Source organism: Pelobates fuscus, chromosome 8 (assembly GCF_036172605.1).
Source record: "Pelobates fuscus isolate aPelFus1 chromosome 8, aPelFus1.pri, whole genome shotgun sequence".
Taxonomy (NCBI): Eukaryota; Metazoa; Chordata; class Amphibia; order Anura; family Pelobatidae; genus Pelobates; species Pelobates fuscus.
Window position 1 is genome coordinate 89719252 of NC_086324.1, and position 72089 is coordinate 89791340.

The window sequence follows — 72089 nt, forward strand, 5'->3', positions numbered from 1 at the left end:
ACACATTAACACTCTGCATTCACTACACTAACACACACTCTGCATCCGCTACACACTAACACACTCTCTGCATTCACTACACATTAACACACACTCTGCATTCACTACAAATTTACACACACTCTGCATTCACTGCACTAACACACACACTACATTCATTACACTGACACACTCTGCATTCACTACAAACTAACACACACTCTGCATTCATTACACACTAACACACACTCTGCATTCACTAAACTATGCACACACTCTGGATTCACTATACTGACACACACTCTGCATTCACTACTGTGGTGAAACCAACCTCGCCACTGGGCCCTGGAGAAGCCTGTTTGCTAGCCTCCTACCTACTGACTATGGCCCCTGGGTTATTTGGGGCATATTGTACTTTATATGGCGGCTACTGGCCCTTTAAAATCATCTATGGACAGATTGGGACTTTTGGGACTACTGTCCCTTTAAGACTGTGGAGCATATTTCAGTATATTGCCTTTCATATTATATATGTTATACTGTGTTCAGTTTTACCTGGGATATGTATGCAGCATTCATCTGATTGTTCGGTAGAATCCCTCCATTCATTATATTGAGGGAAACTACCGAACAACCAGACCACCCAGGACTAAGTGTGCCTCCAATTACCGTTTGCAACAATGTTGCAAACGGGTAATTGGCAATCCGTGCAGTGTGGTCTTTGTCCTCTGGGTGGCCGCCATTCGGGAGCCGAACACGTGGCGGCGGCCATCTTAAACTACCGAACAGCGGTGTTTTGCCGTCGAGTGTCTGGAACTGAAAACGGACACTCGACTAGGCAAGCACCGCTGAGACCTCCAGACGTCCAGGATTTCGTGGGGAAACTACTGAACGGCCCGCCGTTCGGTAGAAAGAAACTCACGAACTAGGGGATTCATGCGAATTCCCCTTAGTCTCTATAACCCAGGCAATTCGTCTGTTTCATTCCCTTTTCTGTGACCGACCGCAGGGCCAAAATGCATGGAACTGTTTTCGGATACTTTACCCATGCGGTCGGTCAAATCTTTGGAACCCCATATCTCACGAACCGTTCATCCGAATGACTTGAATTTTGAATATGTTGTCCCCCTGAATAAGGGCTATCCAGCGATGCTGGATTTAAAGGTGTACCCCCTGTTTTTGGGGTACATCCAGAACTTGGCTGGAAAAGTGTACCGGATAATTGGGTTTAATGTTATCTGAGGGGAGGGGATGTGTGGGCTGAACCATGTATGTGATTGGTTATTTTATGCCTCCCCCTGGGTGTGGCCTGTATGTGTATTAATGTAATAAAAGCCAGGCTGGATGAGACAGTCCAGAGTTCCTGTTTTACCCTCAAAGTGAAGTGTCGTCTCATTATTGGGGGAAGGATTTATTGCATGCTGTTCCAGTTGACTGCTAGGAGTGTAAGCCTATTCGTATGGTTCCTATTCAATGGTCTACAGCATTCATATGCTTGGGAGAATTTAAAGGTTTCTCGGATTCGGTGATTGTGGTGTCTGCCAGAGTGCTTGGAGTCCTCAGGAAGCGCTAGGAGCATCCATTAACGGAGGTACCAAGTCGGGGTGCCAGGCGATCCGTTACAACTACACTAACATACACTCTGCATTAACTGTACACACGACATCCACTACACAAACATCCTGTATTCACAGTACACACACTACATCCACCACAAATTGAAACACTCTGCATTCACTATGCACAGACACTGCATCCACTAAACACATTTCATCTAGTACATACAAACATTACATCCACTACACAAACACACTCTGTGTTCACTATACACACTACATCACTGTACACACACTACATCCACTACTCAAACACACTCTGCGTTCACTATACACACTGCATCCACTACACAAATACACACTCGGCATTCACTGAACAAACAGTATCTAATACACACAAACACTACATCCAATACATACATTCTAATTCACTTCCACTATACACACCACATTCAGTCCTGCATCATTGTCAGCGGACTAGGTAGGGCGTGGGCGGGCCCGGAAGGGAGGGAGGGGGCAGACCTTGTGCTTTGTCAGGGGCCCCAAAATTTCTGATGGCGGCCCTGGTTACCATGGTAACTTGCGTCAATGCTCCGAATTGCCCAGCTAGAGTGAGGAACGTACAGCCTCCCCGCTCCTCTCCACCCCAGTTAAATGCCTGTGGGACGGTGAGAGAGATCTTTAAGCTCCACAATACCTGTGAAGTCACACAGCAAACATATAGACACACATCTACAGACAGGAAAAACTGTACATACAGACTAAAATCACCTTAGCCACTTCAAATTATTGAAAGTGGTCGTGGAGCTTTAAGCACATGATGAAAACCATTCACACATAAACATACATAACACTAAAGAACAAACAAGATAATATAATAGAAACACAACTTTCAAACTTATAAAAACAACTCAGTAACAGATACACACACTCACCAAAACAAATACATATTAAGTGACACACATACACTTTTATATACTCTTTACAGTAAAATGTGAATGGAGATAGGAGAAAGCCAAGCCTCAGCTCAAACAGTCCAGCTCACACAGTCTTCTAGCTATGCAGAGTAAATGCCTCTATTTTTTTAGAGAGGAACTTCCATTCTTTATTCTATGAGGTCCAGATGACATGTGACATAACACAGCAGGCGCCTGACAGTTAACTGTTGATGGGACGGCAGTTGCCTCACACAAACCCGCATTAGAGAGAATGAGGGAGAGGGGGCAGTGAGCCCTGTACTCAGTGTAGTCCTTGTGTGTCTCACTGCCATTAAACATGTGGATGAAAAGAAATGACTGGGCACTGATGTAAGGTCCAAGGCAGACATTTTTGAGTGTATTACAACGTTTCAGTACCAGAAGAATCTTTATCAAGCTCACTGCAATTAAAGGTATAGAGAAGCGATCACATTATCAATGTCAATTTCACCCAATCCAAACTGTGCTTAGGAGTTAGCCCACCACTCTCACCTTACCAGTGCCTTTCAGCTTGGAGTAATTGACAGTGATAATGTGGAAGTGTTAATGTTGGAACTTGGAGCTCTGTAATGCTATGTGGTCAGAGATACAACGTTGCTTCTCAAACTGTGTAGAAGATCTGCAAGTAAGCCAGAGACTTTCCAAACTCTTTGACAGCTTCCTTTGCACACATGCCTGAATGCTAGAAGAAAGCTAGAAGAATCATATCACTTCCCCTTGTAGGATGATGCTTGGAAACGCACGGGGAGCCATTTTGGGGTCTTGTTCCATTGTTCCATATGTGTTTCCTGGAAAATGAAATGTCCCCACATTAGATAGTCTTATCCTGTGCAATGTGCTCTCAATGTACTTAGCCTATGAGCAGAGTGCTTCAAAAGCAGTTGGCACATATGCCGCCCCTACATAGTATGCATAGTATGTGCTCTCAATGTACTTAGCCTATGAGCAGAGTGCTTCAAAAGCAGTTGGCACATATGCCGCCCCTACATAGTATGCATGCTTCTTTTCCAGACAGGTCCAACTCCTTTTCAGGTAAGCCTACCCCCTAAGGCCCGCTTCCCTCTATCCTGTTTATATTTTGTAATTTTGCAAAGGTATGAGAACAAATGTATTTAAAGGTACTCTCCAATCACACCATAACCCCTAAAGCACACTGTTGTGCCTAGAATGCCCTGCTGCCCCAATTTGTAAGGAGTCAAACTGTTTTTCACTTGCCGGCTCTGTTCCCCACATCCGCTACTACTGGCCAAAAGCTGGATGGTCTTAAGAAGAAGCTGAGCTAAGACCTCATTCTTAGTCAATTAGTTAAGCTCTGCATTGGTTCTCGACCAATGGTAGGGGGTACAGGGAGCTGCACCAGAAGAAGTCAGGTAAGATGTCAAAGCATTCAAAAACAATTTGATCCCCTTACAATTGATGGGGTAACTGGGCACTCCTAGCACCATAACCAATACAGTGTGTTGTAGAGGTTATGGTGCTTAAAGTGTTCAATTAAAGGTCACAAATCTCACTTGTAGCTAAATACAGGTTGCTATGTAATAGAATGCATGAACAGGTCTTGGACCTCCCCTAAATTCCCATGAGAAATGGTGGAACTCCTGTTTATCTGAAGATGAAACGGCCTGTCGTGATCTTCTGTTTTTCCGTTTTTTTGCATGAGGACACAGTTTAAATGTGTAAGTTATGGTTCAAATGAGCAAGTTTATTTATTTATTATCACTGTGAATTCCCAGCATGTCAATACATGCAAGCCCCAGGCCTTTCAAAACTGACTGTATTACTGGAGATGATTATTTGACCTAGAACAATGTGTTATGGCAAGGTGATCCAATACAAACACAAGCATGCTGACACAACTTGTCGCAACTTTAATAAGATGAAAACCCAGAAATGCAATACATGAAAATTAGGATATAAGATCAATAAATATAAGCAATACAGAAAACAGAGAACACAATATACATGTGTATTTCTTTAAATGTGTACTCAGTAAATTACTTTCCTTAAACACTAACACAATTAACAATAAGAAGTATACTTAACAGTGTGTTAGTTTTGTAAAGCTGGTTGGCAGCATGTGTACAGTTTACTGCCAAGTGTTTTGTATGCATAACGGTAATACATGACATGGCCCATTGCAACAAAGGAGACTGAAATCAGTACAAGCAAACCAAAGGCTTCTGGATTTGGGGCAATGATAACTAGAATGAAATGAAGTATATCGAAAAAACTATTCATGGATTTTTGAACCCCATTTACCACTCCTCGTGCTGACTCATCTGTATTTTCTTGAATAAGCTGTGTCACAGTTAAATCGAAAGACCAGAGACCTGATAGGGAAAAGAAAAAAAACTTTCATATTTCTTTATATCTATAATCTTTATTGTATTTATAAAGTGACATCAGAAACAAGACATAATATTTTTCCAGGTAAGTAACCTAAACATCTAACCGATCAATAGCATTTTCTGACTTTTGGCCATTACCACATAACAGTTATCGAAGTGATCACACTCTGACTTTCACAAACCTTTATTTTGTTGGTAATGCCACTGAAGGTAGAACAAGTTTTCAATTTGGACTAAACCACGATTAAATCATAAATCTCCCAGTGTTGAGCACAAAAGGCCAGTATTACAAGCGTAACGCATGTAAAGAAAAATCTAGCATCTTTGTAGGCTTTTCAACCACATCGTTGTCAGGATCGGGACAGGGATCCAACACGCAGAGTACAAACAGGTGGTAGGTACGTATACCGGACCTTAGAATGGCCGGACTTAACGTAAGGAGTAAGTAGAGAATGGTCTAGGAACAAGCCGAGGTCGAGGGAACGAGAGGACAGGTAAGCGAGAGACAAGCCGAGTCAAAGGGTAACAGAGATAAACAGGGTAGTACAAACAAGCCGGGTCAGAACCAAAGAGACAACTAGAATACAAGAGCACTGAGTGACTAGACAGGCTAGAACCACGACAGGGCAATGAGCAGATGCCGAAAGCCTTACTTTATACCTTGATTCTAGAGGGTAATCACGCCCCCGACGAGTCCTGATTAGTGCTCGGGACTTGACTGACAGGTCGACCCGGGTTGGCGTCATGACGTCGACTACTGAGCGTCGCGTCATATAAGGAAGTGGATCCCTCGCGGTCGGCTTGTAAATGGCAGAGAGAACCGCGAGGAACGGAAGAAACAACCCCTCTGGGAGGATAAACGTCTAAGTCTCTCACCTCCTCTGAGGTAGAGACTACAGGTACCCTGACAGTACCCCCCCTCTCAGAAACGCCCACCGGGCGGAAGGAACCGGGACGAGATGGAAAACGGGAGTGAAAAGCCCTGCGGAGGCGAGGAGCATGTACATCCTCCTGAGGTACCCAAGTCCTCTCCTCAAGACCATATCCCTTCCAGTCAATAAGACTGGACCATATCCATATCAGGACCATATCCCTTCCAGTCAATAACTTCCCCCGAGAGATTCCAGAATCGATGATGGAGTTGATTTCATACTCCTCCTGACCCTCAACCTGAACAGAGCGAGGAGAGGATATAGTGGAGGAAAATCTGTTACAGACTAGCGGTTTCAGTAAAGAAACATGAAAGGAGTTAGGAATGCGTAAGGCAGCTGGAAGAGCTAGGCGATACGCAACTGGGTTAATTCGAGTCAGAACCCTGTAAGGGCCAATGTAACGAGGAGCGAATTTCATAGAAGGAACCTTCAAACGAATGTTTCTAGTACTCAACCATACCCTATCACCTGGAACAAAAACCGGAGCCGCCCTTCTGTGCTTATCAGCGTGTTTCTTGAACAACATGGAATTATGTAGGAGAATCTGTCGAGTCTGATCCCACAACTTCCTCAAATTGGCAACATGAACATCAACCGACGGTACCCCTTGGGAAGGAGAAACCGAGGGAAGAATGGAAGGATGAAAGCCATAATTCATGAAGAAGGGACTGGAACGAGTAGAATCACAAACGAGATTATTGTGTGCAAACTCCGCCCAAGGAATCAAACCGACCCAATCGTCCTGGTGTTCAGAAACAAAACAACGCAAATATTGTTCAATCTTTTGATTGGTACGTTCAGCAGCTCCGTTAGACTGAGGGTGATAGGCAGAAGAAAAATTCAATTTGATGCCTAGTTGAGAACAGAAGGATCTCCAAAAACGTGAAACAAATTGGGAACCTCTATCGGAAACAATTTCGGAAGGTATCCCATGTAAGTGAAAAATCTCTCTCGCGAATATCTCCGCCAATTCAGGAGAAGTCGGGAGTTTAGTTAAGGGCACGAAATGAGCCATCTTAGTAAACCTATCAACCACCGTGAGGATCACAGTCTGTTTTTTAGAAACAGGCAAATCTACAATGAAGTCCATAGCCAAACAGGACCATGGTCTCTCTGGAATGTTCAAGGGATGTAACAACCCACATGGAAGCGTATGAGGTTGCTTAGTCTTCATACAGACCTCACATGCTCCGATGAAATCCCTAATATCCTTCCGTAAAGAAGGCCACCAGAAATCTTTAGAGATCAAGGAACATGTCTTGCGAATACCCGGATGCCCAGCCGCCTTACTGTTGTGAAAACACTGTAAGAGTTCCAGTTGGAGTTCAGGAGGAACGAAATGCCTTGCCCCAGGAGTCTGTCTAGGCGCCAGATGCTGCAACTTCATGATCTGACCAAGCAACGGAGAGTGAATCTTAAGACTCGTGTTGGCGATAATATTGCACCTGGGTACTATAGAAGACAAAACCGGCTCAGATATCGCAGAAGGTTCATATTGTCGAGACAAAGCATCAGCTTTAGAATTCTTAGAACCAGGTCTATAAGTGAGCACGTAATTGAAATGCGTGAGGAATAAAGACCAACTAGCTTGCCTGGAGGACAAGCGCTTGGCCTCCCTAATATAGGACAGGTTCTTGTGGTCTGTCAAAATAGTAACAGGATGTAAGGTGCCCTCCAATAAATGTCTCCACTCCTTTAAAGCCATGATAACTGCTAGTAGTTCCCTGTCACCAATGTCATATCTGCTCTCAGGGCCTGATAGTTTCTTGGAAAAAAAACCACATGGATGTAAGGGCTTATCCACACCTAACCTTTGGGACAGGATAGCACCTATACCTGTCTCTGAGGCGTCTACCTCGAGTAGGAAAGGCAGAGTCGTATCAGGGTGAACTAAAATTGGTGCAGAAGCAAACAGTTCCTTGAGTGTTTTGAAGGCAAGAAGGGCTTCAGTAGACCAGTTCTTAGTGTCAGCCCCCTGTCTGGTCATATTGGTAATAGGAGCTATAATTGAAGAGTAACCCTTAATGAAGCGCCTATAATAGTTGGAGAATCCAATAAACCTCTGAATGGCCTTGAGGCCCCTGGGTAAAGGCCAATCCAAAATGGACTGGAGCTTATCCGGGTCCATCTTAAACCCTTCCCCAGAAATCACATAACCAAGAAAGTTTATCTGGGATTGGTCAAAGCTGCATTTCTCCAATTTGCAGTACAGGCCATGTTGAAGAAGCTTGCGCAATACCCTTCTGACTTGTCTGTGGTGAGTCTCAATCTCTCTAGAGTGTATAAGTATATCATCCAGATATACAATAACGCAGTCATGTTGAAATTCCCTAAGAACTTCATTGATCAGGTCCTGAAATACTGCCGGTGCATTACAGAGGCCAAAAGGCATTACTGTGTATTCATAGTGCCCATAACAGGTATTGAACGCCGTCATCCACTCGTGTCCCTGCTGAATTCTCACCAAGTTATACGCCCCTCTGAGATCTAACTTGGTGAAAATCTTGGAGCCTTTTAGACGATCAAAGAGCTCGGTAATCAAAGGAATTGGGTAGGCATTTCTAATGGTTATTTTGTTCAAACCTCGATAATCAATGCAAGGTCTTAGTGTACCATCCTTCTATTTAAAAAAAAAAAACCCAGCCCCAGCAGGAGAGGAGGATCTCCTAATGAATCCTTTTTCAAGGTTCTCACGAATATACTCCTCTAAGACTAAGTTCTCTTTAGTGGACAAAGGATATACATTACCCCTGGGGGGCATAGTACCAGGTAGTAGATTAATCTTACAATCAAAAGACCTGTGTGGAGGTAAAGTATCAGCATTCTTTTTGTCAAATACTGCCTTTAAATCCAGGTACAGGGGCGGTATTTGTACCTCTGTAGAGTAGGTAGAATTAATCGGTGTGTTAACTGCGCAAAGCGGTGACACTGTCCGTAAGCACCTGTCCTGACAACCCTGACCCCATGAGATTATCTCCCCTAATTCCCAATCAATAATAGGGTTATGTTTTTTTAACCAAGGGTACCCCAGGACTATGGGAACAGAAGGAGAAGAAATAAGCAATAAAGATATGTCTTCCTCGTGTAAGATACCAACAGTTAATTTAACGGGTATGGTTTCACGGAAAATAACAGGCTCAACTAAAGGTCTACCATCTATGGCCTCAACGGCCAAGGGTGTCTCCCTTAACTGGGATGGGATAGCGTGTTTGGTAACAAAAACTTGGTCGATAAAGCTCTCAGCAGCTCCGGAATCTATCAATGCCATAGTTTCTAGTACTCCCTTCTCCCAAGTTAAAGAAACGGGTAGCAGAAGCCTGTGATCTTTATAATTAAGATTAGAGGACAAAATAGAAACACCCAAGGCCTGTCCTCTAGAGAAACTTAGGTGCGAGCGTTTCCCGAGCGATTAGGACAATTTAGGCGTAAATGACCTCTGACTCCACAGTACATACACAACCCCTCCCTTCTCCTGTACTGTCTCTCCTCTTCTGAGAGGCGAGTATTGCCTATCTGCATAGGTTCTGGAAAAAGTGAGGTTGTGGATTCAGAACTTTGAAATGAAGGAGCTAGTTTAAAGGAAGGTCTACGGTTTCTCTCTCGAGTGTTCTGCCTCTCTCTTAAACGCTCGTCAATGCGAGAAATAAAAGAAATTAAATCCTCCAAATTTTCAGGAAGCTCTCTAGTAGCAACCTCGTCAAGGATTATGTCTGATAACCCGTTTAAAAATACATCTATATAAGCCTGTTCATTCCACTTAACCTCTGCCGCCAAGGACCTGAACTCTAGTGCATAATCCACAAGTGTTCGGTTTTCTTGTCTAAGGCGCAACAGTAGTCTAGCTGCATTGACCTTTCTACCTGGAGGGTCAAAAGTTCTTCTGAAAGCAGCTACAAAGGCATTATAATTATATTATTATATATAATCATTTTCCCACAATGGATTGGCCCATCTCAAAGCTTTCTCAACAAGTAATGTGATAATAAATCCAACCTTCGCCCTATCTGTAGGATAGGAGCGGGGTTGTAATTCGAAATGGATACCTATTTGGTTTAAGAAACCACGACACTTCTCTGGAGAACAACCATAACGTACAGGTGGAGTGATACGGGCTACCTCTAGACCTGAACTCACAGGAGAGATAGAAGTATTACGCATCTCCTCTGGTTGATTACCAGAACGAGATAGTAATGCCTGTAGTGCTAGAGCCATCTGGTCCATTCTGTGATCCATGGCGTCGAACCTAGAGTCAGAAGGACCAACCTGAGTGTTTGTACCTGCAGGATCCATTGGCCCTGTCGTAATGTCAGGATCGGGACAGGGATCCAACACGCAGAGTACAAACAGGTGGTAGGTACGTATACCGGACCTTAGAATGGCCGGACTTAACGTAAGGAGTAAGTAGAGAATGGTCTAGGAACAAGCCGAGGTCGAGGGAACGAGAGGACAGGTAAGCGAGAGACAAGCCGAGTCAAAGGGTAACAGAGATAAACAGGGTAGTACAAACAAGCCGGGTCAGAACCAAAGAGACAACTAGAATACAAGAGCACTGAGTGACTAGACAGGCTAGAACCACGACAGGGCAATGAGCAGATGCCGAAAGCCTTACTTTATACCTTGATTCTAGAGGGTAATCACGCCCCCGACGAGTCCTGATTAGTGCTCGGGACTTGACTGACAGGTCGACCCGGGTTGGCGTCATGACGTCGACTACTGAGCGTCGCGTCATATAAGGAAGTGGATCCCTCGCGGTCGGCTTGTAAATGGCAGAGAGAACCGCGAGGAACGGAAGAAACAACCCCTCTGGGAGGATAAACGTCTAAGTCTCTCACCTCCTCTGAGGTAGAGACTACAGGTACCCTGACAGTACCCCCCCTCTCAGAAACGCCCACCGGGCGGAAGGAACCGGGACGAGATGGAAAACGGGAGTGAAAAGCCCTGCGGAGGCGAGGAGCATGTACATCCTCCTGAGGTACCCAAGTCCTCTCCTCAGGACCATATCCCTTCCAGTCAATAAGACTGGACCATATCCATATCAGGACCATATCCCTTCCAGTCAATAACTTCCCCCGAGAGATTCCAGAATCGATGATGGAGTTGATTTCATACTCCTCCTGACCCTCAACCTGAACAGAGCGAGGAGAGGATATAGTGGAGGAAAATCTGTTACAGACTAGCGGTTTCAGTAAAGAAACATGAAAGGAGTTAGGAATGCGTAAGGCAGCTGGAAGAGCTAGGCGATACGCAACTGGGTTAATTCGAGTCAGAACCCTGTAAGGGCCAATGTAACGAGGAGCGAATTTCATAGAAGGAACCTTCAAACGAATGTTTCTAGTACTCAACCATACCCTATCACCTGGAACAAAAACCGGAGCCGCCCTTCTGTGCTTATCAGCGTGTTTCTTGAACAACATGGAATTATGTAGGAGAATCTGTCGAGTCTGATCCCACAACTTTCTCAAATTGGCAACATGAACATCAACCGACGGTACCCCTTGGGAAGGAGAAACCGAGGGAAGAATGGAAGGATGAAAGCCATAATTCATGAAGAAGGGACTGGAACGAGTAGAATCACAAACGAGATTATTGTGTGCAAACTCCGCCCAAGGAATCAAACCGACCCAATCGTCCTGGTGTTCAGAAACAAAACAACGCAAATATTGTTCAATCTTTTGATTGGTACGTTCAGCAGCTCCGTTAGACTGAGGGTGATAGGCAGAAGAAAAATTCAATTTGATGCCTAGTTGAGAACAGAAGGATCTCCAAAAACGTGAAACAAATTGGGAACCTCTATCGGAAACAATTTCGGAAGGTATCCCATGTAAGCGAAAAATCTCTCTCGCGAATATCTCCGCCAATTCAGGAGAAGTCGGGAGTTTAGTTAAGGGCACGAAATGAGCCATCTTAGTAAACCTATCAACCACCGTGAGGATCACAGTCTGTTTTTTAGAAACAGGCAAATCTACAATGAAGTCCATAGCCAAACAGGACCATGGTCTCTCTGTAATGTTCAAGGGATGTAACAACCCACATGGAAGCGTATGAGGTTGCTTAGTCTTCATACAGACCTCACATGCTCCGATGAAATCCCTAATATCCTTCCGTAAAGAAGGCCACCAGAAATCTTTAGAGATCAAGGAACATGTCTTGCGAATACCCGGATGCCCAGCCGCCTTACTGTTGTGAAAACACTGTAAGAGTTCCAGTTGGAGTTCAGGAGGAACGAAATGCCTTGCCCCAGGAGTCTGTCTAGGCGCCAGATGCTGCAACTTCATGATCTGACCAAGCAACGGAGAGTGAATCTTAAGACTCGTGTTGGCGATAATATTGCACCTGGGTACTATAGAAGACAAAACCGGCTCAGATATCGCAGAAGGTTCATATTGTCGAGACAAAGCATCAGCTTTAGAATTCTTAGAACCAGGTCTATAAGTGAGCACGTAATTGAAATGCGTGAGGAATAAAGACCAACTAGCTTGCCTGGAGGACAAGCGCTTGGCCTCCCTAATATAGGACAGGTTCTTGTGGTCTGTCAAAATAGTAACAGGATGTAAGGTGCCCTCCAATAAATGTCTCCACTCCTTTAAAGCCATGATAACTGCTAGTAGTTCCCTGTCACCAATGTCATATCTGCTCTCAGGGCCTGATAGTTTCTTGGAAAAAAAACCACATGGATGTAAGGGCTTATCCACACCTAACCTTTGGGACAGGATAGCACCTATACCTGTCTCTGAGGCGTCTACCTCGAGTAGGAAAGGCAGAGTCGTATCAGGGTGAACTAAAATTGGTGCAGAAGCAAACAGTTCCTTGAGTGTTTTGAAGGCAAGAAGGGCTTCAGTAGACCAGTTCTTAGTGTCAGCCCCCTGTCTGGTCATATTGGTAATAGGAGCTATAATTGAAGAGTAACCCTTAATGAAGCGCCTATAATAGTTGGAGAATCCAATAAACCTCTGAATGGCCTTGAGGCCCCTGGGTAAAGGCCAATCCAAAATGGACTGGAGCTTATCCGGGTCCATCTTAAACCCTTCCCCAGAAATCACATAACCAAGAAAGTTTATCTGGGATTGGTCAAAGCTGCATTTCTCCAATTTGCAGTACAGGCCATGTTGAAGAAGCTTGCGCAATACCCTTCTGACTTGTCTGTGGTGAGTCTCAATCTCTCTAGAGTGTATAAGTATATCATCCAGATATACAATAACGCAGTCATGTTGAAATTCCCTAAGAACTTCATTGATCAGGTCCTGAAATACTGCCGGTGCATTACAGAGGCCAAAAGGAATTACTGTGTATTCATAGTGCCCATAACAGGTATTGAACGCCGTCATCCACTCGTGTCCCTGCTGAATTCTCACCAAGTTATACGCCCCTCTGAGATCTAACTTGGTGAAAATCTTGGAGCCTTTTAGACGATCAAAGAGCTCGGTAATCAAAGGAATTGGGTAGGCATTTCTAATGGTTATTTTGTTCAAACCTCGATAATCAATGCAAGGTCTTAGTGTACCATCCTTCTATTTAAAAAAAAAAAAACCCAGCCCCGGCAGGAGAGGAGGATCTCCTAATGAATCCTTTTTCAAGGTTCTCACGAATATACTCCTCTAAGACTAAGTTCTCTTTAGTGGACAAAGGATATACATTACCCCTGGGGGGCATAGTACCAGGTAGTAGATTAATCTTACAATCAAAAGACCTGTGTGGAGGTAAAGTATCAGCATTCTTTTTGTCAAATACTGCCTTTAAATCCAGGTACAGGGGCGGTATTTGTACCTCTGTAGAGTAGGTAGAATTAATCGGTGTGTTAACTGCGCAAAGCGGTGACACTGTCCGTAAGCACCTGTCCTGACAACCCTGACCCCATGAGATTATCTCCCCTAATTCCCAATCAATAATAGGGTTATGTTTTTTTAACCAAGGGTACCCCAGGACTATGGGAACAGAAGGAGAAGAAATAAGCAATAAAGATATGTCTTCCTCGTGTAAGATACCAACAGTTAATTTAACGGGTATGGTTTCACGGAAAATAACAGGCTCAACTAAAGGTCTACCATCTATGGCCTCAACGGCCAAGGGTGTCTCCCTTAACTGGGATGGGATAGCGTGTTTGGTAACAAAAACTTGGTCGATAAAGCTCTCAGCAGCTCCGGAATCTATCAATGCCATAGTTTCTAGTACTCCCTTCTCCCAAGTTAAAGAAACGGGTAGCAGAAGCCTGTGATCTTTATAATTAAGATTAGAGGACAAAATAGAAACACCCAAGGCCTGTCCTCTAGAGAAACTTAGGTGCGAGCGTTTCCCGAGCGATTAGGACAATTTAGGCGTAAATGACCTCTGACTCCACAGTACATACACAACCCCTCCCTTCTCCTGTACTGTCTCTCCTCTTCTGAGAGGCGAGTATTGCCTATCTGCATAGGTTCTGGAAAAAGTGAGGTTGTGGATTCAGAACTTTGAAATGAAGGAGCTAGTTTAAAGGAAGGTCTACGGTTTCTCTCTCGAGTGTTCTGCCTCTCTCTTAAACGCTCGTCAATGCGAGAAATAAAAGAAATTAAATCCTCCAAATTTTCAGGAAGCTCTCTAGTAGCAACCTCGTCAAGGATTATGTCTGATAACCCGTTTAAAAATACATCTATATAAGCCTGTTCATTCCACTTAACCTCTGCCGCCAAGGACCTGAACTCTAGTGCATAATCCACAAGTGTTCGGTTTTCTTGTCTAAGGCGCAACAGTAGTCTAGCTGCATTGACCTTTCTACCTGGGGGGTCAAAAGTTCTTCTGAAAGCAGCTACAAAGGCATTATAATTATATTATTATATATAATCATTTTCCCACAATGGATTGGCCCATCTCAAAGCTTTCTCAACAAGTAATGTGATAATAAATCCAACCTTCGCCCTATCTGTAGGATAGGAGCGGGGTTGTAATTCGAAATGGATACCTATTTGGTTTAAGAAACCACGACACTTCTCTGGAGAACCACCATAACGTACAGGTGGAGTGATACGGGCTACCTCTAGACCTGAACTCACAGGAGAGATAGAAGTATTACGCATCTCCTCTGGTTGATTACCAGAACGAGATAGTAACGCCTGTAGTGCTAGAGCCATCTGGTCCATTCTGTGATCCATGGCGTCGAACCTAGAGTCAGAAGGACCAACCTGAGTGTTTGTACCTGCAGGATCCATTGGCCCTGTCGTAATGTCAGGATCGGGACAGGGATCCAACACGCAGAGTACAAACAGGTGGTAGGTACGTATACCGGACCTTAGAATGGCCGGACTTAACGTAAGGAGTAAGTAGAGAATGGTCTAGGAACAAGCCGAGGTCGAGGGAACGAGAGGACAGGTAAGCGAGAGACAAGCCGAGTCAAAGGGTAACAGAGATAAACAGGGTAGTACAAACAAGCCGGGTCAGAACCAAAGAGACAACTAGAATACAAGAGCACTGAGTGACTAGACAGGCTAGAACCACGACAGGGCAATGAGCAGATGCCGAAAGCCTTACTTTATACCTTGATTCTAGAGGGTAATCACGCCCCCGACGAGTCCTGATTAGTGCTCGGGACTTGACTGACAGGTCGACCCGGGTTGGCGTCATGACGTCGACTACTGAGCGTCGCGTCATATAAGGAAGTGGATCCCTCGCGGTCGGCTTGTAAATGGCCGAGAGAACCGCGAGGAACGGAAGAAACAACCCCTCTGGGACAGGCCCGGACTGGCCATCGGGCACACCGGGCAAATGCCCGGTGGGCCGCGATGGCCATGGGGCCGAGGCCGGCAGGGGAAGGTCCCAGGACTTCCCCTGCCGGTTTATGCAGGGCCGGCACTATCCGAGCGCCGGCCCCGCTGTATTCCATGTCGGGCCGGTGGGGAGATCAAAGATCTCCCTCACCGGCCCACATGCTATCCAATGCGGCCGCCGGCGGGGAGAGAGGGAGGGAGACAGCCTGCACTGAGAGAGGACCCGGCGGAGCTCTAACTTGCAGCTCCGCCGGGTTCCTCTCGCGAGATCCGGAGCGTTGCCATGGCAACGACCGGATCTCGCGAGAGTGAGCTCTAGCCCGCAGGCTAGAGTTCACTCACCACGAGGACCACCAGGGAACACTGCCACTCTGCCTCCCAGTCCCAGGAACCAGTCCCCCCCTCCCAGGCTAAAGGTAAGAAGGGAGGGGGGGACATAATAATGCCTGTTATATTATTTGTTTACCCCCCCCCCCCACACACACAAAATCCATTCTAACATTTATACATCACTCACACCCATCACACTCAGCACTCTCACCCACATAACACACAGCACTCTCACACCCATCACACTCAGCACTCTCACACCCATCACACTCAGCACTCTCACACCCATCACACTCAGCACTCTCACACCCATCACACTCAGCACTCTCACACCCATCACACTCAGCACTCACACACCCATCACACTCAGCACTCACACACCCATCACACTCAGCACTCACACACCCATCACACTCAGCACTCTCACCCACATCACACACAGTACTCTTACACACATCACACTCAGCACTCGCACATTCAGCACTCTCACACACAGCACTATCACACTCGGCACTCTCACACCCATCACACACAGCACTCTCACACCCATCACACCCAGCACTCTCACACCCATCACACTCAGCACTCTCACACCCATCACACTCAGCACTCTCACACCCATCACACTCAGCACTCTCACACCCATCACACTCAGCACTCTCACACCCATCACACACAGCACTCTCACACCCATCACACTCAGCACTCTCACACCCATCACACTCAGCACTCACACACCCATCACACTCAGCACTCACACACCCATCACACTCAGCACTCACACACCCATCACACTCAGCACTCTCACCCACATCACACACAGTACTCTTACACACATCACACTCAGCACTCGCACATTCAGCACTCTCACACACAGCACTATCACACTCGGCACTCTCACACCCATCACACACAGCACTCTCACACCCATCACACTCAGCACTCTCACCCATCACACTCAGCACTCTCACACCCATCACACTCAGCACTCTCACACCCATCACACTCAGCACTCACACACCCATCACACTCAGCACTCACACACCCATCACACTCAGCACTCTCACCCACATCACACACAGCACTCGCTCAGCACTCGCACATTCAGCACTCTCACACACAGCACTAACACACTTGGCACTCTCACACCCATCACACACAGCACTCTCACACCCATCACACTCAGCACTCTCACACCCATCACACTCAGCACTCTCACACCCATCACACTCAGCACTCTCACACCCATCACACTCAGCACTCTCACACCCATCACACTCAGCACTCTCACACCCATCACACTCAGCACTCACACACCCATCACACTCAGCACTCTCACCCACATCACACACAGTACTCTTACACACATCACACTCAGCACTCGCACATTCAGCACTCTCACACACAGCACTATCACACTCGGCACTCTCACACCCATCACACACAGCACTCTCACACCCATCACACACAGCACTCACACCCATCACACTCAGCACTCACTCAGCATTCTCACCCACATAACACACAGCACTCTCACAACTATCACACACAGCATTCTCACACACAGCACTCTCACACACAGCACTCTCACACACAGCACTCTCTAACCCATCACACACAGCACTCTCACACCCATCACACAAAGCATTCTCACACACATCACTCTCACACACATCATACACAGCACTCTCACACACATTACAAACAGCACTGTCACACACAGCACTCTCACACACCACATTCTTACACACATCACACACAGCATTCTCACACACACCACTTACCGCACCCTCACATACCACTTACCGCACCCTCACATACCGCACCCTCACACACAGCACCCCTCACACACAGCATCCATCAAGCACACATACTGCACCCCTCACATACACACAGAACCCCCCCAACACACTGCACCACACACATACACAATAGTTCCAAACACACACATATATATATACATACACACACACACACACACACAGCACCCCTCACACATACTGCACCCCTAAACACATTACATTCCAGACACACACTAGATCCCTTACCCAACTCTGGATCATCTACACACATATAAACACTAGATCCCTATATACACTCTGAATCCGTTATAAACACACACTCACTAGATCTCCTACACATTCTGGGTCCTTCAAACACACACTAGACTCTTATACACATACACACACACACACACACTACACTCTTAACATATACACTCTGAATCCCCTATACACACACACACACACACACACACACACACACTAGATTCCTTGTAAGCAAACACATACTACACCCCTAAACACACACTTTCTACAAACACTACATCACCTATACACACACTCTATAGTCTGTTTGCACACATGCTACATCCCCTTTACATACATTCTCTACAGCCCCTAGCCACATATGCATCACTTTACACCACAGGCACAACATGTCTAAAACTAACCTTATTACACAATACCACACCACAATCAGCTCACTCTACACACACGCAATACCACAAGCAGACTCCAAACACATGCACAATACTCTTTCCTGGCATTTTTGTCTCCTGGTATCCAGTTATAGAGACACCAGAGACAAGTTGCAAGGAAACACAGTGCAAGCATGTTATTAACTTTGCTTGCACTGTGCAGAACAAATACAGGTTTTTTTTCTCATGCTAGAGCTCTTCAGCAGAGCTCTGCGCATGGTCTGCCCTGGAAGAGCATTGAACCAACATGCTCACTTTGAGAGGGGGCGTGCTTGTCATTAGTGATGACAAAACACACCTCCTCTGACCCGCCCCCTTCTTAGTGGGCCGCTGGGATAAAAAAATGCCCGGGCCGAATTTTTCTCCCAGTCCGGCCCTGCTCTGGGAGGATAAACGTCTAAGTCTCTCACCTCCTCTGAGGTATAGACTACAGGTACCCTGACAATCGTAGGTTGAAGGTTAGACAAACAAGTGCATAAGATTCTAAAAGGTGACAGGTGTATCAAAAACCTCAATAAGACGCACATGTGTATTTTTGTTATTTTTATAGACTCTGGTATTTATATTTTAGTTACAGTTCTTATTTACTACTAAAATTTACTTAAGAGAACTCGTTATCAACCCAGTTTGTCAATTCATAGGAGGTGTTAGTGGTGGTTTTTCTGCTTGTGCACTAACATTAACATATATTTGGGGATATTGGCTGTTTGGTGGCATTTTTAGGTTACTTGAACATGGTGGTAAACTTTCTGTATTTTAGCTTTAAATGTGAAGTTGTCACCATATAATGTTTGGAGGTGGAATTACAGAGGGAGAGAGAGAACGAGGGAAGTGAATGACATTTCAATTAAGGCATAAAGTTGTACACTGAGCATGCGAGTCATGTGAACACAGTCCAATAGGCTTTTACTTGCAGGCGCAAAATTACATCCATCGCCAGAGCAAAATATGTATTAACGACCGCCGTAATGTTTGCACAGAAATCACATTAGTAAGTCCAGACCTGAGTTCTGGGCTACCTAAGTCACATGTGCCAGAGATGTAACTACACCCCGGCACAAATCACAGATTTCTCTGTATAGGCAATGTGAAACACTGCACATACAGATTGCTTGCTCCATGGCCACTTCACTTAATATATGTTATAAAGTTACACACTTAACTAATACCGTTATGTTGAGATACCAATGCTTCCTTGTACATTTTCCTTTGAAGATTATATGTGTATCCGTGAGAATAGAGAGATTGTATTATATCTCTCTCTCCTCCCGAAGTCCACGGAAGTATGTAGCTACTCACTTAGATGGCGTGGATCGCCACGGGTTAGTGAGGGCGCGGCTATGACCGCACTCCCCTCCCACATGTTATATGACATGCGCAGAATAAAGAATGCCCCACACATGCACACACAGATTATCACGTGACGCGGAAGCAAAATCGCGCGTCACATGACGCGGAAATGATGACGCACGACGTGATATATAAAAAAATGACCTAATTCTTAAAATAAGCCTCATTTTTTTTTGCATATGCAATTTACTACATATGAGTACTAAACAGCCTATTTATGAAAGAAATGTTTATATGCTTTTTTTTATATCTTTTACAATATATTGTTATTGACCCGCCCATATGACGTCATTTTGGTGCCAAATTAAAATAATTTAATTGCCACTAGTCTTCTATATAAATCATGAGATGCCAGGTTGAGTAAGTTATTTGATTTTATCTACTTGATAAAGCCTTGCAAGGTGAAACGCGTTGTAGATACATTTTATTTACATCTCTTCTATTGTAAATTATTTTAAAGTTTTATTTCTACAGTGCTATATTTGCCATTTTTATTTTCCCGGTCCGGAACCGCTATCATTGAAAATATTTGAAGAAACTACCTACCACATACATCCCAGAAATGGGGATTATTCTACTTCACGCTATACACACCAGAGCTGGATATAGCTCTGGTAAATGTGAGTAGAATAGAACATATATAATATTTAATATATGTCTCACTATATACTGTACCATTGGAGTCTTCTCTTATGTTTTACATGCACTTTTGGATTTCCAAGAACCCAACCTCCAAGAACTTTTGATTTTATCCAGTTTTGGCTGTTCCCTTGAAGACTTTTATACTCTCTTTTATACCATTATATTTGAATGTTATTGTTATTGGATATTATATTCCTGTTATCTTCATAATTCTGATATATTCCAATTTTTATTAGGTGCAACCTTGTTCTCTTTTCCTTTCTTTTACTGCAAATTGTGGGGTATCAAGAGGTAACCCCTTTCCACCTTAAGGTGTGCTGCCTTACAATATATTACTTATTTTCTTTGTGACCTTATCCTTCTGTGAAAATATTATACAGTGTCTCACAAAAGTGAGTACACCCCTCACATTTTTGTAAATATTTTCTTATATCTTTTCATGTGATAACACTGAAGAAATGACACTCTGCTACAATGTAAAGTAGTAAGCGTACAGCCTGTATAACATTGTAAATTTGCTGTCCCTTCAAAATAACGCAACACACAACCATTAATGTCTAAACCGTTGCCAAAAAAAGTGAGTGCACCCCTAAGTGGAAATGTCCAAATTGGGCCCAAAGTGTCAATATTTTGTGTGAACACCATTATTTTCCAGCACTGCCTTAACCCTCATGGGCATGGAGTTCACCAAAGCTTTACAGGTTGCCACTGGAGTCCTGTTCTACACCTCCATGACGACATCACGGAGCTGGTGGATGTTAGAGACCTTGCGCTCCCCCACCTTCCGTTTGAGGATGCCCCACAGATGCCGACAGATGCTCAATAGGGTTTAGGTCTGGTGACATGCTTGGCCAGTCCATCACCTTTACCTTCAGCTTCTTTAGCAAGGCAGTTGTCGTCTTGGAGGTTTTTGGGGTGGTGTTTGGGGTCGTTATCAAGCATGAATACTGCCCTGCGGCCCAGTCGGCTTCAGTATGTCACAGTACATGTTGGCATTCATGGTTCCCTCAATGAACTGTAGCTCCCTAGTGCCGGCAGCACTCATGGAGGCCCAGACCATGACACTCCCACCACCATGTTTGACTGTAGGCAGGACAAACTTGTCTTTGTACTCCTCACCTGGTTGCCGCCACACACGCTTGACACCATCTGAAACAAACAGAGCTTATCTTGGTCTCATCGGACCACAGGACATGGTTCCAGTAATCCATGTTTTAGTCTGCTTGTCTTCAGCAAACTGTTTGCTGACTTTCTTGTGCATCATCTTTAGAAGAGGCTTCCTCCTGGGACTACAGTCATGCAGACCAATTTGATGCAGTGTGCGGCGTACGGTCTGAGCACTGACAGGCTGACCCCCTTCAACCTATGCAGAAATGCTGGCAGCACTCATACATCTATTTACCAAAGACAACTTCTGGATATGACGCTGAAAACGTTCACTCAACTTCTGTGGTTGACCATGGCAAGGCCTGTTATGAGTGGAACCTGTTCTGCGAAACCGCTGTATGTTCTTGCCCACCATGCTGCAGCTCAGTTCAGGGTATTGGCAATCTTCTCATAGCCTAGGCCATCTTTATGTAGAGAAACAATAATTTTTTTCAGATCCTCAGAGAGTTTTTTGCAATGAGGTGCCATGTTGAACTTCCAGTGACCAGTATGAGTGTGAGAGCGATAACACCAAATTTAACACACCTGCTCACCAGTCACACCTGAGACCTTGTAACACTAATGAGTCACATGACACCGGGGAAGGAAAATGGCGTCCAATTTGGACATTTCCACTTAGGGGTGTACTCACTTTTGTTGCCAACGGTTTAGACATTAATGGCTGTGTGTTGAGTTATTTTGACATTTACACTGTTATACAGGCTGTACACTTACTACCGTACTTAATATTGTAGCAGAGTGTAATTTCTTCAGTCTTGTCACATGAAAAGATATAATGAAATTTTACAAAAATGTGAGACTTTTGTCTTTTGACTTTTGACTTTTGTGAGATACTGTAGATCTGTAATGAACTTCAAAAAGGAACCTCTAACTAATCATACTGCTGATCAGAAAATGAAAGCCAGTAATGGTTAAAGAGACACTCCAGTCACCATAATGGCTTTATCTGAATTAAGTTTTTGTTTTTTTGTTGGATTGAATCAGCTATCAATACGGAATACTTTCCCATGGGTGATATGCATCAGCATCAGCAGTTGCTCATAGCCTATCACTGGACTTCCTTTGTGAGGAATGATATTGTAGAATATTTCACTCAACAGGGAGCTAGCAATAGGCTGAGAGTCTGTAACCAGAAACCAAGGGAAACGATTCCACATTTACACCTGGGCCAGTGGAGGAAGCAGAGTAGCCAAGGCACTGTGAGTACATTGTTAAAAATGATTTAACCCCATTGAAGCCCATAAGGTAGGATAGTGCACAGGACCTCCAGATATTATCAAGGCTTAATTGAGATGAAGTCATGATAGCACTTGTAGTAGTCCTTTAACCCCTTAAGGACACATGACATGTGTGACATGTCATGATTCCCTTTTATTCCAGAAGTTTGGTCCTTAAGGGGTTAAACATTGATCTGCACATTGATCAAATTACATTTCACTGATATCATTTTGAGATATGTAAACTTACCAGCTTTAGCAGTAATGACTCCTGTGAACAACAGTATAACAGAGGTCAATACGGTTGTATTAGAACCAAGTTCATCAGCTGTGTTCATGGTAGATGACCCATTGGAGAGTTCTGTTGTAACATTATCTCCAGACCATACACGAGGGGCTGCTGTGGAAAATATACTTCCCTCCAGGTTATTTCTGCTGTTGTTATTGGAATATGAGGAAGTAGACAAATTCATAGGAATGCCAGGCATAAATACTGAGACTATACAAAACATCAAGCAGGAAAGTTGGGCAATCCCTGAAATAGAACCTGTCCGTACAAGACCACATTTCTTCTGAAGCCATGTGAAAGCCACAGTTCCAAGAATTCCTACAATGGCTGATATTCCTATTAGAATACTGATAACTGAACTGCTCAGGTTTTGGGTGTAAGCGTATCCAACAGTGATTGAATCAAAGCCTAAAACTGTCATATAGAGAAAGGAAAGGGCCATACCAGCAAGAAAAAATGGCTGCTTGTAATACAACACCCATCCATCCAGGAATGGTTTGAGAATTTGGGAAAGAGTGCTGGTCTTTCTCATCTTCTGAGATTCACATGTGGTTTGATCCTTATGGAACACAAAAGTATCAGGTTCATTTAGTATCTCTTCTTGTGGCACTGATTCTTTATCTGCTAAAATATAAATGAAAACATCTGGTAGATTCACCAATATATTTTAAGCATTTTCATGAGGTACCTTAAATACAAAATTAAGCTTCAGGTTTTGCTGTATTATTTTACAAACCTTAAAAAGAATCATTCATTACTAGCGAAGATTAGAAGGAATAGATTTAGGAGAGTATGTCCTGGATTTAACAAAACATGTCACCCTTTGTACTTCCCTCTCCCCCCCTGGGCCCCCCACTTGCTTTTTTTTTTTTCCCTTCTCTCGCCTTCTTCCCTCGCAAATTCCCTTCTAACTCTCTTCCTCGATCTCACTCTAATTTACATTGATTCTGTTCTTTAGTTCCGGTAACGCTCTTCTTAACACCCACGCCTCTCTATGTATCGAAACTTTTGAGAGCTGTCGTGAGCTGAGAAGGCACTTCTACAATGCCACAGAACAGTATCTCACTTGGGGGTGGCGTATCTATCCCCAACTAATAAAGCCTGTGTGGCGGAACCCACCTCGCCACTGGGCATTGGAGAGGCCTGGCGGCCCGCCTCCTACCTGCTGACTATGGCCCCTGGTACAGTTGTACTTTTGAATGCAATATTTGGGCATATTGTATTTTATTGTGCGGCTACTGGCCCTTTAAGCACAGTGAATGGACTTTTATTGTACTGTGCTGGCCTTTTAAAAACAGTGTATGGACATACTGAAACTTTTTGGACAATTCCTTTTCCCCTCCCCCGGATCCATTGTTCTCCAGCAGGGTGTTGTCCCAGGGACAAGGAAAAGCCATGCTTGCAAGTGACAACAAAGGACTTCGACCTAACCGTTAAACCCCTGAACCTATTCAAGTGAATTTTGGATATGTTTGTCCCCAAGTTATTCTGGTTAAAATAATATAAGTTTTATGTATGTACGATGTTAACTCACCAAGTTATAAAAATGTATAAAAAGTGTAACTTTTCAGTTTGGAGATAATTGAGTAGATACAGTAATTGACTCAATTATCTCCTAAGCAGAGGGGAGGAATATGCTGGGTGTGTTTCTACTGTCCCATTGTGTCTGATTGGCTGCTGTACTTGCATTGTATGTGTTGTAATGTGTTTATTGGTTGTTCTGCAAAACCCTCTGAGCAGCACTATGTTTTGTGGATTGTGAATAAAAGCCAGGCTGGATGAGCCAGTCCAGAGTTCCTGTTTTAACCTCAAAGTGATGTGTCGTCTCATTATTGGGGGAAGGATTGATTGTATGCTGTTCCAGTTGACTGCTAGGAGTACAGGCCTATTCGTATGGTTCCTATTCAATGGTCTACAGCATTCATACGCTTGGGAGAATTTAAAGGTTTCTCGGATTCGGTGATTATGGTGTCTGCCAGAGTGCTTGGAGTCCTCAGGAAGCACTAGGAGCATCCATTAACGGAGGTACCCAGTCGGGGTGCCAGGTGATCCGTTACATTGGTGGCAAGCGGTGGGATGGCGTCCTGGTGTGAGAGGAACAACACCCTGGAGACACAGGAATTATTATGGAGCGGCATAGAACCAGCGAGTCCCTGGACAGTGCTCCAAGTGGAAGAGGAGTTTAACTGGAGATTACAGAGCATCTTGGTCACACTGGATAAGCCGATAGCAGAGGCATCCAGGTTGGCATGCAGAGAGGATGCCCGACAGGGGATGTGGGAAGAAACCCTAGAGGGTGTCCAGCGTTGGCGAGGTGAGCGTCTCCCCAGCAAGGAGCAGCGATTACAAGCCAGAGTGGCCCTACGGATACCTATGCTGGGAGAACAGGCTCAGGAGGAATGGGTGATGCAACTTGATTCACTGGCATGGAGAGAACTGGGTCTCGAGGACGCATACCAAGCGCTACGTTGGTACGCGGTTCAGCGGGTGCCTGGAATGGCCAAATTTGGCAAACCTGAGGGTGAGGATTATAATGGCCCTGGCTTATTATGGGGGACATTTGCAGAACCAGACTTTGGGAGTGCGGCAGAGTCACGGCTTTGGGACATATTTGACTACAGAGAAGCCGTGCTGGATCTCCCTATGGCCGAGGACCTAAGGCCAGACTTGACTGAACTGGCTGTCCAGGAATGGGAGCTGGAGCAGGATTACCAACACCTGTTCAGCGCCAGTCAGTTACCATATACCCCACAAGTACCACCAGAGCAGTGGGAGATCAAACAGAATTATGCGGACTTATATGATCCAGTGACACCGCCTGTCTCTAACCTGATGGGGCTTCTGGACTGTACACCATTGGGAGCGGTGAGTTTTGTTCCCCCTCCCCAACAACTAAGCCCGCCAGCAGGAGACCTGCATTTAGTACCTCCTACTGCCCAACCAGCCCCAGAAATGGGGGACCTTATCGACTGGTCCTGGGAAGACCCACAGATGGCAGGTGGAGATGGGACCGTGGTCTCTCTGCCGGCCCTACAGGGAGGCTGGGCAGTTGGCCTAGATCCCCAGCAGCAGTATGTATTACAGGGGGCTGAAGGTGCCATCCTTGCTCCCCAGCGGCAGCTTAACACACCAAGGGGAGACAGTAAGCCCCACACCAGCACAGATGGGACCGTGGTCTCTGTGCCCAAGCTACAGGGAGCTGAAGGAGATGTCCTTGCTCCCCAGCGGCAGTCTACGGTTCAGGGAGAGGGGTTTGTTATTCCCTCTCCCCAGCGGCAGCGCAGCTCACCAAGGGGAGACGGTAAGCCCCTCACCAGCGCAGATGGGACCGTGGTCTCTGCGCCCTGCCTACAGGGAGTACATAGGGTCAGCCCTGCTCCCCAGCGGCTGAAAGTGTGTAAGGGAGAGGAGTTGGTTACCCCCTCTCCCCAGCGGCAGCTTAGCACACCAAGGGGAGACAGTAAGCCCCACACCAGCGCAGATGGGACCGTGGTCTCTGCGCCCAAGCTACAGGGAGTACGGATGGTCAGCCAGGCTCCCCAGCGGCTGGAAGTGGGTAAGGGAGAGGAGTTTATTACCCCCTCTCCCCAGCGGCAGCCTGGCCCACCAAGGGGAGACAGTAAACCCCACAACAGCGCAGATGGGACCGTGGTCTCTGCGCCCAATCTACAGGGAGTACGGATGGTCAGTCCTGCTCCCCAGCGGCAGAATATTTTACCGGGTGGGGAGAGTCTTGTTTCCCCTCCCCAGCGGCAGCCTAGCCCACCAAGGGGAGACAGTAAGCCCCACAACAGTGCATATGGGACAGTAGTCTCTGCACCTGCACCACTGGAGATATGGACAGTCTGTCCTGGCCCCCAACAACAGGACAATGTATTGGAAGAGAAGGCAGTTTGTTTTCCCCTACTACAAGAGAGGTCGTCACAGGGAGAGGAGCCTGTTACCCCTTCTCCCCAGCAACAGCTTTGTCCAACCAGGAGAGAGAGCACCCTGGTTACCTTTCCACCAGACTATGGATTTCAATCTGGACACATGTGGCAGGAGAACACCGGGACAGCTACACCGGGTGAGAAAAGCCGACCGACTATCAGAGCCCCAGACCGATTGAAGGTCTGGAGTCTGGATAGTCTCAATGGGAAAGGGGAGAAATGTGGCGGAACCCACCTCGCCACTGGGCATTGGAGAGGCCTGGCGGCCCGCCTCCTACCTGCTGACTATGGCCCCTGGTACAGTTGTACTTTTGAATGCAATATTTGGGCATATTGTATTTTATTGTGCGGCTACTGGCCCTTTAAGCACAGTGAATGGACTTTTATTGTACTGTGCTGGCCTTTTAAAAACAGTGTATGGACATACTGAAACTTTTTGGACAATTCCTTTTCCCCTCCCCCGGATCCATTGTTCTCCAGCAGGGTGTTGTCCCAGGGACAAGGAAAAGCCATGCTTGCAAGTGACAACAAAGGACTTCGACCTAACCGTTAAACCCCTGAACCTATTCAAGTGAATTTTGGATATGTTTGTCCCCAAGTTATTCTGGTTAAAATAATATAAGTTTTATGTATGTACGATGTTAACTCACCAAGTTATAAAAATGTATAAAAAGTGTAACTTTTCAGTTTGGAGATAATTGAGTAGATACAGTAATTGACTCAATTATCTCCTAAGCAGAGGGGAGGAATATGCTGGGTGTGTTTCTACTGTCCCATTGTGTCTGATTGGCTGCTGTACTTGCATTGTATGTGTTGTAATGTGTTTATTGGTTGTTCTGCAAAACCCTCTGAGCAGCACTATGTTTTGTGGATTGTGAATAAAAGCCAGGCTGGATGAGCCAGTCCAGAGTTCCTGTTTTAACCTCAAAGTGATGTGTCGTCTCATTATTGGGGGAAGGATTGATTGTATGCTGTTCCAGTTGACTGCTAGGAGTACAGGCCTATTCGTATGGTTCCTATTCAATGGTCTACAGCATTCATACGCTTGGGAGAATTTAAAGGTTTCTCGGATTCGGTGATTATGGTGTCTGCCAGAGTGCTTGGAGTCCTCAGGAAGCACTAGGAGCATCCATTAACGGAGGTACCCAGTCGGGGTGCCAGGTGATCCGTTACAGCCTGCAGAATGTGAGTGATTGGAAGCTCCTGTTCATTCCTTCACACCAAGTATCTTTATATTAATGTGCATATGTTCTTAGAAAGTTCAGACTTTTATAACAAAAAGTATATTTGATAACTGGTGCCATAAGAATCCATTGTTATTTACAAGCTGTGGATCAGACTTTATTTTCTATCTGTGATTTGCCGTGCCATAATAAACTTTCTTTATGAACCAAAATCAAAACTAAAAAATTGTATAAATAAAGATTGTCCAAAAAAAGTTTGTGTATAATGTACAGCAACATTTATTTCTGCTACTTTGCAGGAACTATTCAATTTAGCTTTAGTTAGAGCCAACTGTGGACTGATTTTAATAATTCAGAAAATTATTCTATGTATTTTACGCAGTATTCAACGCAGTCATTCCGCTAAGCAGCATTAAATACATAAAGGGAATCAATAAATTAAAGGAGGAGAGTATCTTTAAAAGAAGGAAAACTATCACATCAAGAGGACATAGTGTGAAATTAGAGGGCAAAAGTTTAAAGATAATATCAGGAAGTATTACTTTACTGGGTAGTGGATGCGTGGACTGGCCTTCCAGCTGAAGTGGTAGAGGTGGGATAGGCAGTTTCAAAATGTGCACAATTTAGCAAGAACATGAATCTGTTCCTTGTTCTAAGTTACTTGTATTTTATTTGTTTTAAATATAATTTAGTTTCTATATTGTTTCATTTCTACTTATATAGCTATCGGTTCATTTGTAGGATTGTTGATTACCTCCAAGTCCATTTGCATTCAGTTCTTTCATTTCTTGTTCTGTCCCTTCATGTTTACTCTTGTTGGCCAGTTCCGGTGTCTTCATATACACCTTCCAGAGCAGGAGATATTCTACACAAACGGACATTAAGTTCCAGCCAACAACAAATCCACATCCAATCACCAGTGAGCCAAATGTCATTACCTGTCCAACAGCCATTGGTGCCAAAATATTAGTTACTTGATCTATTCTTCGTAGAGTGGCATTCATACCTGCAAACGTGATAGGAATACAACATTAACTATATGAAAGCAAGGGTTATCACAGCATCTATTTTTAAAGGACAAAGAAAGGAGCAAGTGTTAAAACAGTTATTTTTCAAACATTCTATTTTTTTTTTAAAGTTGTCTAAATTCCTCAGTGAACTCAGAGAAACTCACCGTAAACTCAATAAAGCACTTTCCTTTGGTAGTGATGCTACCCAAGACTGAAGGCTGCCTGTCTGTATGAGTGTGTGCATGTGCTTGTATGACTATGTATGTGTCTGTATGAATTTCTGTATGACTTTGTTTATATGATATGTGTGTCTGTATGACTGTATCTGTATGAGTATGTACAGGTGATACTCGAAAAATTAGAATATCGTGCAAAAGTTTATTTATTTCAGTAATAAGAACAGTTCCCAAGCCAGCAGGGACTGACTATACTCACTAGGTGCCACAGATTATCCATGGTTATAATGGTAGTTGTTTTAAATGTATTTAGTTCATTTATTTCAGTAATGCAATGTAAAAGGGAAAACTAATATATATGATAGACGCATTACATGCAAAGCAAGATAGTTCAAGCCATGATTTGTCATAAGTGCAAAGATTATGGCTTACAGCTCATGAAAACCCCAAATCCACGATCTCAGTAAATTAGAATATTGTGAAAAAGTGCAATATTCTAGGCTCACAGTGTCCCACTCTAATCAGCTAAGTAAGCCATAACACCTGCAAATGGTTTCTGAGCCTTTAAATGGCTCTCAGTCTGGTTCAGTAGGAATCACAATGATGGGGAAGGCTGCTGACCTGACAGTTGTGCAGAAAACCATCATTGACACCCTCCATAAGGAGGGAAAGCCTCAAAAGGTAATTGCGAAGGAAGTTGGTTGTTCCTAAAGTGCTGTATCAAAGCACATTAATAGAAAGTTATGTGGAAGGGAAAAGTGTGGATGAAAAAGGTGCACAAGCAGCAGGGATGACCGCAGCCTGGAGAGGATTGTCAGGAAAAGGCCATTCAAAAGTGTTGGGGACTTTTACAAGGAGTGGACTGAGGCTGGAGTCAGTGCATCAAGAGCCACCACACACAGACGGATCCTGGAAATGGGCTTTAGATGTCGTAGCCACTCCTGAACAACAAACAACGTCAGCAGTATCTTACCTGGGCTAAAGAAAAAACAGACCTGATCTGTTGCTCAGTGGTCCAAAGTCCTCTTTTCTGATGAGAGCAGAAAGAATGGAGAGGCCCACACTGCAAGATGCTTGAAGTCCAGTGTGAAGTTTCCACAGTCTGTGTTGATTTGGGGAGCCGTGTCATCTGCTTGTGTTGGTCCACTGTGCTTCATTACGTCCAGGGTCAACGCAGCCGTCTACCAGGAGATTTTGGAGAACTTCATGCTTCCTTCCGCAGACGTGCTTTATGGGGATGCTGAATTCATTTTCCAGCAGGACTTAGCACCTGTCCACACTGCCAAAAGCACCAAAGCCTGGTTCAATGACCGTGGGATTACTGTGCTTGATTGGCCAGCAAACTCACGTGACCTGCATTGCCAAGAGAAAGGTGAGAGGCATGAGACCAAACAATGCAGAAGAGCTGAAGGCCGCTATTGAAGCATCCTGGTCTTCCATAACACCTCTGCAGTGCCACAGGCTGATAGCTTCCATGCCATGCCGCATTGAGGCAGTAATTGCTGCAAAAGGGGCTCAAACCAAGTACTGAGCATGCTTATACTTTTCAGAGGTCCGATATTGTTCTATGTACACGCCTTGTTTTATTTATTGCGTGTAATATTCTAATTTACTGAGATTGTGGATTTGGGGTTTTCATGAGCTGTAAACCATAATCATCGCACTTATGCCAAATCACGGCTTGAACTATCTTGCTTTGCATGTAATGCGTCTATCTCATATATTAGTTTCCCCTTTTACGTTGCATTACTGAAATAAATGAACTTTTGCACGATATTCTAGTATTACCTGTATGTCTGTATGAAACATAGAATGTGACGTCAGATAAGAACCATTCTTGTCTGCCAAATTTTTTTTTTTTTAAATTCCAGTATTCCCTGGCCTTATCTTATAGTTAGGATAGCCTTATGCATATCCCACGCATGCTTAAAATCCTTTACTGTGTTAAAAGAAGAGATGGAGAATGCGGGCATCGATCCCGCTACCTCTCACGTGCTAAGCGAGCGCGCTACCATTTGAGCTAATCCCTCACGAACATGAGCATATGCATGTTTGTACTTGTTTGCATTAGTGTGTGCATGTGTGTCTGCAGAGGCAAAGTTGGAGGCTGCAGAAGAGGAGTTCAGGCGCTGGAAACAAGGTGAGTAATCTTTATTTTACTTAATTTTTAAGCCAAAGAGGGGTGGGGTGGAGAAAGGAACCAAAAAAATATATATATATTTGGTACTGTAGGTTCCCTTTAATGTTTCAAAAAGTAATAGAGCAGAATAGAAACATTTTTAATAAATTTTGAATAATTGTTACAATGTTCCCAGTTTTACCAATATGTATATGTAAAAGCTTGTGGAAACTTGTATCAAACTTTTGGAGAACAACCGCATTCATAATTTCTACAGCAACAACATTGATAATTCTAAAGCAATATCTCTCACATCCATTTAACTCACTACAAATAAACATTAATTACATTTTGGAGTAAATAAAATCAATATAGCAATCAACAAATATGGGATAGTGCATAAGTTATGTTGGCTATATTGTATCTTACCTGCTAGTGCACATTTATCACCTCCTGCAACTACCACAACCCAGTCTCTCTCGATTGTGATCCCTGTGGCTGTACTTCCCAGGTTTGCAATACTTGCAATTATTATCACCAATGCGTAGCAAAGTGTCTTTGAGAGCAAACAGGAGACATAATCAAAAAAAAAGAAGGATGATATGTAAAACACACCACATATATAGTTATCTATCAATTTATGTAGTAACATAAGCTAGCTCTCTTATCAACAGGAGCTCTGTGATGTATGCATGCATCCTTTATTACTTTACAAACATGATATATTTCTCTGAAATCAATTTACCGTGTCTGCTGTAGATGCTTATCAATGTCTCCAATTTGGGAACAGACATTGTGTTTTAACTGATAATCACACTATCACTACTTCCATAAGAACACTGTGGTAGCATACGAAGAACATTAGGATCCGGCTTATGTGCGACACCAGCTCTACCCGGTGCCACAGAAAGTACCTGTACAATATTTAAAAGTGTACTCTAGAAGGAACGAAGCAACATGACTAATAAACAATGTGAGAGGGAACGGGTGGGGCGGTCCCACACACACGGACCCCCTAATCTAATTATAGTTTAGTAAGAGTCCTCTACGCAAAAGCTGACCAAGAGTCCTGAAAACCAACGGCGGATCGGGCTCTTGTGATTACTTAAACACTCTGATACAAAGCATGATGTTCTGGGAGTGAAAAAAGTGCACTGTATGTTCTGAATTCCGCATGCCCATTGTAATGTATAATCTTGTAACCTTTGTCGACAATGTGGGGTATTGGGGGATATCTATATGCGAATGCCTGTTCTTTTCTTTTTGCACACAAAAATAAAGAATTATAAAAAAAAAGAACACAGTGGTAGCATAGTTAAAGCATGCATTCGTAATGACATAAGTACAGTGAGGGAAAAAAGTATTTGATCCCTTGCTGATTTTTAACGTTTGGCCACTGACAAAGAAATGATCAGTCTATAATTTTAATGATAGGTGTATTTTAACAGTGAGAGACAGAATAACAACAACAAAAAATCAAGAAAAAAAGTTATAAATTGATTTGCACGTCAATTAGTGAAATAAGTATTTGATCCCCTATCAATCAGCAAGATTACTGGCTTCCAAGTGTCTTTTATACAGGTAACACGCTGAGATTAGGAGCAGTCTCTTAAAGGGAATGCTTCTCATTTCAGCTCGTTACCTGTGTAAAAGACACCTGTCCACATAAGCAATCTATCAATCACTCTCCACCAAAGAGCTGTCCAAGGATGTCAGGGACAAGATTGTAGACACAAGGCTGGAATGGGCAACAAGACCATCGCTAAGCAGGCGATTCCAGGTTAGTTTAAAGTATTTTTTACGTTTTAAAGGTAGAGAGGGACTATTTAATAATGCCCAATAAAGTAAAAAATAAAGTACCGGTATGTTAACAATGGTTAGGGTTATGCTTTAAAGCAGGCTTCCCCAAACTCCGGCCCTCCAGATGTGGCTGAACTACAACTCCCATGATTCTATGAATGAAATAGATAGGTTGAGAATCATGGGAGTTGTAGTTCAGCAACATCTGGAGGGCCGGAGTTTGGGGAAGCCTGTTTTAAAGGAACACTATAGGGTCAGGAACACAGACATGTATAGTGTTAACACCACTATTTAACTCCCTAGCCCCTCCTTGCACTCCTTAAATAGGATGAAAACTCACCTTATTCCCAGCACTGGCTTTTGGCTTTGCCCCTGATCAACTGCCTTGGCTGACATCATCAGAACTGATTATCGCAGCCAATCACAATGCTTTCCCATAGGAAAGCATTGGATTTGCTGAGATTGCCAAGGAGGTGGGCCAGGGGTTGAGCTAAACCCATCAATGCATCTGTTTGGGGATAGTTCTGTGTCTCCATGCAGAGGAGGGGCCACTGGAGGTGTCCCTAGGCAGCAATGTAAACACTGCCTTTTCTCTGAAAAGGCAGCGTTTACAGCAAAAAGCCAGCAGGGACTGACTATACTCACTAGGTGCCACAGATTATCCATGGTTATAATGGTAGTTGTTTTAAATGCTCTTATAATGACATTGCAGTCTTATGAATGTGGTGAAATTACAGCTTTGTTATACTGCTGTACAGCTGTGGAAAATCAATATTTGCAAATCAGCACTTTTAAAGTGAATTGAAAGTGTAAAAAGCAACATTCCTATTAAATTGGGAACTGTTTTTCTTATACTCACCAGGATCCAGTTATTTTGCGCTGTGAGCTCAGCTTTATACATGAAAATCACCATCAAGATTATCCCACAGATAGTGACAGAGGTATTCTGTACAATTAAAGATGTCTGGGCCGCTAGTGCAGGTGAAAATAAATTGTTAATCGTTTGCACATAATTTTGTTTTCATATTCTTTTCATTCAGGCAGAGTAGGCACCAGGGCCGGGCTGGAAATACCATGCAGCACTGGATAAAAGTGATTCCAGCCCTATAATTCTTCAGGTGTATTTATATAAAAGAATGGGGTACGTTGTGGCAGGTTTATGCAATGAATGATCATATACTGTAACTAAAACCCTAGTCATTTTGCTATGGTTCAGGGTTTAAAAATAAAATAAAAATGTGAGCGTTGAAATTGCTGTTTGGTTAATGAGTGAGTGCAGTGAATTTGGTATGTTATGTTACAACTCCTAAGGCACTAAATATATGATTATCATGTGCAATTCGTTTCGTTCGGACATTGGAAAGCTTACGAATGGCACTGGGAGCCCTATAGATGTGTAAGTGGTTGTGGTGGTAATCCTTGCACTGGGAGCCCTACAAATGTGTAAGTGGTTAGGGGTTAGGGTTTCCCACGATTGCCACCCCAACCACTTACTAGACATGTGCAATTCATTTCATGCAATTCGGACATTCGGATGCTTACGAATGTCCGAAGTTCCGAAGTTCCGAATTGCCAAAGTACCGAATGCCGAAGCAGACACATTTTTTTACTATAAATCATATATTTCTATGTGATTTGGGAGCTGTTATATTGTTACTTACCTGCAGCTACTTGTTTCAGGTGATCCATGGGTGTAAGTGCTCTAACACCCACCCTCCAGGTGTGTCTGTTGTGATTGGCCCTGCTTGGGGACTGTCTCATGCAGACATCAGCATATTGGCATCAATGCAGCAAATGTATATATTAAAACCCTTGTTCCACATGAATATATCACACAAGCTCACTGACACACACAAGCTCACTACAGACAAGCATACACACAAGTTCACTGATAAAAGCACACACAAGCTCACTACAGACAAATTCACTGACACACACAAACTCACTACAGACAAGCTCACTGATACACACATGCTAACTGACACAAACACACACACACATTCACTAATAAACACAAGTTCAGTGAAACACATGCTCACTACAGAAAAGCTCACTGACACATACACACAAGCACACTACAGACAAGCTCACTGATACATATGCTCACTACAAAACAACCTCACTGATACAAACAAACAGAAGCACAATAAAGACAAGATCATTGGTAAGAACACACACAATCACTATCAGTCATTAACTGCTGGAAAAACCTGTAAGTACTTGTCACTGGTAGTGTGCTGCTCCTTTCTGTATTAGGTTATAATTCTGAGCCTCTTCCTGTCTGCAAGGTCAGCTGGTTGAGGATGGAGTTCAAAGCTCTAGTGCAGCGGTTTGATCCTGACAGAGCCGTGTGACCATGCTGTGCAGGAAATGGTGAACAGGCACTTCTCATTCCTCTCTACTGCTCCTCTCTTTGTCGGTGTTCTGTCAGCCTCAATGTGGCCACTTAGTTAGCTGCACCAGCCCTCCAACATTTCGAGGAGGGGAAAAATAAATGACCATAAAATGTTTTATGAAATCTGCTGCACTGACAGCCCTAAGGTGCAGCAGTCCACCAGGAAATTTCTCTATATATACCGGTGGGCCAGTTCGGCCCTGGTAGGCACTCGCCTACAGGTGCAGGCCTGATGGGAGATCCCACTCTGCATGTTAAAAGCCCGTCCCTATCTCCTGTACAGGATCTCCTGCTGCATGCTCACGTGAACAGAGGCTGCTGGAATTTGTTATGGCCGTATTGAAGATAATGAGCCTGATCAGTGCATAGTCCCATCCCCACGACTGGATATAGTGATCACCTGGTGCGAGAGGGGAGAGTACATACACACCTACTCATACTACTACTCAGACTGTACACACAATGCTACATTCATTGCTGCACACACAGTCACGCACACATACTGCTACCCACACTATACACACAATATTACACATGCTGCTACCCACAATATTCCAAACACACACAGACACAGACACAGAAACACACACACACACACATACACAGAAATACATATACACATAGGCATGCACTCAGACATTTACACACATTGCTACACTTGGGCACATGCAACACACCTATACATGTGTGTAAATACATTTTTTTTGTATAGTTTGGAAAGGAGTTTGGGGTGCCTGAGAATTATGTAGGGTTACTTGTGTGGCAAAATATGGAAAATAATATTTTGTGAAAATTATGAAAAAATAATTGTATTAATATTAAAAATATTAGTAATTATTAAAATGAATATCAATAAGGCAATATCAATTATTTTAGGACCACACTCACAATTTTGAATTCAAAAGATACCTACTATTTTGTGTCTGATCCTCAATTCTTATAGTTCAAATTAACTTACATATAACATACAAGTATATTACGTAAAAATATAATTTATTGTGGCAATAACAATTTATATGATAATATAATACAATCAGTGATCATACAATGTGTAACATGTCATAAATTCCAGAGTAGACAACAAAATCTGGATTCTGAACAATGTAGATACTGGCTCAAAGAAGTTATCGCCAACATATGCAATAACTCAACATAATATTTGCATTAAGATTTAAAATTCTTAACCATAAAATGACATGGTATCACATAACACTATCTCCTGCATCAAAGAAGCATAGACAATCTTCTATAATAACCAACTATTTCCACAAATGGTTGTAAACCAAATAAACTCTTTCCAATCCACTCAGGAACTAAACTTTGAATTGCAAACCAACTGGCGATATGCAAACACGTTTAAAATGGTTATCACAATATCTCTATATTGGTATGTAATAATATTATGTAGAACAAACCAATTAAATTACCAACAAGTGTTCAAAAGAAAATACTTGGACAATTTTAAATAACCTCTGTATCTGCACTAAGTAAATCTACAGGTATCTACAAGATAAGCATAGGTCTTGATTAATATCTGATTTCAACAAATTAATCTATCAATAATTACGGGATTGGGGCGGGGCTTGATACTGAGTGGTCGCATGGTTGTGAGCTCCCTTATTAACCTTGCTAAAATGACAAAATCACATGCTCACTGACGCTTAATCAACACTAGCTATGTCCCAAGAGTGCTGAGGGACTGCTGGATATTTCCTGGAGCGATCATGTGACTCGCATGTATATTCTTACATTTGGAACTGCCAAATTTAAACAATAAAATGAGCAATCAATGCTATTCTTAGTAATCTCAGTTATCTTGATGTTTATCACTTATTGTACCTGCTAAGTAAACTATTCAATTTTAGGAATGAAAACTTTATTTTGCAGGATCTTTCATTGTATAAATATGTATTAGATCTACTGACTGCAATGTCTGTTTGCCAATGCACAGATTTGTTTCCCTTAAAATGACACTAATCACTAGAACAACTACAGCTTACTACAGCTTACTGTAGTTGTCCTAGTGTCTACTGCCTGTCCATGCCGGCTTTTCAAGTGTGAAAATTGCCTTTTCAAAGGCAATGCATCTCTATGAGGAGATGCTGATTGGTTGAAAGCTGCATTTTGCCACGCGTGAGGTATTATAGAAAATTTTCTCCATACTTACCGTAATTTTCTTTTCCTGGCTATAATTCATGGCAGCATCACTAATGGGTTAGCTCCGCCCCTAACAGGAACAGGACAGGAAACAATTAATCAATTATAACCAGACTATAATTATATAATTATAACCAGGTATAAAAGGTCTCCTCCTCCCTCCTCCCTCTAACCCACAGTCTAGTATAAAGCTAACAAAAAATTATTTGGGAGGGTTGCTGATGCTGCCATGAATTATAGCCAGGAAAAGAAAATTACGGTAAGTATGGAGAAAATGTTCTATATTCCTGGCCATTCATGGCAGCATCACTAATGGGTAATACCCAAGCTCCGTAATCAAGGGAGGGTGAATAAAGACGAGACTCCAATATTATGCTGCAAAGGAGATTTATTCATTCAGGACAAAAACCCTCTACCGAAGGATGATGAGGAAGAGACCACATCCAGTTTGTAATGTTTGATGAAAGTTATAGGTGACGACTAGGTGGCTGCACTGCATATGTCGTCAGAAGGAACCTCTGCCCAATTAGCCCAGGAGGTGGCCAAAGCTCTTGTAGAATGGGTCTTTATCTTTTCTGGAGGAGATAGATTTTTGAGTTTATAAGCCCTTTTTATGGTTTTTGAAACCCAACGCCTTAAAGTAGCTGTAGAGGCCGCCTCCCCTTGTCTGTATCCTGACGGGATAATAAACAATTGCTGCGATTTTCTAATTCTGTTTGAGACCTCTATATGTTTCATTACACATTCTCTCACATCCAACTGATGGAGTTTAACTTCTTCCGCAGAAGAGGGGTTTTGGTAAAAAGATGGTAGAACCACTTCTTGAGCCAAGTGAAAACTAGAAACCACCTTAGGTAGGAATTCCATTCTAGGTCTTAGGATAATTCTATCATGGAAAACCTGAACGTGATTTGGATCACTGGAGAAGGCTTGAATTTCAGATATTCTTTTTGCTGTAGTGATTGCCACCAAGAACAAGGTCTTGTATGTCAGATTAATAATACTCAACTCATCCAATGATGCAAAGGGGGTTTCTGACAAAACATCCAGTACCAAAGGAAGATCCCAAGGAGGAGCATAGTTTCTAGATGGAGGTCTTATGCGTATAGCTGCCTTAAAGAACCTCGCAATGATAGGGTCTAATGCCCAGGAGGTGTTACACAGGGCCGATAGAGCTGATGACTGCACTTTCAGAGTGCTCAAGCTTAGGCCTTTCTCTAGACCTTCGTTTAGAAATTCCAGAATATCTATATTTGAAGGCTGTAGGAAATTCTTGGATTTCTTTTCTGCCCATAAACGAAACAAATCTCATATCCTGTGGTAACATGCAGAGGTGGATTTTTTTCTGGATTTCAGCAGTGTATTCACCACCGTCTCTGGTACTCCTTGTTCTAAAAGTCTCTGCTTTTCAAGAGCCAAGCCGCCAATTTCCATTGGATTGGATTGGGATGCACCGCTGGACCTTGTATTAACAGATCCATTCTCAGAGGAAGAGGTCATGGAGGACCCAAGCACAATTTGTTCAGGAGTGGCAACCACGGTCTTCTCGGCCAACTCGGAAGTATAGCAATCACCGTCTTCCTTTCCTTCCGAATTTTCCTCAACAATCTGTGAATCATTGGCAGGGGAGGGAATGCATACCCCAGATCGAAGTCCCAAGGACGGGAAAAGGCATCTTGTCCTGCTGATTGATATTCTGCCTTTAGAGAAAAAAAATTTGGGACTTGAACATTCTGATACGAAGCCATCAAACCGACCTGGGGTGTGCCCCACCTTGACGCTCTCTGCTGAAATACCTCTGGGTTTAATTGCCATTCTCCTGATAGAACTTTTGTTCTGCTCAGATAATCTGCCAGAACATTTTCTTTCCCTGGAAGATATACTGCTTTCAGGCCCTGTAGCTTGTCTTGAGCAAATTCCATCAATGGAAATATTTCTCGTAATAGAGCCTTGCTTTTGGTTCCGCCTTGTCTGTTTGAATATGAGGCCACTGCCCTGTTGTCTGTTTGGATTCTCAACCAAGAATTCATTATTGCTTGTTGAAAGCCTTGCAGGGCATATAATATTGCTCTCAGTTCTCTTAGGTTTGAGTGCAACTTGCTCTCTCTCTGTGTCCATGAACCTTGAATCCAATACTTTTCCAAGTGCGCACCCCAACCTTGTAGATTTGCGTCTGTAGTAACTGTTATCCATGTTGGATCCTCCAGGGGAAACCCCATGGATAAGTTCTTGGTTTTCTACCACCATGTCAGGTCGTCTATTGTCTTTTGAGAGATAGGAATATTTCGATCCCAGTCGCCCACTTGTGTCTTGAATTCTTTTAGAAACTGCAACTGGATGGGACGCATCTTCCACTGGGCCCATTTCACCAAGCCTATAGTCGATGTAAGAGAACCTATAAGGCTCATTCCCGTGCTGTAATGCAACTCTTGTAGTGAAGATTCCTGATCTTCATCTGAATCTTCTCTATTCTTTCCGAGAACAAATTCACTTGACCGGTTACCGTATCTATGGCAGCCCCCAGGAATATAATATTCTGAGAGGGAACCATCATACTTTTCTCCATATTCAGTTTCCAACCATGGTTCGACCGACTGGGTGTGGAGTGCTACCATCTGGCTGGATGGACCTATAATCAGAAAATCGTCCAAGTAATGGAATATCTCTATCCCTTTCTTTCTGATTACTGCTACTAATGCGATGAGCACCTTTAAGAATGTTCTCCGAGCCAGGCTTAATCCAAATGGGAGTCCCCGGAACTGGTAGTGACTTCCAAATACACAAAATCTGAGGAATTTTCGGTGCTCTATGTTGATTGTGATCTGGTGTTATGCATCTTTTAAATCGATCCCCCATACTGATGTTTGGAATAATAGTCGAAATGGATTCCATCTTGAATGATTTTCTTTTTAGTTTTAAATTCAACTTCTTCAAGTCCAGGTTAAGTCTCCACTTCTTTTGTGGTTTTGGGGCTATAAAAACTGTAGAATAGTGACCCCTCTTTTGTTCTCTTTTTGGAACGTATTCTATTACATGATCTTTTAGGAGTTTTGAGATGCAATCCTTCATAGCTTTCTCCTTTTCTCCTTTTGCTACCCGAGACTGGGTAAACACATCCGTTGTTGGAATGGTCTCGAATTCTAACCTGTATCCTTCTGTCAAGATTGATAAGACCCAGGCGTCTGTCACACTTCTGACCCAGACAGGATAAAATAGATGCAGTCTTCCTCCTGTAATTCCTGGCTGGGCCGGCACATGTTCAGAAGCTTTTACCCTGTCTTGCTCCTCTTCCTCTGGAAGATTTTTGCTGAGTGTTTTGCTGAGTGTTTCTCCAATTTGGTCTGGAATATTCTTTCCCAGGTTTATATTCCTGCTTTCTCGAAAGGCACGGTCTTTATATCGCCTATCTTTCCATGTTGTAGAGCCGTATTTTCTGACTTGAGGAACAAAAGTTTTTTTCCCATCTGCAGCCTTATGTATAGCTTCATCCAACACCTTCCCAAATAGGAGATCACCTTGAAATGGAAGGGCACACATGGACGCTTTTGAAGCGTAGTCTGCTCCCCAGGAGTGTAGCCATAATGCTCTTCTTGCTGCTATGGAGAGGCCCATGCTTTTAGCCACCATTCTGGTAACATCCAGAGATGCTTCAGAGCAAAATTCAGTTGCCAACTTGAGTCCTTCCAGTAGATGATCTCTCCGAACTCCTTTAGTGATATCCTCTTCTAAGTTGTCTAGCCATACTTTGAAGGCTCTTGTTAATGCTACTGCTGGATGTAGTGCTGATCCTAAGGCCAGGTATGACTTTATCAGGCTGGCATCTAGCCTTTTCTCCATTGGTTCTCTCAAATAAGCCATGGAGTCAATAGGAAGGGCTGTCTTTTTTGCCATGTGAATGACTGCGGCATCAATCTTGGGGTCAGAATTCCAGGTTTTGCAATCTTCCTTAGCATATGGATATACCCTGAATGCTTTGTTTTGTCGCTTTTCTTTCTGGTTTCTGCCATTCTTGCGAAATTATCTCCTTTATTGTAGAGTGTACCGGGAAGGTAGGTCTATTGGCTCTCAAATCCTCAAAATATCTATCAGATTCTTTCATTTCAGTTTCTTCCTCTGGGAATCTCAGGTTCTCTCTGATTATGTTGATCAACTTATCAACCGATTTTGAATCCAGATTTTTAGAGGCATAGTTAACTTCAACCTCTTCTTCGTCCGACATATCCTCCATCTCCATATTATCACTAGACTCACAGGAGATTTCTTCTCTTCTCAGGCGTTTAGATGAGGACATCTTGCTTGTGGATTGAAACCCTTCTGCAATCGCCTCTGCAATCCATTTTTCCAGTTCTGTTTGTGGAGACTTTCTTCTCTCCCTTACTTCAGCGGCTTCTGTCAGACAATCCTGACATAAGTTTCTTCCACTGGGTGCAATTTGATTGCAGTTTACACACCTATTCGTTTTTTCTTTATGCTTTCTTTATGCTTTCTTGGTGAATCCTCTTTAGGACTACTCGGGCTGTAAAAAAGGCCATGTTAACAATAATAGATTTTTGGCCCATAGTGGCACTCTTTTAACCCCCCCCCCCCTTTAAGGGATATATGAGGCTCACCTATGTTTTCTAGAAACAGATATTGAGGCAGAGTGAGAAGCCATCTATTTAAACAAAAAAAAATACTAAACAGAAGAAAACCAATATAACAAATAAAGAAGAATCTTTACCTTATTATCCAGAATTCAGTCTAGGGCAGCCTTAAACACACCAAAACTGTTCTAAACTTCAGCCAGAACATTGGAAACCCCCCAAAAACGCTTTTTTATAGGATTCCCGTTTTTTTAATTTTGGCGCGATATCGCTTTAACCCCTTAAGGACACATGACTTGTCTGACACGTCATGATTCCCTTTTATTCCAGAAGTTTGGTCCTTAAGGGGTTAAGAGCCCGGCGGTTCGCGCATGCGCAATAGTAACATCACGACGCCGATGCTACTGCACATGCCCCACCTTCCGAACCTGGAAGTAGCACCCAGCCGGTGCAAACAAGCAGGATTTGTTCCTCCAGATGAGAAACACAAGGGAAAACTCCTGCCAACAAGCATTCATATTCAAGGTAAGACAAATGATTGGATTCAGTCACTTACCCAGCTTCTCTTCTGCCACAATTCTGAGGGGGTTATTGATGCTTAAAGGGGAATTTTTAAGGATACACCGACCCCACATCATTTTAATTTTTTAACAGCCCTGTTATTCCATTAAAGAGGTACATATACTATAATGTACCTTAACTCAGTTAGTCCTGCTCTTGCAGGCTGATTACTGAGTTCTTCAGATAAAGAGAGGCTGAACTTTATCTGGAAGGAACCCATGGGAAGGTGGCCTCAAAATAAAATTATTATAGGTATAATTCCTGTTTGTCCTGCTAAGGACAGAAAAAAAGACTGTGGGTTAGAGGGAGGAGGGACCTTTTATACCTATAGTCTGGTTATAATTGATTAATTGTTTCCTGTCCTGTTAGTGTTAGGGGCGGAGCTAACCCATTAGTGATGCTGCCATGAATGGCCAGGAAAGCCTTTTTGCACGTGCTCATTAGCCTCCCAATACTTTCCTATGGAAAATCATTGGGTTGGCTGAGATCATCAAGTTCAATGATCTCAACCAAGGGGACGGAGCATGGGGGCGGAGCGTGAGCAAAATCACCTTTCACTTAGCTGACAGGCGGCCAGCGGCCTAAAATGTTTTTTCATAACTATAGTGACAGGAATAAATGTTTATATTCCAGACACTATAGTGTTCCTTTAACCTATAATATTAGCTCTGATTTTATTAAAGGACACGGAGGCTCATATTAGGCTTTATCTCTTTCTTTATTCCTCAGCAGCAAAGAAAGGATATTGATATTTTTTAATATAGCAATAACAAAAAAAACACAAATACCCCTAAGGGTTAACCATGTAACATTCCATATCTGTTAACCAATAGGATCAGTCCTTGTACTATGTCCCCTCATGTGACCTAATCTACTTCCTCTTTCTTTGCTGCTGCCTCAGCTAAGTACCACATCATTTTTCAGCTCTGAAAACTTGTTATATTTACTGTACTTTTAATGTTTAAATTTTGCCTTTTTATTGTGGTTGTCTATTACTTGTGTTTTCTGTGTTTGCTCCATCTGTCCTCCGTGCAGGGTACTTGCCTCTCCCTTGGGGCAAGCCATATCCTGCACTGCCTTTTCGGGTTGTTTATAACCCGTTTCCTTCCGCCACTATCCACCGAGTGGGGGACGCTCTCGGGACCCCGAGGCACCCCCCTCCCGCCCCCCCTCACCTCCCCGGGTCGGAACGAATCTCTTAGCCGCCAGACGGTCGGCTATTACTCTAACCGCCACTCAGACCGTCCGCGCATGCGCAGTGCGCTCTCACGCATCGCGGCGGCCATCTTGGGGTTGGCAAATTTGCCGCTCTTTTCGCTCGCGCCACTCTGTCAGGGAGGGGCGCGAGCTGATTGGCTAGGGGTGTTGTCAGGCAGCTTACCGGTGCCCCCCAGGAGTCATTCCTGAGGGAACACTCGGTAAGCTACCATATTATTTAGCGAATTTGTGCCTCAATAGCCTGTGCCTTGCCCTAGCTGCCTGTATACTTGTATACAGTGTTCAGCCAATTAGTTTGGAATACATAAACCACTGCAGTGGTGTCAGTGTGCATCTGTCCATTGGTGACAGTTCTGCTGTTAGTGAATTATTGTATAAAATTACTGTGACACATTCTGACCAGTATGCAGTCCCCTGCTGATAAACTGACTGTCACCCCCCCCCCACCACCACTTCTACTAAGCCCAGCAAGCGTAATACAGCAGCCCAGTCTACAGACACTGCTGCCACTGGGGGATTTGGGGATGCATCCCAGGAGCACGTAAACTCAGAGGAGTTCCAGGCGCTCCTGGATGCTACGATGAATAAGTCAGTGACACAGGCCATATATAACGCCATGGGGGTGATGTCGGACACCCTGTCCCACTCTATCTCCTCCGCTATAAGGGCATCCAGCCAACACCCGGGCTCTACACCCCCTATATCCTCTGATAGCAAGCCAGTGGTCCCTAGCGGCCGCAAGGCGACTTGCAAATCGCACCATCTACCAGGTGCTGCCTCCAAAAATAGTAAGATGGACAGGTTGCGCCCTGTTGAGACTGATGACGTGGTGCTCCCACGGAAAAGAGCCCCCCGCCGGGCAAAAACGGTGCGGAGTTGGAAGAGGGCAAAAGCCCTACCTGATTCGTCCGACTCTGATTCGGACTCAGAGGAGGTATCAGATGGGTCCGATAACATCGACCCAGTCTACTCAGATGACTCGTCCCCCGAACGCGGCAAAGCCGCGCCACAAGCGCTAGACGCTGAGCAAGAGACGGAGGAATCCGTTGTGTTAGACCCCCAAGGGGAACCCCTCTTTGACCCTGACACCTTGCACAATCCGCGCTCAGCGGACTGGTACCCCACAAACCATGTGGCTATTTACATAGCAACCAGGGTGAGGAAACCCCTCGACAAGGCCACAAGGAACAAACTGAGGGCGGAATGCCCACGCCCCACTGTCCCAGACATGGCCTGCGCGACCCCCAAGGTGGATCCCAAGATCGCTCAGTTCCTGGGTAAGTCAGGATGGAGGGCCAAAAAGGGATTGGATTACTCCCTTAAGCATTGCCAGGACAAGACCCTGGACATACTCGGGCCTATAACTAAAATCTTCGACATGGTCGAAGCAGCCCTTACGGGGGGGACCCCAATAGACTTAATGGCCATCCGAGGATGGATTCAGAGGGGCATATGCCTGATTGGAAATGCCAACACCGCGTTGGCCACAGAACGGCGTAAAGCCATATTAATGAAGATTGAGTCAAAGCTAGTACACCTGGCAATCTCCGAGCCTGGCACACAGGCAAAAGGTCTCTTATTCGGTGACGATTTTGTTAAAACCCTGGGCAATTACGTCAGCACGTTTACGGCACTGGATAAGGCACAACATAATATGAAGCGAGTGTTCTCGCAAAAGGTTTTTGGTGGGGCCGGCAGACAGCGGGGCCGTCTGTCCGGCCGCCCCTCCCGGACTCCGTTCCGGGGCTATCGAGGCTCCGCCACAACACGTTTCCACCCACCCGAACCAAGGACACAATCACCGTTCTTCCCGACCAGGGGCAGGTCATGGCACCCACGTGGAACCAGGGGATCCTCCTATGGCCGTCGGCCTTATGGTGAGTCACTTCTCTTTACACACCCATTCCTTATCACAGGTGGGGGGCAGATTGTTTCATTTTCAAGAGGCCTGGCACAACCTAACCTCGGATGCCTGGGTCCTAGAGACCATTCTTGGCTATCACATCAAATTCACACAACAACCAATCCAACTCTCATTGCCACATCGGATTGTTTTTTCCCCACGAGACAAACATCTGGTGTCAAAAGAGATTCGCACACTAGAGGAGAAAGGTGCGATATACAAAGTCTCACTTACCGCCCCCGGGTTCCTAAGCAACATCTTCCTAGTACCCAAGAAAGGTGGGGGCACGAGACCAGTAATAAACCTACGGCCTCTCAACGCCTTTGTCACATACCATCACTTCAAGATGGAAGGGATACACTGCCTACAGGACTTGCTAAGATTGGGAGACTGGATGGTAAAATTGGACCTCCAAGATGCATACCTCACGATACTGATTGCCGAGGAATGTCACCACCTACTTCAATTCCGATGGGAACAGACTATGTGGCGTTTCCGCTGCCTCCCTTTCAGCCTGTCTTCAGCCCCGTGGTGCTTCACCAAGCTGCTGAAGCCGGTGGTCGCTCTCCTTCGCAGCAGAGGTGTACGACTCATCATATACCTCGACGACATGCTGATCATGGCCCAGGACGCCCAACTCCTGACCCAACATCTATCCTGGGCGTTAACCCTTTTGCAAAATCTGGGTTTCCTAATCAATTGGGACAAATCGATCCTGCAACCATCCCACTCGATCGAGTTCCTGGGCTTCGATATAGACGCAATTCAAGGAACACTCAGTCTACCTACCAAGAAGGTAAAACTTATCAAGAAGGAAATCCGGAGGACGTTGACACGACCAGTCTTAACCCTCCAACAACTAGCCAGGATAATTGGCCTGTTAGCCGCCTCTATACAAGCGATCTTCCCAGGACCACTACATTACAGATCCCTGCAACAACTCAAAACCACCCACCTACACTTGGGTCAATCCTATTCCGATTCTATACCTCTAGACTGCGCGGCAAAAGAGGAACTGGCATGGTGGCTTCAACACATGGAAGCATGGAATGGCAGGGCAATCTTCGGAACAACTCCGGATCTCGTCATAGAATCCGACGCGAGCAGACTGGGATGGGGAGCTCGTTGTGGTCCTACCTCTACAGGTGGAAAATGGTCTTCAGAAGAAAAAGAACTCCACATCAACGGTTTGGAACTTCTAGCCGGGTCATTTGCCCTCCAGAGTCTCCTCGGACACACGACCAATTGCTCCATACTTCTGCGCATGGACAATATCTCAGCCGTTCGCTACATCAACCACCTGGGTGGCACGAGATCCGCAACACTCACAAATCTGGCAAAATAATTTTGGTATTTCTGCCTGAGTCGCAACATATCAGTACAGGCGGAATACCTCCCAGGTCTCTCAAACACCGTAGCGGATTGGAATTCCAGACACCTAAGAGACAACAGCGCCTGGAGACTGAATCGCACAACATTCCAGAGGCTCCACCAACTCTGGGGACCTATGCACATCGACCTTTTTGCCTCCCGGCTGAATGCTCAACTTCCCTCATTCTTCAGCTGGAGACCGGACCCAGACGCCACGGCAGTGGATGCCTTCCTACAAAATTGGCCGAACAACAGGCTATACGCCTTTCCTCCTTTCTCACTCATAGCGCGAACTCTCCTACACCTACAGCGCTCCCGAACATCGTTGGTATTAATAACGCCATTTTGGACGGCACAGCCATGGTTCCCTTCACTCATGGAAATGTCGATCGACCTTCCCCGATTGATCCCTGGAGGCACGGAATTATTGTCAGACCCCGATGGGAACTCTCACCCACTTCTAGTGCAAGGCCATCTCAGACTCATAACATGGCTCCTCTCAGGGGACCCTGGTCTATGCCGAACGTTTCACAAGCAACTTTGGACTTATTGGCAGGAGCTTGGGCCCCAGGGACAAGACGAGCCTATACTCATGCCTGGAACACATGGTATAGTTGGTGCGTGGAACAACACGTGGATCCCATATGTGCTCCTGTAAATCAGGTGCTGGGCTTCCTGACTACCTTTTACGAACAAGGTTTGGCATACCGCACCATAAACGTGTACAGGTCAGCGATTTCAGCTGGACACAACGGTTGGGAAGGCTCCCCGGCCGGGAAACATTTATTAATTTGTCGCCTCCTACGAGGCATGAAATTTGCACGGCCACCACAACCTCGCTACACGGCATTATGGGATGTGAATATGGTCCTTCGTCTGTTGCAAGACTGGCCTCCAAACTCAGACCTCACACTCAAACACGTGTTCGCAAAATTAACAATGCTCCTGTGCTTAATTTCCTGCAAGAGAGTATCTGACGTGCGGGCCCTGGATATCGATGCACGATCCTTCACCCCACATGGTGTTCTGTTTACGATTACCGGACGTACGAAGTCGAAAATCACTTCAGTCTTCTACCCCTCTTTTCCTCACAACACTAACCTCTGCCCGGTGGCATGTCTGCGGGAATACGAACTGCGGACCCAGTCATTCCAGAACCCAACAACACCGGACCTGTTCTTGGCAGTGAGGAAACCTCATCATCCAGTATCCACAGGAACTCTGGCACGATGGGTGAAAGGGATAATGTCAGCTGCTCACATCGACACATCAGTTTACGGAGCACACTCTACTAGAGGTGCTATGGCCTCAAAAGCATTCTCCATCGGTTGTAGACTGGAAGACCTCCTCCGCACAGCTGATTGGTCCAGAGAATCGACGTTCAAGGAATTTTACTTTCGTCCAACAGAACATATCTCGTCTGTGGTCATTTCACAGCTTTAAACTAGCCTAATATGAGCCTCCGTGTCCTTTAATAAAATTACCAGATTTTACTAATTACATGACGTAAAGTCATGATTTTATTAAGGACACGGAGGCGAGTATTAGCCCGCCCAATGAAAGGTAAGCAATACATGTAATTTCCCACCCAATTGCTCATAAACAGGTTGGAGTGGTTGACTGTTCAGATTCAAAGTTATATATAAGAATAATTAATGTAAATTGACAATCTAATGGAATGTTTCAGATATGAATGCTGTTTTTAAAAAATTGATATCGCTTATATGCATAACAACGATATTCAAACATATTTTACCATATCTCTCTCTGTCTCCTACAGCTTAACACTGTGATGAAACAACCAGGATCATCCGCTATCTCCTAGTTTTATCGGAAGACTCACCGGAACCCTCTACCGGAGATTATCCAAGTTTGAGAAAAGTTTTCCTGTTGATGAGTTCAGCTTCGGCACCAGTCAGAAAGAGGAAGTAGATTAGGTCACATGAGGGGACATAGTACAAGGACTGATCCTATTGGTTAACAGATATGGAATGTTACATGGTTAACCCTTAGGGGTATTTGTGTTTTTTTTGTTATTGCTATATTAAAAAATATCAATATCCTTTCTTTGCTGCTGAGGAATAAAGAAAGAGATAAAGCCTAATACTCGCCTCCGTGTCCTTAATAAAATCATGACTTTACGTCATGTAATTAGTAAAATCTGGTAATTACATCTGTTACCACCATATTATTATACATGCATGAAAGTGTGAGTACCAAAGTGGTACCACCTACTGTTACCATACTCGCTACTATTTAAAGGGACATTATAAGCTCCAAAATAAATTTAGATAAAGGAGTGGCTCCTGTGTGTGTTTATAGTTCAATTAACAGAGCTGGAGAATCAGAAGAGCAATGGTGACTTTACGCACCATGTGCCTCAGCAGTCAGTGACCACGCTCTGTGACTTTACAGGGTTTTACGCTTAGTGGCTGAGTTACTGCCCTTCCTAAATATTTCCACTTTTCAATAATACAATTTACAGTTGACCGTGGAATATCTACCAGGGAAGAAATTCCATGAACTTATTTATTGCTAAGATGGCATAGTCCTAGGCTTGAATTCACCAAGCTCCTGAGAACAACCCATTTTTTTCACAAACGTTTGAAAACCCAGACTGCAAGCTTAGGTGCTTAATTTTATACACCTTTGGCAATGGGTCTGATTGAAAATCCCAAATTGAAAAGGTGTGTCTGGGCCACTGCCAACAATACATTTTCATTGTAAATTTATAACCTTAACAAGTACAGTTTAGACTCATATGATAGTCTTTTGATACCATACAATTAAAATATTTTGGAAATGATTTATTTATCTTCCACTTGGACTAACGATCCTTTAAGTAATTTTATTTTGCTGTACTTTTGTCAATATATAATCAATTACAAACAGATGTGAGCATTACAGTCTGGGCCAGAATTTTTCCTTTTTTTCCTACAGCTTTTTTGGGGTTTTTTGTTTAATCTGTTTCAGGATACATTTCTGGTAATGTCATAGTTGGACTTTTTGTGGCATCTGATGCAAGCATTAAATCCCGCCCTAAGTTTTTAAACTTGCTCGTCTGTGTTTATAAATTGCTTTTTTATAAATAAAATGGAATAAAGCGTTCAAATAATATGCAAGTTGATCTTGTGAGTTCCATAAAATAAAGAGAATTCAATTTCATCTTGAAGTTTTTTTTTCCATAGGACAGAAACTCCTGCAGACAAAAGGTCCGAGGATATCTGGAGGAAGGAAGCCATGAAATGTGAGCCTACAGTGTCACAGAACTATTTTTGCTGCCTTTTATTTTTTCTTCTTTTTACAATCCTTAACTATAAGAGCCATTGTACATAAGAGAGCAAAAAAAAATATGGCGTATATCACTACACCCTAGCTCAAGAGTACTAGAAATAATTGAGGAGAGGATATTTTTTTTTTTTAAGTATTGAACACTGGATCTACTTTGTTAATTTTCTGCTGTAAAAAAAATCTATGTTTGTGGCATTAATAAAATAAATTTTAATTTGTTTTTTAAGGGACAATACAGACAAATAAAACACTTTACCTTGCTGAAATAATTTACGTGTGAAGAGTGTTTCCTCCCTTTTTAATTTAAAACAAGTGAATATTTTAATAAATATTGCTATTTTTAGGAATTAATCTTGCTACTGTCCCAGGCTGTCAATCAGACAACCAGTCCTGTTACTTCTAGGTTTGCTTAGTTCAGTGGAGTTAAACTCAAGAGGGAACAAATGCACTGTGCATCTACCTTGCAAAAGACTTCTCATCGAGCTGCATTGGTGAGTTTGTGATCGACAGCCACATAAAGTCTGAACTTGGGAAGAAGAGGAGGGCTTGCTAATACAGTAGACAATCAAATATATATATATATATATATATATATATATATATATATATATATATATATATATATATATATAATTACATGCATCCATGTTTTCATTTGGGGTATATCTACTATTTTTTTTTTATTTATTTTTTTTGGGCAGTGAAGTGACCTTTTAATAAAAATTAAAGCATCACAAAGAACCATAACAACTTGCCATCCATTCAAAAGTTATAGTAATTTGCACCAAGTCTGAATGGTTGCTAATGGCTGATTGGGTGAGTGGATCTAAGAAGGTAAGCTATTTATCCCAAAACCTCTGAGTAGGGGCTTATGGGATTTGATCAGACTCTATAGTCCAAAAGTTCTGATTGGTGGAGCCACTTCCTGGTCTGGAGGGAGTGTGCCTGTTGTTCCCACATGCCTTTGCAATTGCTGCAGCTTGAACAATCTTTAATTTAAGTATTTTGATCTGCAGATTCTAACACATGTCCTATATAACAAATTAAAAATGTGTGCGTGGGGAGAAGTCAATTTCAGGTATGTCACATTAATAGAAAATCCACTTATTCACATAAATGGGTTGCTGTACCTTTAAGTCTTGGATTTCTGTCGACCCAGTCCCCAATGATGGCTCCAAGTAATAGCACAGACCCAGAGACTACAAGCCCGTAGACTGCAGTCAGTAGTAAGCTGTTAACATAAAGTTCCACCAGAAAGACAGAAACTGCAAAATGCCACATCCGGTCTCCCTTTAAACATATATATTCAGAAAAATACATTAAATACTGTCTAAAGACGTAATTAGAATATATCATTTATCTATTAATCAAGAGATATTAAAATATTCTCTTTCATTCATTTTCTTTCAAAATGTAATTATAATCCCAAAAACAGAACATATTATCAGTATAGCCATATCCCAGGTAAGTATTTTCCTAGAAAGTTAAAAGCATATCCTGCGTCTTCATAATATTTCATAATAATAATAATGTGTCTATCAAACTGAGTCTGACAGACTAATTCATCTTCTTTGACTTCTTGTAAACTGTATGTTCGGCTAAGTGTGATTCCATTCGTCCAAATGGAATTTCCAAAATGAAAATAAATTCCAAATTTCTTCTGAAGATGAAAGCATTAATGGCCGAAATTTGGTTCAGACAAAACTATTTTGGATGAATGAATTTGGACAGAAGAAGAATTTTGGCTGCACCCAAGTCTACTTTAAGGGTTGCCTACAGCTGCCACTGGACAGAAGACTCACACCATTCTTACCCAAATACATTTAGTGTAAAATTTACTAAAACATTAGAGAGATGCCATGTTTAAACACAGCTTAGCGGCCTACAAACATGTACGATATATACAGCATTGCTTTTCTGATCAACTTTGATAATATGAAGTATATTTACCCAGGTCGAAAGAGCATGGCCAAGGTACAGAAAAAAAATTGCTGATGTTAAATATTTGGTAAAAGATCCTACAAAGAAAGAAGATCCATATATTAAGATAACAAATACAAAGGATGTGGTAATTCACCTATCTTAATGCCATGAAAAATAAACTTTTAACAAACAAGTAATGCAGGTAAGTTCACTATATGTGTGGGTGTGGGGGGGAGGGGGGAGGGGCAACCGGGTTGTTGTAAAATTTAATTTCTTACGACAGTCCCAAGATTTCTATAATTTGCAATATGCATCAAAGAAATGTATTGATTAATGGAGAGAAAAGGTATGGGTGTCTTCCACGTGTCTTAATAGAATTATCAGGGTTAGTTACTAAAGTGGGAATTCAAAGTGAATTTCAGATATAAGGTTACATTAGCTAAACTAAAAAAAATCTCTGGGCCAGCTGTTCTTTCAGTTTGGCTACTCTGGCCTTAAATTTGGAATTCACTTTGCATTCATTTAATTCTCACTTTGATAAATAACCCTGCAAGAGTATCAACAGGCTTTAATAGTAAATACAGTCAGGAAAAATTAAATTCAAGACATGTTTTCAAGAAGCCCACGCTCCAATACCTAAAAATACTTGAGTTTTATTTTTCTGGAAATGGATAATTATCCCAACCTCGCAATGTCAAGCAAAAGATGACTTACGATAGATTCATTGATTCTTTGCCATGACAAATATTTGATGGATCCTCACAAAACCAATTAAAGTTGAGAAAGAAAATAATGCAAAAGTAATTTCAATCTATGAGGAGGTGAGTGAGTTGATTGTTGCCATATTACAGTTTTAGAGTTTATTTCGTACTTACCAGCACATCCATCTTTGTGTTTATTATCACCAGTTCTTGCCATCATGGAGCTGTCTTCAACACTCTAGGTGCTGTTTTGACCATCAGTGACATACGTACGTAAGAAGGATATTACTCTCCTAAGCCAGATAAGGGAAAACCTGAAATGTAAGAATGTCAGAATGACTCAGCAAAAACATTGTAGCTGTATACTATAACCTTTATTAAGAAATAGAATATGGTACGGTTTATTTAAGAATTAATAGATATAAGCGGGGTGGGGGGGGGGGGGGGGGTGCTAGGCCACTAGCACCTCCTCCCAAAAAAATGAAAACAATTGTCAACTTGCACTTTTAAAAACAGATTTGTAGAAAAAGAATAAAAGCATAAAACTCTATAATGGCTTTTTTTATTATTATTATTAATGCTACACTGTGCAGGAATAATAAAAAAAGTGCCATTAGAAAAAAACAAAAAAACTTATTACCATGACATCCACAATTTGGGATAGACGGACATCATTACAAGTTAAAAACTCATAGCAATTTCCAAGTGGCAGTACCCATTTAATTATTTTCAACAAGGCATGGTCTAATAACATGAGCAGACACAGGGTTCCTTCTCCCTGGCAGCTAGATCGATATAGATGCAGGTATAGGCGCTCACTAAAATAACTAAATGTCAGGCAGCAGTAAACCAGCAGGACTTCCCAATACCTGCTAATTATAACCAGAAAGTGCAAAAACAAAAGTGGTATACCGCACCACAAACGTATTAAGGTGTACGGAGTGCAATAAACATATATACATACATACAAGGTTTGCTGGTACTATGATGGTACATACACCCTTGAAAGAAACAAAATACAAAACAATAATAGTGCAGATTGCCAATAAATGTATTTATTTATTTATTTATAAAATATTTTACCAGGAAGGATACATTGAGATTTCTCTCGTTTTCAAGTATGTCCTGGGTCCACAAATCATTGCATTGTTACAGTTAGTGTACAATAAAATACAAAAACAATATTAATACACAAAATATAAAAAATTTAACATAGAACAGGTAGGAAATATATAATCAACCATGACAGGTGCATTCTGTTTTGAGTTATGTAGAGAGGGATCTCTTAAAGGACTTTAGGCTTAGGGAAGATTTTAATTTGTGCGGGAGGTCGTTCCACAAATGCGGTGCTCTGTAGGAGAAGGAGGATCGGGCTGCTTTCTTTTTGTATTGAGGTAGACTAAGTAAAGTGTTGGTACTGGATCGGAGGTTATAGGAAGTGGGAACAGCCGGGGAAAGCATTGCGTTCAGGTAGGGTGGGAGTTTCCCAGAAAAGCTCTTAAACACAAAGCTGGAAAGATGAAGGGTGCGTCTGGATTCCAGCGACAGCCAGTTTAGTTCTTTAAGCATGTCAAAATGGTGGGTCCTGTAATTACATTGTAGCACAAATCGGCAGAACGAGTTATACAATGTGTTGAGTTTATTAATGTGGGATTGCGATGCAGATGCATATACTACATCCCCATAATCAATGATTGGCATCAGCATTTGCTGTACAATCTTTTCCTTTACTGAAGGGCTTAGGCAGGATTTGTTTCTGTACAGGGCACCTAGTTTTGGATAAAGTTTAGATGCAAGCTTTTCTATGTGCAGGCCAAAAGATAGATTGGGGTCTAACATCATACCCAAGTATTTGAAAGAGTGGACTGCGGTCAGTGTGCCATTTGAAATTGTTTTGATGGATAAGTGGGAATTGTGTAATTTGTGTAATTTAGGTACTGTTCCAAAGATCATTGTGACAGTTTTGTCAGTGTTCAGGAACAGTTTGTTTTTTGCGATCCACTTTTCTACCTCTGTAAACTGGTCTTGGAGCACAGCCTCAAGCTGCGGTAGATCGGAATTGCTCGCATAGATTACCGTGTCATCTGCGTACATGTGTACATTTGAGGATTTGCAGACATTAGGCAGATCATTTATAAATAATGAAAATAGTAGGGGGCCGAGAATGGAACCTTGGGGAACACAACACGTGACTGGGAGAGGGAGGGAGTTGCTGTCAGAAATGGACACATATTGCGAGCGATCCGATACATACGATTGAAACCAGTTTAGCGAATGATCACCAATACCTGAGTTTTTGAGTTTGTGCAGTAGAATGTCATGGTCTACTGTGTCAAAGGCCTCAGCAAAATCAAGGAAAATAGCTCCAGTTAGGTCTCCTTGTTCCATGCCAGTTTGGATGTCATTGCAAACTTTTAAGAGGGCAGTTGTAGTAGAGTGATTCTGGCGAAAGCCCGATTGATCAGGGGTCAGATAGTTTGATTGTTGGTAATACTCACATAGTTGCGTATGGACACATTTTTCTACGATTTTTGACAATACCGGGAGCAATGATATAGGGCGATAGTTAGAAACCAAAGTAGTGCCACCACTTTTATGGATAGGCACTACTCTCGCAGTCTTCCAAAGTTTGGGTATGTATCCAGACACCAAGGATTCGTTAAGTAGAGTTGCGACGGGTTTAGCAATTGCCGGCGCACTGAGCTTAAACAGAATTGCTGGGATTTGGTCAGGTTCGGACTGGTTTTTCATTTTTAGATTATTAAGATGTTTTTCAATGACACTAACAGGTACAGGTCTAAAAATGAACTTGTCTATATTGGGCCTTTGCAAATTTAGTGAGACCTGATCCACATTTGTAGTTTCAGGATGCGTGCCATTTATTAGCTTGGCAATCAGGGCAGTAGAGCATCTGACAAAATAATTGTTAAAGGCATTTGCTACATCTAAGGGAAGTTGCAGGGTTTGGTTATCCACTTTGACAGTGGAGGGTTGGGAGTGGATTGGGGAGTTTGTAGTTTATTTATGACTTTCCAAAAGTTTCTAGGGTTTGAGATGTTATTGTTCAGATTTTCATAGAAATATTGGGCCTTGGCCAATTTAGTTTGTTTTGTGCATATATTTCGCCATTGTCTATATGCACAGTGATCATTCATAGAGCCAGTACGCTTAAACTTTGACCACAAAGAATCCCTAAACTGGTACATTTGGATGAGGTCAGCTGTGATCCAGTTCATATGTGCTCCTTTTACCCTCACCTTACACAGCGGGGCATGCAGATTCCAAATTTGTAGGAGTTCAGACTGAAAGAATTCAACAGCACAGTCTAGATCTGGGATAATGTTTAATCTGTGCCATGGGAGGTTCTTGATGTCCTTTAGAAAGGATTCAAGATTAAATTTTTTGAAGGACCTAGTTATTTTAACCTTGGGAGAGGATTTAATAGCCTTTATTTTGCGCACACAGTACACTAAACAGTGATCACTGAAAGTGTTTGGGAGAACACCGGCCTCCTGGATTATATCAGGAGAATTGGAGAGAATCCAATCTAGCAGGGTATGGTTAAGGCTTTTAATGTTTATGCGAGTTGGGGTGGAGATTAATTGCGTTAAACAGCGTTCAAGAACTATTATTTTTTAGGATTCAGCCAATCAATATTAAAATCTCCAAAGACCAACAGTTCACTTTTAGGGTTTTGAGCAATGGTTTCACTAAGGAGATGGGCTATGTCAGAAAGGGAATGCACAGGGGAGCTAGGTGGGCGGTAGATTCCTGCAACAATGATTGATTTACTGCATGGGAATTCAATTGTGCCAGAGAGGAAATCAAAGGTGGCAGGAGGACTAAGGTTTTGTAAAGGGGTAAACTTTATGGAATTGTCAACATAAATAACAATGCCTCCTCCTCTCTTTGCTCTGTCATTTCTAAAACATGAATACCCCTGTATTGCAATGGTGGTGTCTGGTATTTTAGTCGTTAACCAAGATTCTGAGAGCACAATGATTTTTGGTTTGTAATGGGAACACCAGGCTTGCAGTGCATCCAGTTTAGGGAGTAAACTACGGATGTTGCAGTGCACAAAAGAGAGGCCTTTTTTAGTGGGGAGATTAGGACTAGAATTAGCTGGGGGACCAGGGTTAGACTCCACATCATTTGCAAGGGCAAGTAACATAAGGAATAGGAATTTGGACATCATTTTTGTTTTGGCATATAGTGAATGGGATACTTTATAATTTTGTGAGGTGTGGGTAGGAGGGCTATTTTTTAGAACTCTCCACCAGCAATCAGCAGATAAGTTACAGGAACAGAGCATGCCATGGTGTATGATGATTTGTGTTCCAGTTTGAGGTGTGTGCTTATGCTGGTAGTGGTGTGAACAAAATTGGATTGAAAAAAGGGGTTATTAAGAATATCAGTATGGTTATATTTGGATTCATGTTAGTTGTATGAGGTGTATAGTTGAAAATGAAACAGAAATTGTGAGAAAAAAAATTAAACATCTATACAATAAAAGGAGAACCAGTAAAAGTGCTAACTCACACTTTGCAGAGCTACTAAGAGCTCTGCCGTATAGCACTTGGACGGTACGATCCCCGTCTTAGGATATATATACTGGAATATGGTATCCAATTCTCCACAGCCGTATATGTATAAAAACAAGAACAAAAAACAAAATCCAATGGTGTAGTATGTACAATCTTATATAATAAAAAATAAAAAGTAGGTATCCTACTTACGATTTCCAGAGCAAAAAACTTGCTCTGGTGTCGAAAGCGTATGGTGGTATAATCCCCACCAAAGGATATAAGCAGGATTCAATAGTGCACCAGGAACAAAATAGAGAGGAGTAGGTAAAGGCTATCTTTATTGCTACACAAATAATTAAAAAATATATATAAAAACAAAAAACAACAATAAGCTTCCAGTCTCTCTCTTAACCCCTTAACACCGCAGCCAAATGTACAAGTTGTGAACGAAACAAAACGTAAACAAAACCTGGCATTTGCGCTATATGTCTGTCCAACCGTAATTCACCTCTTTCATATTAAATGCACCCCCCCCTTATTATATATCATTTTACTCAGGGGAAACAGGGCTTTCATTTAATATCAAATATTTAGCTATGAAACATAATTTAATATGAAAAAAATGGGAGAAAATAAGATTTATTTTTATTTTTTTCGTTCTACATGACATTTTAACTGTCAATGTCATAATACTGTTTGCTTTTACTGCAATAAAATACACATATTTGTATTCAGCAAAGTCTCACGTGTAAAACAGTACCCCCTATGTACAGGTTTTATGGTGTTTTGGGAAGTTACAGGGTCAAATATAGCATGTTACATTTGAAATTGAAATTCGCCAGATTGGTTACGTTGCCTTTGAGACTGTATAGTAGCCCAGGAAATAAATTTACACCCATAATGGCATGCCATTTGCAATAGTAGACGACCCAAGGTATTGCAAATAAGCGATGTCCAGTCTTTTTTAGTAGCCATTTGGTCCCAAACACTGGCCAAAGTTAGCGTTCGTATTTGTTTGTGTGTGAAAAATGCAAAAAAACGCCAATTTTGGCCAGTGTTTGTGACTAAGTGGCTACTAAAAAAGACTGGACATACCCCATTTGCAATACCTTTGGTTGTCTACTATTGCAAATGGTATGCCATCATAGGGGTAATTTTCATTCTTGGGCTACCATAGGGCCATAAAGGCAACGTAAGCAATCTGGCGAATTTTAATGTGAAAAAAATTAAACACAAGCCTTATATTTGACGCTGTAATTTTTGAAAACACCATAAAACCTGTACATGAGGGGTACTGTTGTACTCAGGAGACTTCGCTGAACACAAATATTTGTGTTTCAAAACAGTAAAAAGTATTGCAGCAATAATATTGTCCCTGTAAGTGCTGTTTGTGCGTGAAAAATGCAAAAAACTTCACTTTTACTGGCGATATCATGGTTGTAATACATTTTACTGTTTTACACTAATATTTGTGTTCAGCGAAGTCTCCCGAGTAAAACAGTACCCCCCATGTACAGGTTTTATGGTGTCTTGGAAAGTTATAGGGTTAAATATAGTGCTAGCAAATTAAATTCCCTATACTTTCGGCATGGGTGGTCAGGCAGGTCCCGCTAATTGTAATTAATTAGGATACCTAATTATGTAAAATTATTACATAAATATATGTGTAGAATTAATATATGTATATATATACATATGTGTGTATATACGTATATATATATATTTTTTTCTTTTAATATTTTTATTTATATATAGGTATATATATAGTGATATATACGTATATATTTATGTATATAGATATATATATTATTTCGTTCTACGTGTATTTTGATATAAATATATATATATATATATTAATATCAAGAACTAAATAAAACACATCTATATATTTTTTAATATTTTATTTTTAATTATTTTTTTCTTTTATTTTTTTACGTATTTACATATTTATTTTTTTATATTATTTATAAATATATATATAACAATAATTATATATATATTTAATCAGTATCAGTCTACGTGTAATTTGATATTAATATATATATAATTTTATATATATATTAATATTAAAATGCACCTAGACGGTGTATGTGTGTGTATGTATATGTGTATATATATACTTAGATCATATATATATAAAATATATATATATGATCTAAGTATACTTTTTTTTGACACTTATTTAACATTTATTTTATTTGATTTCAGCCAGCAGGGGGACCAACTGTCATTACAGTTGGTCCCCCTGCTGGCATTGCTGCAGCCAGCTATACCGGCCATGTGATTGTGAGGTCCTCGCAAGGACCTCACTCTCACATGACCGGGAGGGACCGGAGGAGGAAGATGTGCTGCGGGGGGGCTCCCTGGGAGTCCCCCCAACCGCGATCGCCGGCGGGGACCGCCGGCGACCGGGTAAGTTACTAAAAACCGGAGGGCGTACTATTACGCCCTGCGGCGTTTAGAGCCGCTTTTAAAAGGACGTAATAGTACGCCCTCCGGTCTTAAGGGGTTAATTGAACTTAGTTCAATTAACTTAAGTTCAATTAAGAGAGAGACTGGAAGCTTAACCTTTGTTATTCATTTACTATACCTATGCTACAATCTTTACATATAGTTTACTACTGTGATATATACATATATTTTGGCTGATAGAATTTGGTTGGTAAATATTTCCATGAAATACAAGTACTCCTCACTTACCAACTGGGTTCTGTTCTTATCGCCTGGTCGTAGAATGAATTGGTTGGTAAGTAAGGAGTTAAGGGATTCCCTACTCTGGTGCGTTCGTCTATGTTGGGGGAAATTTCCCTGAACATAGACGAACGCACAAGAGCAGGGAATCCCTCTAATCTATGTTCGGGGAAATTTCCCCCAACATAGATTTAAGGGATCCCTGCTCTGGTGCGCATTTGAATTAAAAATAATGGCACCTCCTGTGTTTAAACATTGTAAGCGACCCCAATTACAACTTCGACACACTAAGCTGACCCGTTGTCATGGAGTAACACTTCCGGGTTCGGCACTCAGCTGTGAGGAGCCGGACCCCGCCCCCCTCTAACAAAGCTCTGACGATACTTAGGGAGACTGGGCCAGAGGGAGGGTGCTTGGTGATTAATTGTGTGAGCTGCCTCCGCAAGACCGCGGGCTCCACAGGCTCAGCTACTGGGATCTACTTCCACCGGACTTGCCTCTCCACAAGCTCAGACAAGCCGTTCCAGCCTTTGAGAAAATGCAAGGATTGCTGCATGCCATAAAGGATTACTGGAGAACGGATACTTTACTACTTTACAAGTGGACCATATCTCTGAACTATTGGAGGACTACCCATATTAACCTTTAGTATATCTTTCAGCTATTTGTCTACAAAATCATTTATTAATGAACTAATGCTTGCTTACTCAAACCTTCATTGCTACAAGTTACTAATCTCATGAAGGACAATTACCATCATGCTTATTCACTATGAACTGTTTCTTGCTTTGCAAATACATTCAGTGCTTCAAGTTACTAATCTCATGAAGGACAACTCCCATCATGCTTATTCACTATGAAATGTGTCTTGCTTTGCAAATACATTCAGTGCTTCAATCTACTAATTAAATGAAGGACAACTCCCATCATGCTTATTCACTATGAACTGTTCTTGCTTTGCAAATATTCTTAGGTACTTGATTATTGTTCCTATTGAATATTATTCTGATGAACTTAAAGAATGTTACTTAATGGATCTCTGAAGAAATGCTTACTAATGAACTTTGTGTTGTTCTTCTTATTGGATTATTGCCTAAATGCAATTCATTTAAGTTTAACACTTATTAAAACTTCGGTTGAATCAAGTTACCAGAGATTCTCTCTTTTCTTAAAGCTACAGTATTGATACTTAAGGATTCTCCATTTCTTCACTATTATAATTAGGGAGTTTACAAGCTGCAGTTGAGTTCCAATCCAAATCACCCCTAGTAGCGTAACAGAATCACCAAGCCAAAAAATGGAACCAGCAGAAGTGAATTCCCAAATTACCTCATTAACCCATAGAGTTGAAATTCTCACACAAGGCATGCAGGATTTGCAAATTGCTAATGAGACTTCTTTCTTATATTAGAGAAATGCAAAATAAAGTTACACATTCTTCAAGTGATCCTGCTGTCTGCAATGCTGAAAATTTTTATGGAGCTCACTCTAAATATAGAGAATTTTTGAATTCATGCAAATTGTTGTTTACTCTTAAACCTAGGGCGTACCCCACAGACATGATTAAAGTCTGTTCAATGATTTCCTATTTAAGGGGTGAACCCATGTCCTGGGCACATACATTTCTGGAAAATGAAGATCCCATTTTGGATTATTTGGATAATTTTGTTGAAGCAATGTCACTACTATATGAGGACCCTAATAAACAAACTACTGCTGAAATTACTATTAGATTATTACAACAAAGAAATCGTCCTGTGGAGGATTATATTGCTGAATTTAAAAGATGGGCTACAGAAACCCAATGGAATGATATAGCTCTGCTGAAACAATTAAAGATGAATTATCTAGAACCATTCTTCCCCAATGCTTGATACATTAATTCAACTCTCTATCAGTATAGATAGAAGAATCAGAGAACGAAAAGCTGAAAAGGCTCTCTCTAATTAATTTTGGAAAAAACCCAATCCACCTCTGCGCATGTCTAATAAACCCTTGCAACCAAGTGAAGCTATGGAAGTTGGGTTTGTCAGGGGACCTTTATCTATTGAAGAAAAAACAAGAAGAAGACATTTAAATCTCTGTATGTACTGTGCTTCTAAGGAATATCTTTTACAAGAATGTCCTCTACTAAAACGCGCTAAGGAAGGAAAGCTTAAAATTTATACCTCAATTCTTAAAACACTTCCCTCTTCCTGTTCTCATCAGTTTGCTGTACCTTTAATTTTACAATGGGACAAAGAAAGAATCAAGACTGAAGCTATTATTGATTCTGGAGCTACAGGGATATTCATAGATTCTTCGTTTGTTGAAACCAATAAAATTCCTTTTATGAGGAAGGCATCTTTTGTCTCCATCAGAGTTATTGATGGATCTTTAATTCCCTCTGGTTCTATAAAAAATGAAACTATTCCTATCAGGACAATTGTCAATAATAACCATTCAGAATTTCTTGTTTTTTATATAATAAAATCTCATCTTTTTCCAATCATCTTCGGAATCAACTGGTTACAAACTCATAACCCTTTCATTCGTTGGACTCCCTTCTCTCTCACCTTTGACTCAGAATACTGTAAGGATAATTTTCTTAAACAGATTCCTACACTTCATTTAAGTCAAGAAAAATTAAGACCTGGATCTCGTAACAAAAAAGCTGATGCTCTTTCCAGAATTCCATTTAATCCCGCTTCAGAAAAGAAAACCTTTTCAATATTATCAAACGATAAAATTATTGGACTTACAACTACTATATTGGAAGAACTGAAAAAATTATCTCACAAAGAACTTGAACTACCTTCTACTCCTAAATTCTTCAAAAAAGATGGAATCTTTTATTTCAAAAATAGAATTTACATTCCTCCAAAACTCCGAAAGAACCTCTTAAAATTAATTCATTATTCTCCCCTTGCTGGACATCCTGGAATAAAACAGACACTTGAACTCTCTACTAGACAATATTGGTGGCCTCGTCAAGACAAAGCCATTGAATCCTATGTTAAGTCTTGTCCAGTATGTCAAAGGTCAAAAGTGGAACGTCACCTTCCTTATGGATTATTGACTGGATTACCAGTACCTGAAAGACCTTGGCAGTCTATTTCCATGGACTTTATGGTGGAACTCCCTCCTTCTCAGAAATACACCACCATCCTTGTTGTCGTAGACCGTTTCACTAAAATGTCACATTTCATTCCTTTGACAAAGTTACCCTCATCCTCTGAACTTTCCAAAGTTTTCATTGACAATATAATCAAATTACATGGATTTCCTGAAGAAATAATCTCAGACAGAGGTTCTCAATTTACTTCACGTTTTTGGAAGGAAATGTGTTCTTCACTTCAAATCCAACGTAAACTTTCTTCAGCATACCATTCGCAAACAAATGGCCAAACAGAACGAGTCAATCAATGTCTGGAACAATACCTTAGTTGTTACTGTACGTATTTACAAGATGACTGGAGTAATTGGTTACCTATGGCTGAATTTGAATATAATAATTCCATACATACAAGCAGCAAAATTATGCCATTCTTTTAAAATTATGGATTCCATCCCTCCTTGTTCCCAAGACAACTTCTAATCCAATGGTTTCTTCTCAAAACATGGAAATGTCTTCATTGTTCAAACAATTAAAGAAGAACCTTGAAAGTTCTATGTCGTTATATAAAAGGAATTATGATATTAAAAGGAGAGCTCCTCCTAAATATAAAATTGGTGACACTGTTTGGCTAGCTTAAAAAAATATTTCTACTAACCGTCCTTCTAAGAAACTAAGTCCTCTTTTTCTTGGACCTTTTCAAATTGAATCCAATGTTAATGAAAATGCTGTAAAATTGAAACTTCCTCCATCACTTAAATTGCATCCTGTTTTTCATGTTTCACTCCTAAAGTCTTTTCTCCCAGATCCCTTCCATAGGGAACAATTGTGGAAGCCTGACCCCATTGAAGTACAAGGAGAATTGGAATATGAAATAGAGAAAATTCTTGACTCCAGACTTCATAGAGGTAACTTACAATACCTTATTAAATGGAAAGGTTATGGAGAAGAAGATAACACATGGGAGAATTCCTCTGACATACATGCATCGAAGTTGATTACTGCCTTTCGCAGGAGGTACCCTCATAAACCGAGGTAATAGCACCCGGAGAGTGCTCCTTAGTGTCATGGCCGTTACCTGTACTGCCTGTCTCTTCCGGGTTGACGGACTGTAGCCACACCCCCTCTCTGACGCGGTCTCATTGCGCTACATAATGCGACCGCGCCAGGCAACAGACGCTGGATTAATGAACAGCGTACCGCGGAATTAAACCGGCTGCAACTCTTCTCTACAAACTTACCTGTGTACCGAACCGGAATCGTATTCGACTAACCTCCTTCTCCTTCCTCGACCACGGCTAGCACTTGACTCCTCTCGACCTCTCTCCACGGAACCTCTCCGGAGGGCACTCTGGAAACAACTTCAACTCCTCTGGAAGCTAAGTTACCTCGCTGTATTATACGAACTTTCCCTGACTACTGAGCTCTCAAGTTCAGCCTGCTCACACATTCTCCTATCGTTATAGGAGTAATTCCTAATCAATTACCTTTCTACCTTCATATGAGATGTTTTCTATCAATTAAGCTATATCGAATCACTGCAAGTTAAATCTACATAGCTTCCTTCATATTATTGCTGCAATTCAATTGTATAAGTTTATCTAAGAATCCACTCAACAAACCTGATCCATTTAAAGATACAGTACCTATGTTTCTTCAATCAAATATATTAAAGACACAGTATCAGTTAACTCCCTGGTGAACTGTCATCTCTTTATTTCCTCAACTCCTCACATTCACATCTAATTAATCAGAAATCTGCAGTTGAGCTCCATCAAACTCTATGTGAACTTGACAGATTAATCCAGTCTTGTAATGGATCCAGCAGATTTCAATTCAAAACTGACGATGCTGAATCAAAGAGTCGATACACTTGCTCAAAGCATGCAAGATCTCCGGGTTACAAATGAACGGATTCTTACTTATGTCAGAGACTTACAAACCCACACTCCTCATGCTGTTATGCACTCAGCCAGTGAACCTGCTGTCTGTAATCCGGAGAAGTTTTCTGGAGATAGATCAAAATACAGGGAGTTCCTAAATTCCTGCAAACTATTGATTGCTCTAAAACCCCGATCTTATCCCACCGAAAGATCTAAGGTTTGTTCAGTTATCTCCTTCCTAAGAGGTGAACCTATGGCCTGGGCCCACTCCTTCTTGGAAAATGATGATCCCATCTTAGACTCATTGGACGAGTTCTTTGAAGCTATGTCTCTCTTTATGAAGATCCTAATAAACAGTCTACAGCTGATCTAACCATCCGAACCCTCCAGCAAAAGCATAGACCTGTTGAGGATTACATAGCTGAGTTTAAGAGATGGGCAATAGAAACTCAATGGAACGATATAACCCTGCGCAACCAATTTCGAATTGGGTTATCCGAAGGAGTAAAAGATGAACTTTCTCGAACTGAACTCCCTGCTACATTAAACGCTCTTATTCAACTATCTATTAGTATTGACAGACGGCTTAGGGAAAGAAAGGCCGAAAGAGCTCTCTTAGGTTCATCAATTAGGAAACCAGCTGCTCCTCCAAAACCAGCTGAAAAACCCCCATACAGTCATCAGAATTGTCACATCCCTAATAGATCACATAAAAGGTCTTCATCCAGATGCTCTTGACCTTCCTAAATCAACTAAATTATCACTAAAGGACGGTCTCTATTATTTTCATGATAGAATTTACATTCCTCCCCGTTTAGGAATAAAATACTTGAATTCATTCATGACTCTCCTCTGGCAGGTCATCCAGGTATTAAAAAGACCCTCGAATTATCCAAAAGATATTATTGGTGGCCGCGTCAGGACAGCACCATCGAATCCTACTTGAAAAACTGTTCAACCTGTCAAAGATCCAAATCTGACCATCATCAACCCTTTGGTCAGTTGATGAACCTACCAGTTCCAGAGAGACCTTGGCAATCCATCTCTATGGACTTCCTGGTGGAACTTCCCCCTTCTCAACACCATTCTACCATTTTAGTAGTAGTAGACCGATTCACAAAGATGTCCCATTTCCTTCCTTTGAAGAAGTTACCTTCATCATCGGAACTTTCAAAAACATTTCTCGATAACATTGTAAAACTTCATGGACTCCCTGACGAAATCATATCGGACCGCGGAACCCAGTTTACCTCCAAATTCTGGAATGCATTATGTACTTCCCTTCGTATCCAACGTAAAGTATCTTCCGCTTAACATCCTCAAACCAACAGGCAAACTGAAAGAGTTAACCAGTGCCTGGAACAGTATTTACGTTGTTATTGTTCCCACCTACAGGATGATTGGATGACGTGGTTACCTATGGCCGAATTTGCTTATAACAACTCAGTTCATACAAGTAGCAAAATGACTCCCTTCTTCTCCAATTATGGATTTCATCCCTCCTCATTTCCTTCTCAAATCATTCCTTCATCTAACCCCACTGTCTCGGATCAGATCTCTCATATGTCCTCCTTATTTCGACAATTACATGAAAATCTTGAAGTGGCATCTTCTAACCAGAAGAAGTTTTTTGATGCTAAGAGACAACCTTCCCCTACTTACAAAGTTGGCGATTTTGTCTGGCTCTCCTCAAAAAACATCTCCACCAACCGTCCCTCGAAGAAGTTGAGTTCCCTGTTTCTTGGCCCTTTTCAAATAATATCTATCATAAACTCTAATGTTGTGAAATTGAAACTTCCACCTACTTTTAAGCTTCACCCCGTCTTTCATGTGTCCTTGCTCAAGCCCTATCATCCTGATCCTTTTCAAAGGAATGTGATCACTTCTCCTGATCCTATTTTGGTACATGGTACTGAGGAATACGAGGTCCATAAAATTCTTGATTCAAGGATCCATCGTGGCTCTCTACAGTACCTCATTAGATGGAAGGGTTATGGAGTTGATGAAGATTCATGGGAAGATTCCTCTGTGATTCATGCTGATAGGCTGCGTACAGCATTCCACAAACGTTATCCGTCCAAACCACGTGGATAGCACCTGGTGGGTGCTCGTTACAGGGGGGATACTGTCATGGCCGTTACCTGTACTGCCTGTCTCTTCCGGGTTGACGGACTGTAGCCACACCCCCTCTCTGACGCGGTCTCATTGCGCTACATAATGCGACCGCGCCAGGCAACAGACGCTGGATTAATGAACAGCGTACCGCGGAATTAAACCGGCTGCAACTCTTCTCTACAAACTTACCTGTGTACCGAACCGGACTCGTAATCGACTAACCTCCTTCTCCTTCCTCGACCACGGCTAGCACTTGACTCCTCTCGACCTCTCTCCACGGAACCTCTCCGGAGGGCACTCTGGAAACAACTTCAACTCCTCTGGAAGCTAAGTTACCTCGCTGTATTATACGAACTTTCCCTGACTACTGAGCTCTCAAGTTCAGCCTGCTCACACATTCTCCTATCGTTATAGGAGTAATTCCTAATCAATTACCTTTCTACCTTCATATGAGATGTTTTCTATCAATTAAGCTATATCGAATCACTGCAAGTTAAATCTACATAGCTTCCTTCATATTATTGCTGCAATTCAATTGTATAAGTTTATCTAAGAATCCACTCAACAAACCTGATCCATTTAAAGATACAGTACCTATGTTTCTTCAATCAAATATATTAAAGACACAGTATCAGTTAACTCCCTGGTGAACTGTCATCTCTTTATTTCCTCAACTCCTCACATTCACATCTAATTAATCAGAAATCTGCAGTTGAGCTCCATCAAACTCTATGTGAACGTGACACTTAGGTGGGGGTCCTGTCATGGAGTAACACTTCCGGGTTCGGCACTCAGCTGTGAGGAGCCGGACCCCGCCCCCCTCTAACACAGCTCTGACGGTATTTAGGGAGACTGGGCCAGAGGGAGGGTGCTTGGTGATTGATTGTGTCAGCTGCATCCGCGAGACTGCGGGCTCCACAGGCTCAGCTACTGGGATCTACTTCCACCGGACTTGCCTCTCCACAAGCTCAGACAAGCCGTTCCAGCCTTTGAGAAAATGCAAGGATTGCTGCATGCCATAAAGGATTACTGGAGAACGGATACTTTACTACTTTACAAGTGGACCATATCTCTGAACTATTGGAGGACTACCCATATTAACCTTTAGTATATCTTTCAGCTAATTGTCTACAAAATAATTTATTAATGAACTAATGCTTGCTTACTCAAACCTTCATTGCTACAAGTTACTAATCTCATGAAGGACAACTCCCATCATGCTTATTCCCTATGAACTGTTTCTTGCTTTGCAAATACATTCAGTGCTTCAATCTACTAATTACATGAAGGACAACTCCCATCATGCTTATTCACTATGAACTGTTCTTGCTTTGCAAATATTCTTAGCTACTTGATTATTGTTCCTATTGAATATTATTCTCATGAACTTAAAGAATGTTACTTAATGGATCTCTGAAGAAATACTTAATAATGAACTTTGTGTTGTTGATTACTTGCACTTCTTCTTATTGGATTATTGCCTAAATGCAATTCATTTAAGTTTAACACTTATTAAAACTTCAGTTGAATCAAGTTACCAGAGATTCTCTCTTTTCTTAAAGCTACAGTATTGATACTTAAGGATTCTCCATTTCTTCACTATTGTAATTAGGGAGTTTACAAGCTGCAGTTGAGTTCCAATCATCCAAATCACCCCTAGTAGCGTAACACCCGTTACCTCCAAAAATACTCCAGAACTGCTGAACACTGCTGTAGAAAGTCTAATTCAGCGTCTGAATTCATGCTGCACTGCTTCATTTTGGATGTTATATCCGTAAACAAAACCAATTTCAACACCGTGATAATCACACTCTCCTGAGAACCCAAATTCTTCGTTCACTTTGTTAACTCTCTTCTTTGCCCTGTTGTTGCTCCTCCTCATATAACTTGACTGCCACAACTACCCCCAAACCCACCCCCTCCTCTGTTTTTTGCTTACTCACACCCACTATGCCAGCAGAGGTTTTTGCTCTGCTTGGTCCCCCAGCCCCATTACTTCCCCCAATCCTTTTCCCTTGCATCTCACTTGCACTTTGTCTACTTCTCTTGCTCACTAAAACACTCATTCTCTCCATATTTCCTTCACCCTACAAGCACGTAACTATGACACATAATCTAAAAATGCCCAGCTTGACCATAACTCCCCATCCAACTCTCGCCTTATCTCACTACTCCTGCTTGCCTCCAAGATATTTGAGAAAGTCGTGTACGCTACATTGACCGACTTCCTTGAATTCAACTTTCTGTTCGACCCACTTCAGTCAAGATTCCATGCTCATCACTCTGTTGAAACAGCCCTGACCAAAGTATCCAACTACTTAATTGCTGCTAAATCCAGTGGTTGTTACTTTCTCCTAATCCTTTTTGACCTTTCTGCTGCTTTCGACACTGTTGATCATCAACAGCTTCTTCTCATACACAGTAATCTCTGTCTTCGACACTCTGTGCTTTTCTGATTCTGCACCTACCTCTCCAAATGCTCATTCAGCATTTCTTACTCTGGGTCTTCCTTGCCACCTTAACCCCTCTCTGTCAGTTTTCCCCAAGGTTCTGTCCTTGGTCACCTACTGTTCTCGATCTATACAGCCTTTCTTGGTAAGCTCATCAGCTCTTTTGGCTTCCAACATCATTTCTATGTGGATGACATGCAAATCTATCTGTCCTCTCCAGATCTCTCGCCATCCCTCCTGACTCATGTCTCTGACTTCCTCTCTGCTTTTTCAAACTGGATGGTGGCTCATTTCCATTAATTTAGCCTTTACAAAAAAGAACTTCTCATCTTTCAAGTGTTGCTACTCCCATGTCTGTGTCCTTCCAAGTCAATGGCACTACCATCAGATCTACCTTGCAGGCTCTCTGTTCTCTTTGATCCAACCTCTCTTTTGTCTATCAAGTCCAGTCACTTGCTAAATCCTATTGCTTCTACCTTAAAAACATAGCTTGCATCCGCCCCTATCTAACGCAGGATGAGGCCAAGTTGCTGGTCCATACCACTATCATCTCTCGCCTTGACTGCTGCAATCTGCTTCTCAGTGATCTGTAAGTCCACCTATTGTACAGTGCTACACACTTTGTTGGTGCTTTATTAATAAGAATAATGTGACAGGATGATTGTGGCAGACATAGAGCTGTTAATGTAACAGGGTGAGTGTGACAGAATTGGGGGTAAGTGTGGCACGTTTGGAGGAGTGTGACAAAATTTATGTGACAGGGTAAATGTGACATAATTGGCGGATGAGTGTCAGGATTGGAGTGGTTAATGTGATAGAGTGAATGTGGCAGGGTAAAGGGGGTGAGTGGGACAGATTGATAGAGGATGAGTATGACAGGGTTGGGGGTGAGTGTAACAGTGCAAGAGTAGGTGAGTGTGACAAGGTCAGGAGAGTTAATATGATAAGATGAGTGTGGCAGAGCGAGGGCATATGAGTGTGGTATGGTTGGAAGGGGTGAGAGTGACAGGATTAGGAGGGGTTAATGTGGCTGGGTGAAAGCAGTTGACAGTGTGTGGGTGTGACAGTGGGGGGTGATTGTGTGTGTGCAGTGACAGTGTACGCGGGTGGTGACAGTGTGGGGAGGGTGATAGTGTGTGGGAGTTAGTGTTTGGGAAGGCTATGCTTTCATGACCTGCATCCCCACGCTGAAATACCTTTTTTTTAAATAATGATCAATTTCCTGGTGGTCCAGTTGTGTCCCTACCTGGTGGTCCAGTGGGCTTGCTATCCGGTTTGCAGCTCTGCCAGGTGCAGAAAGACCATGTGGTAGAGGTCTCGCAAGTCCTGCCATTTGAATTGTGAAAGTGTTGCCATGGTAACCTGTAGCAATGCTCTGATTGGCCAGGACTCGCCAGAACCATATGATCTGCCACATGATCTGCAACTCTGCATCCAGTTAGTGTCTGGCTCTCGGTCACAGACCAGGTACCAACAGATCAGTCTGCTCAAAGGTAAGCTAGGCGGCTCTGATGCCCCAGTCAGCACCAAAAGTTAGGCGGCCGCCTAACCTGCTTAATTAGAGAACCACCTCTGGTCGCCGCAAGCAGTAGATTTGTAAGAGGCCCCAAGAATTCAGCAGCTCTGTATGGATCGCATCATAGAAGGGTCAGTATATTATTTTTCAACATATTTAAGCTATTTTGATCACATTCTTTTCAAATCCCTTGTATACACATAAGGCTATTCACTAAGTTCTGGACTATAGCAAATACAAATCTGAATGGCAAAACCATGTTAAAATAGGTAATGTGGAAAGAAATCTCAAACACAGCTTGGCTATTAAAGCATATTTGCCATAGTGGGTTATTCACTAAAGGGAGAATTGTTGGGATTTGAACGTGAATTTCAAATTTAAGGCAGAAGTAGCCAAACTGAAAACAGAATTACTTGGATAATTTTTCTAATTGAGCTATTTTGGCCTAAATTATAAAGTTCACTTTGAATTCATTTAAAATTTGTGGCAATTC

General features: G+C 42.4%; 1 protein-coding gene across 1 annotated transcript; it reads right to left on the reverse strand.

The window, feature by feature from the left end:
* Positions 1-4520: 4520 nt before the first annotated feature.
* Positions 4521-53538, reverse strand: LOC134571280 (solute carrier family 40 member 1-like). The gene is made up of 8 exons (XM_063429454.1): positions 53496-53538; positions 52648-52715; positions 51828-51987; positions 34078-34190; positions 31848-31974; positions 28868-29119; positions 22962-23624; positions 4521-4842 (listed from the first exon to the last, which is right to left on the reverse strand). Exons 1-8 carry the CDS (start codon positions 53536-53538, stop codon positions 4562-4564), a joined length of 1707 nt encoding a protein of 568 aa, XP_063285524.1. The 3' UTR covers positions 4521-4561.
* Positions 53539-72089: the final 18551 nt, after the last annotated feature.

Coding starts and splice junctions, on each gene's coding strand:
- LOC134571280 (XM_063429454.1), bottom strand. CDS start 53,538: ATGGCAAGAACTGGTGATAATAAACACAAAGATGGATGTGCTG. Junction 31,975..34,077: donor CGCAAAATAACTGGATCCTG/GTGAGTATAAGA, acceptor TTGCTCTCAAAG/ACACTTTGCTACGCATTGGT. Junction 23,625..28,867: donor GAATGCAAATGGACTTGGAG/GTAATCAACAAT, acceptor TTTATATTTTAG/CAGATAAAGAATCAGTGCCA.